This window comes from Panicum virgatum, chromosome 3K (genome assembly GCF_016808335.1).
Source record: "Panicum virgatum strain AP13 chromosome 3K, P.virgatum_v5, whole genome shotgun sequence".
In the NCBI taxonomy this organism is placed as follows: Eukaryota; Viridiplantae; Streptophyta; class Magnoliopsida; order Poales; family Poaceae; genus Panicum; species Panicum virgatum.
In genome coordinates this window covers 60,350,108-60,403,678 of record NC_053138.1, presented here as the reverse complement: position 1 = coordinate 60,403,678, position 53,571 = coordinate 60,350,108, and the positions used below count along the sequence as shown (strand labels likewise).

The 53,571-nt window shown below is 46.9% G+C and overlaps 4 protein-coding genes, 1 long non-coding RNA gene and 1 pseudogene across 6 annotated transcripts in view; 1 reads left to right on the top strand and 5 right to left on the bottom strand.

Annotated features, from left to right (window-relative positions):
- The first annotated feature begins 1,253 nt into the window (after positions 1-1,253).
- Positions 1,254-2,243, top strand: LOC120701593. Its single transcript, XR_005686170.1, has 2 exons — positions 1,254-1,420; positions 1,694-2,243. It is a non-coding gene; the product is annotated as an uncharacterized LOC120701593 (long non-coding RNA).
- A 2,387-nt stretch (positions 2,244-4,630) lies between these two features.
- Positions 4,631-11,324, bottom strand: LOC120701124 (serine/threonine-protein phosphatase 6 regulatory ankyrin repeat subunit A-like). Its single transcript, XM_039985278.1, has 13 exons — positions 11,258-11,324; positions 10,981-11,127; positions 10,796-10,889; positions 7,995-8,065; positions 7,750-7,892; positions 7,110-7,196; positions 6,980-7,000; positions 6,281-6,451; positions 5,749-5,901; positions 5,564-5,659; positions 5,036-5,206; positions 4,863-4,942; positions 4,631-4,685 (listed from the first exon to the last, which is right to left on the bottom strand). The coding sequence occupies exons 1-13, from the start codon at positions 11,322-11,324 to the stop codon at positions 4,631-4,633; spliced, it is 1,356 nt and encodes a 451-aa protein (XP_039841212.1).
- Positions 11,325-12,827: 1,503 nt separating this feature from the next.
- LOC120701123 lies at positions 12,828-16,500 on the bottom strand (annotated as a pseudogene).
- Positions 16,501-19,015: 2,515 nt separating this feature from the next.
- Positions 19,016-25,642, bottom strand: LOC120701122 (serine/threonine-protein phosphatase 6 regulatory ankyrin repeat subunit B-like). The gene is made up of 11 exons (XM_039985277.1): positions 25,499-25,642; positions 25,078-25,224; positions 24,862-24,993; positions 24,621-24,769; positions 22,040-22,129; positions 21,758-21,886; positions 20,862-21,014; positions 20,592-20,693; positions 19,415-19,585; positions 19,206-19,318; positions 19,016-19,049 (listed from the first exon to the last, which is right to left on the bottom strand). Exons 1-11 carry the CDS (start codon positions 25,575-25,577, stop codon positions 19,016-19,018), a joined length of 1,299 nt encoding a protein of 432 aa, XP_039841211.1. The 5' UTR covers positions 25,578-25,642.
- A 1,244-nt stretch (positions 25,643-26,886) lies between these two features.
- On the bottom strand, positions 26,887-30,347 carry LOC120700033 (stress-induced-phosphoprotein 1-like). 2 transcript variants are annotated; one of them, XM_039984187.1, is made up of 7 exons: positions 29,925-30,347; positions 29,585-29,713; positions 28,676-28,828; positions 27,820-27,915; positions 27,497-27,667; positions 27,309-27,388; positions 26,887-27,150 (listed from the first exon to the last, which is right to left on the bottom strand). In XM_039984187.1, the coding sequence occupies exons 1-7, from the start codon at positions 29,940-29,942 to the stop codon at positions 27,114-27,116; spliced, it is 684 nt and encodes a 227-aa protein (XP_039840121.1). In that variant the 5' UTR covers positions 29,943-30,347; the 3' UTR covers positions 26,887-27,113. The 2 variants fall into 2 exon arrangements, with proteins under 2 accessions (XP_039840121.1, XP_039840122.1); XM_039984188.1 differs by lacking the exon at positions 28,676-28,828.
- Positions 30,348-50,668: 20,321 nt separating this feature from the next.
- Positions 50,669-53,571, bottom strand: part of LOC120700032 (serine/threonine-protein phosphatase 6 regulatory ankyrin repeat subunit B-like) — a 6,915-nt gene continuing 4,012 nt past the window's right edge. Inside the window, exons 5-11 of the mRNA XM_039984186.1 lie at positions 53,388-53,474; positions 53,136-53,258; positions 52,262-52,396; positions 52,016-52,108; positions 51,403-51,573; positions 51,247-51,327; positions 50,669-51,075 (exon numbers count right to left, since the gene is read on the bottom strand). Coding sequence (XP_039840120.1) covers positions 51,268-51,327; positions 51,403-51,573; positions 52,016-52,108; positions 52,262-52,396; positions 53,136-53,258; positions 53,388-53,474 — 669 coding nt within the window. The 3' untranslated portion in view covers positions 50,669-51,075; positions 51,247-51,267. The remainder of the gene's footprint in view (positions 51,076-51,246; positions 51,328-51,402; positions 51,574-52,015; positions 52,109-52,261; positions 52,397-53,135; positions 53,259-53,387; positions 53,475-53,571) is intronic.

Genomic DNA, 53,571 nt, shown 5'->3' with positions numbered 1-53,571 from the left:
CCTGTTGCATGCAAAGGCTGCACGCAGATAGATAAGAAGTGCTTGTGAAAGCGTATCATCCAGGGAACCAAACATAATCTCTACTCGGCCAGGCTGCAAACTAACAGGTAACCAAATAATGCTCCATTGCATGAACTCAGCCTGTCCCGTTACAGCCTGCAGGGGCGGAGGAGCCATTATGGCTGAGTATGGCTCAAGCCATACCTAAATCTGCGAAAAAAAGTTTACCCCTTGTTTTTCGGTCCAAACCCAGTAGGGATTACACCTCTCAGTTTCCATTCGGCCATTCCTGATTCCCTACCCGCGCCACCTTCCGAGCTCCTGAGTGCCCACGCCGCCGCACGCCAGCGTCGCCTGCGCCCGCTCAGGCCTTCCCTGTCCCCCACGCGCCGGCCTTCCCCGTCCCCTTAGCCCCTCGCCGGCTGGCGGCCGGCCGGCGCCCACCGCAGGCCGCACCGCCCCCACACGGCCACGCAGTGACCGGGACACCGGGTGACGGGTGACGCCGCCCACGCCGGCCACGGGCCACCCCCACCCCCGGCCCGGCGGCCCCCACCCCGCCGCCCGCCCCGGCAAGGCGCCCACGCAGGCAATATTCTAGCTAAATATACTATATATGTGTTGTGTATTTTGTTGAACGTTTTAATTATTTTTATACTATATATTATATGTGGCGTAGAGCCATACCTAAAATTTAATCCGTCCTCCGCCACTGACAGCCTGGCTGGTGGATGCGAGCCAGGTTACCTTGCTGCAGGCATCCAATCACGCCCGTAGTGAATGGAAGAAGAGGAGCCGCTCGCTCAGCCGCATGCAGCAGGCTATGAGGGAGCTTTCGGTGTGTTTGGATGGCTGCATATGGCTGGGTCTGTCTCAGCTGGTGCAGGCAGTCACTGATCGGATGTCTGGATAGGCACTCGGGCCAGGCTGCGCGGATGCAAAATCAGCCCCGGGGTCAAGCTGGCCGTTTCTCGCGAGCCTGGCCACGCGTGTGCTCGAGCGCTTGGGCGGGATGGCGAAAATGGCCGCGGGCGTGCTGGCGGGAAGGGGTTAGCGTTACCGCCCCATTTCGCGCCAACACCGGGCCTATATAAGCCGACCCTGCCGCCACACCACAAGCGCGTTCCCCATTTTCCTCTCCTGGTGAGTCGTTCTACCTCTCCCTCCTCATCTCTGTCGCCTCTCTTACTCATGCTAGGGTTCTAAACTCCTATGGTTTTCTTGTTGTTTTTGCAGCGGTGGTTGTAGATCTCTCTAGTGCGCACAGGCAAGAAATCCTTCACTCCATTTCTCTTCATCCTAACCCTAATGTATTCGGTGATTGTTGATTTTGATGGAAAGTCTCTTCTTTTTGGACACAGACCTCCAGATCTGCTTCCTTTGCGACCTATTTGCACGAGCTCTCGTTCCCATGCTGCCGGTATATGAACTCTCCCTCTTCCTTTCCAATCCCCACTGAATCTTTGTGATTTCTTTACGATTTTTGCTTGATGCGGTATATGGGAACTGTAAAAAATTAATCTGAGCATGTGGCCTAGTCTGTGATGTGTGATATTACTATCATGAGCATTTGTCTGAATTTTTTTCCACTCCCCGTTGAGGTCCATCTAGAGCTCTATGGTGCAGTTATGTACATGGGAGGTTTCACAGAGGAGGCTCTGATTGTGGCTTTCTCTCATCTGGTTGATAACAGGGCTCAGGGGCATGCATTTGTATCAATGAGTGAGGATCATCGTGTTCTGTGGCTGAGGACTTTCTTGACCAAGCACTACTACACTCACTGAGGTAGAGACCTGCTGGTTGATCCACCTTTTGTGCAGCTCCTGATCATCTCCTCTACTTGGCCTCTTTTGTGTGTTGGTTGGGATCAGTGGCAACTTCCTCTATTGGTTGATGCAATCATGGTGCAGTGCTCCAGGTGGTGGCTCCTTTTGTCCTCAAACCACTCCTTTGATGGCCCTTCTTTTGTGCAGTCTAACCTAACTATGGCTAACATTAGCTTATAGTAGGTCGATGCGATGCCACACACTGTATGCCATGTTTAGATGTTTAGGTTAACTTTGTCTAGTTATTGTGCATCAACACTGCTAGATCAGCCTACCTTAGACACTGCAGACAAGTGTACTTAGTCTGTGAACTTATTATTGACACTACCCTTCATCTGGTGGTGTTCTGGATATGTAAGGCATTATGCATGAGCATCTGCCAACTATGTTTCATTAATGTGCACTCATGCCTCTGCAGTTGATCGTTTTTATTTGATAGAACTTAAGCCTGTTGCTATGATGTTTTTTCCTTTGGTTGAACTCATGTCTATGCAGTTGATGTTTTTTCTTTGATTGAATTCATGACCTGGCAGATGAATGTTTCATTTCTTCTTTTCCTTATGCCTCTGGCAATGTTATCTATTAACTAGCTTTACCTGAGCCAAATGCCTCTTGCAATGTTTCTTGTCATGCTCACTCCTTTACCTGAGACAATTTTTCTTGCACTTTTGATCTTTGTTTGGTGTTAATTCGTAAAGCTGAAACATTCTTGTATGTTGTATCATATACCTATGTTTGAATATGTAACCAGCCATGAAATGGTATGTTGTGCATTGTGGGAGGGAAACTGGAGTCTTCTCCAGTGGGAAAGATACACATCGTCAAGTTGTAAACTACAAGGGTGCTTGCTACAAAGGATACAATTCAAGAGAAGAGACGTATGCTGCATTAAATGGCAGTTTGAAGAAACAGATGTGTGAAACATCCAAAGAAAGGCAAAACAAATCTCCTTATGTATTAGACGTGAAGGGTGTAATTATTTTAGTCCAGGCCATTGTCATCGCATTTTTCTTTTGGAAGTTTATTATGTAATTCTTAAGTACAACCTGTGTGCCATTGACTTCTCTGGTGGTAACTTCACCACTTCATGCAATGGGTGACTAAAACCTCAATGCATCCAGGCAACCAAACATGCAGCTTGCATCTCATTTTTTAATTTAGCACTTCATGCAGCCATCCAAACACTATCTCTAGCAATCCAGGCTGAATGGAGCCAGGTAAACAAACAAAGGTATGTTGCATGAGCTTAGCCTGTCTAAGTACAGCCAGGCTGGGGGGTGCGATGCAGGATGGGCTTATGCAGCCATCCAACCACACCCTTTATGTCTCGGTTCTGCTGCTTGAAGCTAGCGTCTCGCCAGTCGTGTGTTCTATTCTCTCTCTAACTTTCTCTCTCCTCCACCTCGAAATTGGGTGATTCGTCGGCTGATTGTGCTTCACTATATTTGCTCTTTGTGCGGTCAAGCAAGTTGCTGAGACACTCGGTGCCATCGGAGGGGAGGGTCTGTTCCTCGCATGAGCAAGTGGCGGGCGACGCATCACAGAAGGCGCTCGCCCCCACCATCACTCGTCTTTCCGAGCCGCCGGATTCCACCACCCCCTGTCCCTGCCCGTCACCGAGCTCCCACGCCCCGCCTCAGTCCCTAGCCCACCGGCTATCAGGACACTGCCCCGGCCGGCGGCGTCCTCGCCGCTATCAAGCAACCGCCACCACCGCCTGTCTTCCCTACCACTCATCCCCCTCTTCTAAAGTCCAACGGACACCACAACCCCTGGCTACCCCCTCCCCTAACCTAGTAACTCTAATCCAGCAGCGGCATGACTCCGGCAACCCGGAACCCTAAAGGTTCCGCCGCCTCGACCCCCACCATAGTTGCTAGCGATCGGCGGCCGTTCCGCACACCTACCACCTCCTCCACCTTAACTAGCTCACCAACTGCCGCCCCCACTCTCGTGCCTGGGGGGGGGGGGGGGGGGGGCTGCGTAGTTGCCGTAGCTGCAGAGGCCGAGGGGTTGCCGTAGCTGCAGAGGCCGAGGGGTTGTGTTGGATCGGGTTGGAGGGCATGTAACAGCCATGGCGTGCCGGTGCTAGGGTGGGTGGGGCCGCGCGGTTGACACCCGAGGGCAACCACTTCAGTAGCATTTGCACTATACTAAGCAGCCTAGTAGGTAGAAATGATATTGTCCATCCACAAATTAGATTAAATCTTAGAAGCAAGAAAAGAGGAGCCCAAGAATCAAACTCATGCTGCTTGCCGAGCTTTAAAGACCACGGCACTGCAGATTTTCGCCACTAGAATGCGATTTAGCAACAGGCGTATTTTTATTAATAATGCTCAGCAGTAAAGGACTGGTTTTGTAAGGTTGAAATGGTGCAATGCCTTGGAAAAAAACAAAAAACAAAGGCTCAAAAAATTGTTACAATTACCTAGAGTAAACCTCCAGGTTGCCCAGAAACAACCTTCAGCGACCGAAAACAAAATGAATCCGTGTAGGATATACACAACAAATTTAGGAATACAAAATGTGATTACCATCTAAATATTCATCCACTGATCAATCACACTTGGATTCCACTAGACCATTAGAAATATATAATATAGATACTACTAGTTCATTGATATGCTTCCTGCCTATTCTTACAGCAGGAAGCCATCACAAAACAATTTAAAGCTCAATGCAAGAGTAAAACAGTCAAGCATATCCCAGAACAAGCCTCTGCAGCGGTACTTCACTGGATATATATAAGCCCTGCAGGGCTATATAGGATTTTTAATCCAACATATGCGAACGGATACAGCAGTTCAAGGGTTCTGTTCTTCGGAGCGAGCAGCACACCTTAAAGCCTCAATGGCCTCCCTGCAAGTTTCAAGAATCAAAGGCCTAAGAATAAATACCATTCGTAGAAAATAAAGTTAAATTGACAGAGCAGATATTTATGTGCTCATATTACTCCAACCGGTAATATTCGGTTAGGGAGATAACTGAAAAATAACAGTAGATGGAAACAATCAATCGATCAAACAGGAGAATTGCCTTAACGCTGTCTTGATCTCGTCATTTGCAGGGTCAAGCTTCAGTGCTTCCACAAATGCATTAGCAGCTCCTTTGTAGTTCTGGACATACAGAGATATAGCATACAAGTGGATATTATATTTAAAATTAGACAAGGCAAAATTTGGCGCAAGCAGCTGCTCTGTCGAGTATACCTTGAGCAATCTTAGAGCTGCGCCCTCACGGTACCATGCCTTTGACCAACGAGGACGCATCATTTTACATCTCTTAGCATCTAATAAAGCTTCCTCTCCAATTCCCAGACGCAACCAACACAGGCTTCTGTTGGCAAACAAGGTAGCATCAAGCGGATCTTTGTGCATTGCCTACATTAAAAACCAGAAGGAATCAAATTGTTAGAATACAGGTGACATGGTAAATCAGTATAACATCACCTTTTTAGCTTCAATATCCAACATCTGGTGTGAGAAAACCCCATATAAGCATAATCTTATTTGATAAAAAAACTAGCCAACTTCAAGTCATGCAAGGGATTATGGACTGGAGCATAAGAGCTTTGCAACTTATGAAAGGGATTCAAGAGAAGCAAGATACAGTATCAGCAAGCCAAACAATATTTTTGGTCCCCCAAGCAAGATGTTTTGAAAACTAACAATCATCCTTTAATCAACGCTTTTGTTGTTTCAATCAAGCAAACACTTCAGATCGGTTGGAGTTTTCACCACTTTATAGAAACAGGTTGCTGCAAGGTAGTCCCCTTTTGCAAATGCTTCATTTCCTCGTGCTTTTGCATCAGCAAGTACTTCCATCAAGCCCTCCTACAAACAATATCCAAGTTCAAAAAAACACGGAACAATCTTCAGTAATACACAAGTTACGTTGAAAGACGAGACAGTTCAATATATACCATAGTTCTCAAAGGCATTGATTTTGTAGTATTAATTAGCCCTTCAACACTCCAGTCAGGCATAGAGGCAACTGGTTTTGTATGAGGAAAGAGAATTTCAACTAGATCATGTCGCCCGGTGCAAGCTGCGCACATGATTGGATTTTCCCCAAACTGCATTGTAAAGACAAAGGGTATATGATCCAGGGAGAAATATGGCCACTATAAAGATATGTATTGAAGACTTTTATTTCTTTACCAAAAAAATGTTTCAAGAAAGTGGTATATTCCCCCAATTTTGTCCTTCTTGCGTCAGTAATAAGGATTATTTGAAGGGAACATAAGAAAAAAATACTTCTAGTAAGAGTGATTGAGTATTGGAAATCATACTACAAAATGCTCTATCAATCATTCTTATTATTGGTACCACCTTTACTAGTATGATTATCATGAGGATACATTTCATCAGCTTACAAATAACATCTACTAAAAAATAATGCTAAGCCATAAAGGTATGAAAGAGGCCAAGCAAAAGAGATTGACATACACTTACCTCATCAAAAATGTTAGGGTCAGCTCCAGTCTCTAGCAAGAACTTGACAGTGTCGGCTGAACCATCCATTACTGCCTTCATTAAAAGGCTTGGTCCATAGGGACTTCTAAACTTCGCATCAGCACCACCCAATATATAGAAATTAGAATTAACTATGCAAAGCTCAAGTAGCTATAGAGAAGTTTTATAGGTGTAATCAAACTAACAAGTTCAACCAAATAAACTAAGATCTTGTTTGTTTCAGCATGCATATTGTTTTTTTTTAACGAACCGCACAAGGCAATGCGAGTTTCTATTGATATAGCAGAAAAGTACAAGACTACAGCCCCTGGAAGGCCATTGGCAGGAAAAAAGAAAAGAAAAGAAAAAAAGCAACAAAATCTCATCCAGTTGGATTGGGATATCAACGCGGATAACCTGAACTCAAAACCACCACAACCGACTAGTTGGAATGGGACCTCAACACGGCTGCACACTCACGCAACAGAAGTGACCAACAAAAAGACCCAAACCACCACCACAACTACCGAAAACTCAAACAACGGCAAAGAGGAAGCTTGCAGATTGTGGATTGCGGTTTTGCATGTTACAATGTGCAAGCTAGGAGGAAGCAGATTGCTAGATTGTAACAATTCAGCCTATATATATGGATTGTTCCAATCTAGTACCTGATTATTCAGGCTTGCAAATTATAACAACCTGCAAGCTGTAATCCACAATCTGCAAGATTAATCAAAGTGGGCCTAATAAAAGCTGTGTACTTTTAAGCAGAAGATCACAAGAGTATATATATACAGCAAGTTTAAGTGAATATAAGTGAAGGTACTACCCGAACCAATGTCTTCATGCATTTCAAGGAGCCTGCAGAGCATGCCATCATGAGGGGCGGGAAAATGCCATGCGCAACTCTGTTGGGCTGCAAAGGGAAACAAGATCACAGTTTAATGCCAGATCACTGAAAATTATTCGAAAACGGTGGGCATCGAGGCATCAAGTACTCTGCTGTGAGATCATCCATTGGAAAGTGAATTAGTTCTCGTTGTAAAGTGCGTTGAATAGCAATTCAGCTAACTAATATATATAGGGCCGGTCTATTCAGCGAGCTGAATAGCAAATTAGCAATTCAACGCGCACGGTGACACACTCGTCGGACTTCTAAATTAATAGCAGCTAACTAATTGCTACCAATTATAGAGCGACATGGCCATAATAAATAGGGTAATAATGCTTGTTTTGGCTTAACTTGTGTTTTTATTGTTGTAGGCTTACGAAATGAGGTTGTAGTAAATAGATTGGGTATTTTACGGTTGTGGAATTTAATGATGGCTGGCGTGTCGCCGGTGCTCCGGCGGTGCGCTAAATTACTTAGAGCACTGGGAGTTGAATAGTTGTTACCTCTCTCTCTCTACACACACATCCAATTTAGAGATGCCCAGTGGCAACAAGGACACATTGGAGTAATAACTTACATCGGCGCCGTGCTCCAGCAGAGCTTTCACAGCCTGATCATGGCCCATCCCTGCCGCCAAGTGCAGCGGCGTTCCACCACGATAGTTGATGGGATCCACATCAACGCCCCTGGACAGCAGCAGGATTACAGCCTCGTTGTGCCCTGTACGCACGAGGTCAAGATTAAGACATCAGTTAAGCTAGAGATCCTGAAGAGGAGACAGCACGCATGTAATTAAACCATATAAAGAAGGAAGAGACACACCGGTCTGTGCCGCATTGTGCAGCGTCGTTTGGCCCTCGGCGTCGAGCATGGCGGCGTCGCCGCCGTGGTGTCACACCCAGTTCTTAAAAGAAAATCGAATGCATAATTATATATATATATATATATGTCAGAATCAAGTTTCATATATATAGAGATGTTATAAGTGAATAATCAGTAACAGTATCACGTAAAAGCAACAATTAAAATATTATCAGAGTTATACAGCTTATCCTGGAAACGATGGCTTCAACTTCACAGGCAATCGACTGGGGGTTGCGCACGCCTAGAACTCAGCATCATCTTCAAATACTTCAACTTTCTCTTCTGAGCAGCAGTAAGTAAGGGTGAGTACACTTATGGTTGGTACTCAGCAAGGCCACAAGAAATAATCAGAATGTGATTTATATCCATCTTTATGTTTATTAATCATGTGAGGGTCCAAGCCGCTCTTGACCGTGAGCACGACTAACCGGTTAGTTTTAACTCTGCAGAGGTTGTACACTTTCACCACAATTCGCGTAAAAGTTTCGAAGAACTTTGAACCCAACCATGCATGTGCCGGCCAAGCACGTTATCACACTTCCTTAGGTGTGACTGCATAGGGACGCTACGAGGCCTTTACAAAGACTCCCTATATGTAAGTGTTCGTCCCAACAATTGCAGTCCCTCAGAAGACACGGCTTCCTTCACCTGCTCCACGACACAAGCCCAAACACCACCAAACGAGCCACCCCAACACCACATATAGTTCATCTAATTAATCAGCCAAGATCAGAGCCATATAGTATTGTGCTTGTACTATTTTTCTGGGTGGTTCTCCATGTTCCAATTAAATCATATAATCTTGTAAAAAGCATAGATAGAAGTATGGTTAGAGTCACTTGCCTTTATCCAACAATAAGCTACTCGTACTGCACTTCAGCTCTTGCTCACTTGGAATTCTTGATCTTCAAACTTCAAACAATGATCCTTCTACTCGGAGCAATCTTCGGGCAAACATACAAAGCAAACAATAAGATACATCTAAGAACAATACACCAAACAAAAAAGGCTTTAAAAGAGCGTACTAAAGGACAAAACTCGCAGCTACGGTTACGAGAGCGCAAGAAACGCGGAAAACGAAACTAAAACGGCAAATCTATAGACTAAACGGTGCTTCAGGGATCTAGTGGCGATTAAACGTAGATGTGAAGGGCTAGCAGAAATGATTTGCAGAAGATAACAGGGTGATAAAGCTACTACACACGTTGCAAGGATCATGTGAGCACAAGAATCGTTGAAAACGGAGTTAAAACGATGAAAGTATGGCTAAAACAAGGTTCCAGGGGCTTATTTATAAAGGAGTTGAAAGATAAATGGTCTAACTGAAAGAAACCGAGGACTAACATGTAATTAAACCTTAGATCCAGGGGTTAGCTTGCAAAACTAGAGCTCCTGGATAGCGGGTTGGATTTCGTAAAAGTGTAGGGGTTAAAACAAAAGAAGTAGGGATGATATGTGAATACTTTTGAACAAGTTAGGACTGAGGGTTGATTTGCTATAAACTTAGGGGCTCTTATGCAAAAAGGGTGGTGGGCGGCTCAGATCCAGCTTGGGTCTAACGGATCTGCTTCGTTGGATCTCGATCCAACAGCGGCGGCTGGTGGGAGCGGCTCGACGCGCGACTGGTGGCTCGGCTGTGGCTCGGCTCGCGGCTCCAGGCACAAGCGAGCAGCTGGCGGGGGCGGGCGGCTCGGGAACGGCTCTGGGGCGGCGCTGGCGCCGGCGGCGAGGTCTGCCGCGGTGGGCAGCAGCGAGTTCACTGGAGTTGGCCGAAATCGGCCATACGGGCACGGTTTCGAGCGCGGGTTGGCCTGAGAGAGAGAGAGAGGAGATCACGGCGAACGCGATTTAGGGCTTGAGAAGGGGCGCCATCGCGGCGGAGGGTGCGCTCGACGTGGAGGTGGACCGGCAGAGCTCCGGCGACGAGAATCGAGCGGAGGAAAGCAGGATTAAGGGCGAAAAGAGGGGCTCTACCTCGCTTACCCTTCGGCGAAGCTTCAGTGGCGGTAGGAAACTACAGGGATGCGGCAGCACGGCGGTGCAGAGGCGGCGACCCGAGCTCGTGTGGAGCTCCAATGGCGGCGGCGGTTTTGGAGCTAGGGTTTGGAGCAAAAGGCGGCGGTGCGGGTAGGAGAGGGGTTCCCAGGGGGCGGTGCGGCGCTTATACAGGGGCGGGGGCCGGGCCTCGGTGTGCGGGCCACGCAAGGCGCGGGGAGGCGTGCGCGCGGGCGGCGGACGGGCTCGAGCCAGAGTCCAGCTCAAGGTGGAGGACGCGCCTAACGGGCGGGGCCCGCTTGGCGGTGAGAGAGGGGGGAGGAGCGCCGGACTAGGCCAAAACTTGGGAGCTGGGCCGGTGGCGGGGTTTTGGGCTGTACGGGAAAGAAAGAAAAGAAGGAAGGGGAGAAGAAAATTTGGGTCAGTAGTGGACTGCAGGAGAAGAAAAAGAAAGAGGGAGAAAGAGTGGGTTGGGCTGAAAAGAGAGATAGGGAGAAAGAGAGGGTTTGCATTTTTGAAAAGAAGACCAAAACAAATTCAATTCAAATTCAAATTCAAATTCAGGGAATTCAAATTTAAATTGAACAACAAACAATAACAATGCAAAAGCAACATGAATGCGAGTCAAACAAAACAACCTTATTTAATTTAAAAGGGCAACCATTTATTATTATTTTAATACTAAATTCCCTGTAAAGAAAATAAATTTTGGGAAAATTTTAAGCTTATGACAAAAATGGTTGTTTTATTTTACTTTTAATCACGTTCTGAAATTTAAAAATTTTGACACGGGGTCGAGGAGGTAGCGTAGGAGGCTCACCTCTCCGGCGACCGCGGCGTGGACAACCGGTGTCTCGGCTACAAGGAAATCATCCCAGTGACGCAGTCTAATCATCGATACCAACGCCACATCGATCGAAACCCAAAGATTCAGAGACGCTCCACTCACAATCCGCGGTGCTGCAGTTGACATCGAGCCCGGATTCCTCCACCAGGAGCCGGCAGACCTCCAGGCGACCATTGGCGGCGGCGAAGTGCAGCAGGTTCCAACCACTGGGGCCGCTGACTCTCCGCAGGTCAATCTTGCTCGCCATTTCTAGCAAAGAGGGATGAGCAGATTTGACAAGGAATTAGCATGAGAGCTAGCCTCAGTAAAGATGCATGCACCATGCGGCGGGTCATCCGCTATCTTGAGGAGGAACGGCGGCGGGGGTGGGGGCGCTTACTCTTGAGGAGGCCGAGGTTGCCGTCGAGCGCGGCCTGGATGGCGACGGCGGAGGGGTTCGGGGCCATTGGCGGCGGCAGCGTTTGCAGTAAGGTTCCGCGACGTTCGAGAAGGGCCGAGGTCCTTGGCTCGTGCGTGGCCTGGTGTTTTGTAGAGTAGAGAGAAATTAAGAGGGGAAGACGAGGCGACGCCGCCTGGGTTGCTCGCTACTGGCGGAGTTGGGAGGCGCTTTACAGCGAGTGAAGCGAGGAGCTTCTGCGGGGAAGATGAGACGACGAGGAGCCACGTGGCCCAAAGGGCGAGCACACTGCTAAGACAGTATTTCATGGAACTCCACATCCTTCATAGTAATAAATATATCATATCAGCAAATTTAACGCTCACGATATTTCTATGACACTTCCATTGAGACTGGTCTGATATGATGACAGCGGCGGTTGACCATCCAAATCTTTACACATTGATTAACGTTACTTCCACTGATCCAAACAGGTCGGTTAGATTGGGGTTATTTGCATCTAATTCATCCTAAAAACTATCCCCACTTTCTCTTCTCTCGGATCCCTCTGTGGCCGCCCGCCCTCCCCCCTCCGCAACACACCCCTGATCCGATCCGATCCGCGCCGCCAACCCGCCACCCCCGATTCGCCCTCAGCCCACCACCCCTCCAAGCGGGACCCCTCGGAGCGTTGATGGCCCCTCCAAGCGCCGCCCCTGAGTCTGCCGCCACAATGGACGGAGACGGTTTGGATGACAACGACCGGGCCTCGCAAGACTCCTTCACCAGCGCCCACGCGTAGAGCTCACAGCCGTCGGCGAGCGGCCCTGCCCACGCTCTTGCTGCCCGCGGCGGCTTCGACCTAAACTCGCAAGCGGCGGCGGCGGAGGGGTTCCCGGGGCTTGCACAGTATGGAGCCTTTCTCCTGGTCACACAAGAGCTGGTCGCACCAGATCCAGCTAAAAAGAGGATTTAAAGAAGCTAAATGATTGGGAAATTGCATTCATTGTCAGTCTAACCTTTCAATCCAAACATCTCTTTGGTTAGAGTTAGTTCAAGGTTAGTCATAAACTAGAAACTATAACCTCTAACTCAGTTAGAGTATCCAAACAGGGCCATGATGATTACCCACCATGCCTAAAATAAGTCTACAAGAACTATGAACATCCATGTTGAGTTTGGAACTCGAACTCGACTTAGGTTATGAACAATCGACCTGTACGTATATATATGTCTATGCTTTGGATTTTTACATTTATATACGAGGTTCTTTGGATATTTTGTTTTAACAAGCAACTTCCATTGATTTTGAGTCGTCCATATAGCGGCTGTCACGAAAGGTACCTAGGCTGCCATGTTGTTTCTCAGTAAGGCCATTTCCAAACGGCCAGACGTGAGCATCATTGGCTCAGAGCCCAGCTTGATTTATTCCACTTGTGCTGTCAGAATGAGACTGCTAAATGCACCTGCATCAGGATACTGTATCCACCGCAATTACAATTTACAAGGGTAGAATTCACGGCGCTTTTTTTTTAAACTTGAAGTTGTGTTCTCTGAAGATTACACTAGCAGATAGCAGTGAAAACGATTTGACCTTAACTCATCTAACTCAACGCGGATAACTTTCCAGCAGACAAACTTGAATTCCCCCGGCCAGGAAACAATCCTCGTGTGCCGTTGGTTCTCCAGGGAAGACAAAAAGGAGCAAGCAGTAGTATATGTACGTAAAACAGGGCTGGTTCAATCCAGTGCCCTGCTATGCTTCCTGCCAAAGCATACAGGCAGCCACAAAATACCTTACAGTTCATCACAAAATGGTCTAACACTCAAGCTACATATCTCTACATTCAGTCCCTACGGCGGTATTGGGGCTACACATTCTATAAAGCGGCAATGCTGAGATATGCGAGCTGCCATAGCAGCTCAAGGGTTCTGTTGTTCCGCGTGAGCAGCAGCGCACTTCATAGAATCAATGGCATCCCTGCAAGTTTCAGAATCAAAAGCCTACGGATATTCGTGGATCATAACAGTGTATGGGAAAAGTGGGATTTAGATGTTCTTGGTCCCATGGATAATCAAATTAGTCTGGGTATTGATTGAAAGTAGAAATATAAAGGAGCAAGAACATTTGCCTTAACGCTTTCTTGATCTCATCACTTGCTGGGTCAAGTTTTAGGGCTTGCCCGAGCGCATCGACTGCTCCTTTGTAGTCCTGCAGATGAGGGGAAGAGACTGGGTCAGGTTGCAATATTAAATTTTGATATGGCCACTAACTGCCTAATATACCTTCAGCATGCTGAGAGCGGCACCCTCACCGTACCATGCCTTGGGCCACCGAGGACTCATCATTCTGCACAGTTGAGCATCTAGCAGAGCTCAGTCCCCTTCTCCTTGATGTAGCCAGCATAAGCTCCGGTTCGCTAACAAGGTGGCATCAAATGGGTCTTTCTCCATTGCCTGCATTAACAATCAGAAAAGAGCTCAGTTTCTTTGGGTTTGTTGGGTTTATCAAACTGGTCCCATGGAGCACAGAACTCCTCCCTTGCATCAGTTTCAGGAAAAGTTTACTTTTGATACCTGCATTAGTTATTTATAACAACATTCTCTCAAAACTGGATCAGATGAGGGCCAAAACCAACCTAATGATTTTACTATAGCTTAACGTTTTAACTCATCCTCTATTTAAGAAAAAAATACGTATGGTCTCCAAAAATTGTAATACTCTTTTACACTCCTGAGGATATGTTTTACTAAAGTGAAATCTTGCTGGCACTACTCGCCCAATTATTAATTTCTAGACTTTCTATAAACAAACATATATTTCCTATTATTCTGTTGCTATTAGAAATTCTAAAATTAAATAATAGTGAGATGGGCCAAAATAACCTTATACTTACATTTTAAATATCTTCAGGGTGACTCTATTTTTCTAAACAATTAAATCAATTCAGCATACCTTCTAAGCTGGAGTAAATCCATGTCCCCTCAGCCAAACTGTCAAGTGGTTTTGGACCTTAGTTGAACTACTGATACCGAACTGCAGGCTACTAAAGGGGGTTAGATTTGACAGCCCAAGAGTACATGTACCCAAAGTGGATTTTTCTTCATTTAGTTTAACACTGGTCCAAGAAAACATAAAAATAAACACAGCATCAGGTTTACGAAAACAGCGGCAATAATCCAACATAAACTCTTGGTAAACTATACAGAACGCAGTCAAATTGCTCCATCGCCTAATGTAAGCATTTATAGAGAAGTCAGCATAAACTATTGGCCTCCATCATTCAGGAAGTGAGGAAACAACTTAAAGGCTACTTGTGCTACACATTGAATTACTCCAATCAGGTATACAGTTTTGATTGGTTCAAGCATTTACCCGGGAATAGAAGTAAATGGCTGCAAGGTACTCCCCCTTCGCAAAAGCTTCTTTTCCTTGTGACTTGGCATCAGTAATCCGTTCTCCCAACTGAGCTGCATCCTAAACACAATAGCATGTGCAGTTGTACAACAAAGGACATCGCATTCAAAGGGTTACAATATCATGAATTTTACACTTAACAAAATTGGGCTACTGAAAGCTTGGCTGAGAGAACACTGAACATAAGAAACTACTTACATACCTGAGCCTCAAAACGCAGATGTTTCATATTTCTAATTATCCCATCAACGCCCAGTCTGGTATAGATGGAATTGGTCTTGTCTTAAGGAAACAGAATTTCGACAAGCTCACGTTACCCATTAACTGCTGCGTGCATGATTGGGATTTTCCCATCCTACATTGTAAACAATAAACCTAGAAGCAGTTAATACAATCGGCATGAATCACGAAAAAGATATCAACAATACAAGTTATTTTTATCAAGAAAAAAGAAAGAAAAATGGTATTCCTTAATTTTATCACAAACGAAATAACAGTCCTAGATATTGCTAAATAAATAAAGCAGAATATGAGTGAAAGCTAGTAAAATTACTCCCTGCAAAATTCTAATCAGCGATCAATTGCTGGAAATCATAATAAGTGCGTCTAGCCTATTAATACTTCAACAGTGGAATTTCAGTGGTCTGCTCCAGACAATCTGGTACCATGATTCTCAGATGCAGAACCAGATCAAAAATGAATTCTAAAAATATTCTTAAGTGTACGCACAGGTATTCTTAAGTGCGTCTAGCCTATTAACTAGTCAAGATCATGAATGTTCAAAAGATAAGACCATCAACTATTCTGAGGCACCTCCAAAAAAAAAAAGAAAAGATTCACAATAAGGAACACAGAACTTGCAGATCCAATCCAGAAGTGGCAGTGTAACGAGGAAACAACAAAACTAAAATCTTACATCAGCACCATGTTCCAGCAGGATTTTGATAGACTGATCCTTGTCCATAGCGACGGCCAGGTGCAGTGGCGTCCCGCGGTAATCGACTGGATCCACATCAGCACCCTTGGACAGCAGCAGCCTTACAGCCTCACCATGCCCTGGAGGCGCGAAGAGATATTAGCACAAGCTCCAATTCAGGCACAACAAGGGCTCCTAGAGAGCAAAGACAATTCGTCGACGAGTGATGAATGAATGTCCTCTAGGCCTTCCTCGGTGCGCACCTTGCTCCGCCGCGTTGTGCAGAGGCGTGCAGCCCTTAGCGCCACGCACCCCTGGGTCGCCGCCACGGTCGAGCAGGTACCTCAGGACTCTGTCGGCTCCTCCGGGCGCGGCGAATTGAAGTGGACCGGCGTTCCACCTACAAGGGAAGAATGTCAGTGATACTAGCAGTAGGTGAGTACCGCTCTAAAGCGCAGGATTCGCACGCACTCTCGGCGGTGGAGTTGACATCGAGCCCCAATTCCTCCACCAGGAACCTGCAGACCTCGAGGTGCCCCTCCCCCGCGGCGAAGTGGAGCGCGTTCCGGCCGCTGGCGTCCTTGGCTTCCCGCAGGTTCACCTTGGTCGCCATCACTAACCAAGAGAAATTGCAGACGCAACAGTAAAAAGGAATCGGAACCGAAAAACACTAAATCAAAATCGAGAATCCTTGCGATTGAAACCAGGACAAACTCTGGTGGCCGATTAGTCTTCGAGTCGGGTGTCTCTACCTAAACTAGCGAACAAATCGAAGGAAATGGGAGACGCGCAGAGGTTCATCCGAAATGGGAGAGGGGGCGGGGGGCGGTTACTCTTGAGGAGGTGGAGGTCGCCGTCGATGGCGGCCTGGAGCGCGACGTTGGCCGTCGGCGGCCACTTGGTTGGAGACATATCTTGTCCAATCAAGCTTATGGTGTAATTACCATACAATCCAACTAAAAAAATCTCAAAAAATTCTGAAAAAAATCTTGAATGTGCATCTCAACCTACTTCATCTATATATAAAATTTCAGGGTCAAATTCGTCATTCTCTGGAAGTTAAAAAAACAAATTTAGGTTGCATTTGAACTATTACTTTTGTCAGAAAATTTGTCTTTTTTGTAACTTTCAGAGGAGGACGAATTTGACCCTGAAATTTTATATATAGATGAAGTAGGTTGAGATGCACATTCAAGATTTTTTTCAGAATTTTTTGAGACTTTTTTAATTGAATTACATAGTGATTGCACCATAAACTTGATTGCACATGATATGTTTCCCACTTGGTTGGCCGTGAGAGGAGCGTTGGTGATGGGTCGGGACGCGTGACGTTGTGCACACCTGCTCGTCTAGGCGTCGAACGCTTGGGTCAAAATGAAAAAACACGTATCTATCTACGCTTGTCAGCATACGTGGGAAAGTGAACCTGGGAATTTTGAATTTGAGATAAACTGAGGATCTCTGAAAAACATGAAAACTAAACCATTTTGACATAAAATTTAGTTTATTCTGTGTCAAATTTCTTTCTTTAAAGAAAAACTTGACATGATTGAGCTCATTAATTCGCTCTTACAAGGTTTTGCTGCTCATGGGCTGTAACTTCTAAGCCCCTAACCACTATGCTATTAACATACTAACTTCTAGAATACCAAACAAATAAATGGCTATTAAGATATATTTTTTATGTTAAACATGGTAGATATTGATGTATTTTTCTATATTTGTTCAGTATTTGAGAAAATTTAATTAAGGCAAAACTAAAATGTTTGGCATTTTGAAACAGAGGGAGAGTAGAATTCACGCGGCACTTGATTCTCACATATATTCATCTAACTTTTCTATTTCCAAGCAAATGATAATCTGGGTACGGTGGTTTAACAAGACTCAGTGATACATTTTTTTAAGCTTGCACCTTCTTTCTTAATTTTTTTAAAAATTTTTGAAGTTTGTTTAACAAGCGCTTGCAGTTATTTTTCTTTTTTTTTAGCAAAACAAGAGCTTTGCGGTTTGTTAGCTATACAAACAACAATTTACAAAGGCAGGCCTGGCCAAGCCTTCAGGGCCTGTTCCAGCCTTCAAATACAGCCCAGCCCAGCACAACTTCGGTCTCCAAACAATTGTGCTACAGCTCTTGTTTTTTCCACTTCATTCTACCCGCTCAACGAGCAAAACCAAGAAAAACCTGTATAGCATATATACATATTCCCTCCGTATAGAAAAAAGATAATATTTTGGACAAGATTTGGGTCAAACATTGGGAATATAAATCATGAATAACTTTTAAATTGTTGAGTTTGAAAAAGTGAAAGTCATATGAATAGATTTGCCTTAAAAAGTACTTTCATAAAAATATACATATATCACTTTTCAACAAATATTTTTATAAAAATAAGCAGTCAAAATTATACTTTGGAAACCGTATCGCTGTCCTAAACGTCTTCTATTTCCTATATGGAGGGAGTATATAAACAGCAGAATGGTCCCGTCTACAAAATTATACAATAGCACGGAGCATCTAAACTAAATGGGGGAAAAGGGGACCAAAATAACTCTCCAGGCTCAAAAACTCTGCAACCTAAGAGTGCCCTTTCGTCACACGCAGTAGTATACCAACCTGTTTCACACTCCTGCAGTATGCTATCAAGAAAAAGGCATACATCAATTTACCACACAAAATCGAGGGCATTGCCATCCTGCAGAGTGTGGTTGTAAATGAACATTATTTTTCTATCATGAAAGGATGAGTACATGGTATGTAGAGCACAACAGAGCATGCTATGCCAGGGTTTTCAGAGAGGGGGAGACCATGCACACTGAATTTTCACATTACATCCACCAGACCAGAGAAGCACACCAGAACAGGGAGGGCGTTATCTACATCACAAGTTCACAATGATCTATTCCATAAATTCACGCAATATAGAAGGCAAGCCAAGAAAAATTAGGCAAAATGACCAGGTGGACACCAATTCTCCAAGAAAACGCATGAAGCCAGCAACAAGCTTTGCTTCCCTCTGAAGACCACTAGCTTATGGAACCACGAGACAAGCAACAATTCATAGCAGAGGCCATTGGATGCCCTGAAATCATCAGAGCTTGGATCCTGCAGGTGGCCATTTTCCTGGGGAGGCATCTAGACTAAATATATACAATGCTAGTCCAATCCAGTGCAATTGCATGGATCCTGCTGCCTAAAAGCTTACGGCCACAAAACATCTTAACAGTTTATCACGAAAGGGACAATATTCCAGCTACATACTGCTGCGTTTAGTCCCTGCAGCAGTACGTTGTTTTTTTTTTTTGAAAAAAAAAACATGATGATGATGCGTTGTGGTTACATATTATATGAAGTCCTGCCAATAGTGTTATGGTGAATTTTTCGTACAAACATGATGGATACAGAAGGTCAAGGGTTTCACTGTTCCGATCAAGGAGCGCTCCTCACAACCTCAATGGCCTCCCTGCAAGTTTCAGGAACCAGAGGCATAAGGATACCATCCATGGATCATAAAAATGTATGGGATCAGTGAGGTTTAGATATCCATGTTCCCATGGACAATGGACAAAATTATGTCAATAACTGTATGCGGCAAATATTAGGGTACAAGAGCATTTACCTTAACGCTTTCTCGATTTCATCACTTTCAGGGTCAGGTGCTTTCTCGATTTCATCACTTTCAGGGTCAGGTTTCAGTGCTTGCATGAACGCAGGGATTGCTTCGTTGTACTTCTGTGCGCATAAAGAAACACCACGGGAGTGAGATACAGGGGTATGAGATCAAGTCGCAAGACTGGATTCGATGCACCTGCTAACTGCCTAATGTACCTTTAGAAAGCTGAGAGCAGCGCCCTCACGGTACCATGCTTTCGACCAACCAGGACGCATCATCTTGCATTTTCGAGCATCTGACAGAGCATCTGACAGAGCTCTCATCCGCAACCAGCACAGGCTCATGTTGGCAAACAAGGTAGCATCAAGCGGGTCTTTGTCCAATGCCTGCATTAACAATCAGCGAGAGCTCAGTTTCTTTGGATTTTCTAGGTTCAACATAACTGGTCGAGCATAACACTGGCCCCTTGCATTAGTGTAAGTGAAAAAAACCACTTCTTTTTTTTAGTTCTTTAAAAGAGGGAGTATGGTGGTGGTGGTGGTTGGTTCTACACAGGGGGATTTCCTCTGAACTGAATTAGGCATGCATGAATGTGTATGCAGTGAGTCCTCTATGGACAGTAGTACTCATTTAGTTTCTGCGTGCCTCACAGATATATTAGAAAATTGTAAATTTGTGAGCAGCGGCTCTTGATTCAACTTTATGCTTCATTTTCTTTTTCTTCTATTGAAGGTCCGTTGCAACACACGTCACATGGCTAGTAATACACATTCTATCAAGTTAGTCCAGTTTATCCGCACTTCAAAACCATTAGTTTCAGTAACAGTTCAAATCTGGTACAAAACCATCATGATGTCAGTTTTAGCGACATGGCACGGAGTTATTGCAGCTTAATATTTCAAAAGTTCAGAAGGGTTCCTTTCTTTCATACTTTCTAAATGCTGTTTGCTACTTCATTATATTAATAAAATGAATTCAGCATCTTCCAATAATATTAAGCTGGTATAAATCCACAGCACGTCAGCCAAAACTGCCCCTGGACCTTATTTAGTTATTTGAACCGGTGTTGAAGTATGAGGACCAAAATAACCACTTTTACGGTACATGAAGTAAATCCGGCCAAATCAAAAGTGGTACCAAAAGTGAACTGTTCCCTTAGTTTAACACTGGTGTGGGCAAACAAAAAATAGCTAGCATCTGATTTATGCACAAAGACAGGATAACCTATTCATCAGAAATAAGAATGCAGTGTAATTGCTCCACCATCTGATGTAAAAGACTATAGATATGTCAACATAATCTGCTGGTCTTCATCATTCAGAAAACAGCTTCAAGGCTGTTCGTTCTACATTATTATATTATCCCCAAACAAGTATAGGTTCGAGCATTTACCAGACCATAGTAGTGAACTGACGCAAAATACTCCCCCTTTGCAAAAGCTTCCTTTCCTTGTGACTTGCAATCGGCAAGCCATTTTGCCGCCAGAGCTTCATCCTAAACAGCAAACACAATAGCATGTGCCGTTACACAAAAGAACATCGCATTCAACAGGCATTCAAGGGGTTCCCGAACATGATAAATCATAAATGTTAAAGGTCAATAAAATTGAACTACTGCAGTCTTTTCTGAGTGCACAGTGCCCATAAGGAACCACTTACATACCTGAACCTCCAAATGTAAATATTTCATTGCCCTAAGTATCCCATCAATACTCCAGTCTGGTATAGATGGAATTGGTTTTGTCCGAGGAAATAGAATTTTAACAAGCTCACGATGCCCATGACCTGCTTCCCACATGATTGGGAATTTACCATCCTGCATTGTGAAGAAAAACATAGCAGTAATATAATCCACCATGCAGGGATGGAGCTAGAATTAGAAGAATAAAGGAGGAGCAACAAAGTTAACTCATGTATATGTCCATGATAATTGGGACCAAATACTAGAACATGCGCTAAAATTCTTCTCGACCTCAAGAGCTCTAATAGAGAAAATTGGAACATGAGGAGGTACATAGCCCCTGCCAGTCCACCATCTCTCAATCGCTGCCGCAAACATGAAAATGAGATCAACAATACAATTTCCCCCCTTAATGCATCCCAATGCCAGTAATAGTTCTAAATATTTTAACTTAAAAAAGGATAATTTGAAGGAGAGTTAGAAAAATTACCTCTAGTTAGTGATCAATCGTTTTAAATTCTAGGTGTGTCTAGACTAATACATCAGCAGTAGAATTGATTCTGAGATGCAGAAACTGATCTAAATGAATTATTAAAATAATCACAATTGCAGACAAAGAAAACTTATCACTAGATCTGAATAACTAGACATTTGACCAACTCACTGCAAGTCTGAAGCAAATTCAAAATAATAAACATGAATATGGACCTACAGTACCAAACATGTTTGACATGTGAACTATCTAAATTCCATAAAATGCGCTGAAGAAACCCTAAGTTTATATTAAAACCTCATCTGATAAGCAAGAGGCCATGAGATTCTAACTTTCAATGTATGAACTAAATAAACAGCAGAGGCAAACGGAGATAAATAATTACCTCGTTAGCAATGTTAGGGTCCGCTCCAGCCTCTAACAAGAACTTGACAATGTCAGTTAAACCATCATCAACTGCCTCCATTAAAATGATTGGTCCCCAGGGGCATGTAAAGTTCACATCAGCACCAGCCTATAAAATTTGCAATACAAAGTTTTAGGTAGCGCTCTAGAGAGAACAGTCAAGTGGAATCATGATGACTAAAGCAATGGAAATAGCAAGGCTATTTAGTTAGCTTGGATTCTACTCTAAACAATTCCTTTGAACAATAAGGACGAATCTGACCTCAACCAGTAGCTTCGTGCATTTTAAGGATTGCCCACAGCATGCTGCCATGAAGAGTGGTGTAAATACATGATTGACAACTCTTTTGGGCTGCAAAGAGAATATAGTCAGAATGTCAATGTTGGGAATAAACCCAGCGCACGTGTGTGCGTGGCTGGGATGTGTGTGTGCGTGTGTTGCGCGACGCGCGCGTGTGTGCACGCGGCCGTCGTGTTGAGTGGATCGTTGATCGTGTGTGTGCGATCGTGATCGTGGAGTCGAGGATCGGGGGGAGCTCGTTTGAGCGAGCCAGTAGGAGGTCGTTGGATCGGCCGCATTGGGCGCGGCATCCTGGGTCCGTGGCGTGCGCGCGTTGAGCGCGTCATGAGCGCCACGGCGGAGCCACCCGGGCCGATCGGCGACGTAGTGGGGTAGCGCGTGGTCATGGGCACGTCCACCTAGCTATAAAGCCGCCATGTAACCCCGTTGTGCTCCTGGTGAAGTGAATTGGAGAGCGGCGTCCGGCGCCGTGCATTCAAGCGCAAATTCCTCCGCCATCTACTATTCATCTTCTACCTCCCGCCGGCCAAAATTCGTCGTCTGCGTGAGCGATTCCGCGAGCTGGTCTAGCGTGTGAGGTTGAGTGTTAGGTGGACTACGTGCTGCACGCAAGAGTTTGGGCAGAGCATTGCCGGAGGTGGGACTTCATCGACAACCCCCCTGGCGGTCCCTTGTTTCGCGTCGCGGCGGCGAGCGGCGGATCTCCAACAATTGGTACCAGAGCCGGCGTGGTCCTAGAGCCATGTCGCTGCCCCCGGAGCGCTCGTTGTCGCCGCCCCGGCGTCGCAGCCGTTCTGCACCCCGGAAGCCGCGAACGCGGGACGTCATCGTCGAGCGCGTGGTGGAGCGTGTCACGGCGCCGGCGTTAGGCTCCGTCAGCTACCCGATGTTGATGCCGTCGAGCTACACTGCATGGGCGATCAAGGTGGAGGCGATCCTTGATGCGCAGGGGCTCTGGGAGGCGGTGGCGCCGAAGGACGGTGAGGAGGTGGATGACTGGAAGAACAAGGCAGCGCGGGCGCACCTCTTGCAAGCACTGCCGGAGCACATCCTCATGCAGGTCTCCACCAAGCTGACGGCGAGAGAAGTGTGGGAGGCACTGAAGACTAGTTTCGTGGGCGCGGACCGAGTGCGGACGGCGCGGCTCGCCACGTTGAAAGGGGAATTCGACTCCCTGATCATGGCGGATGGTGATGTGTTGGACGAGTTTGCGGGGAAGATAAGCGGCATGGCCGCGAGGTTCGCCGGACTTGGGTCGACGCTCGACGACGCAGTTATGGCCAAGAAGTTGCTCGACTCAGTGCCCAACCGGCTGTACCCGGCGGTGGCGGGCATCGAGCAGTTTTGCGATGTCGCCACCATGCCGTTCGAGGAGGCGCTCGGGCGCTTGAAGGCGTCCGACGAGCGTTCACGGCGGCGCGCTCAGCTCGCTGGAGGTCAAGGCACGTCAGGCAGCCATGGCGACGGCGAGCGGCTGCTGCTCAAGGAGGAGTGGCGGGCGCGGCGCAAGGCAAAGAGCGGCATCGGCAAGTGCTTCAATTGCGGCGTCCGTGGTCATTTTGCCCGCGACTGCCGCAAGCCGAAGAAGGAGGAGGTCATGGTGGCCACGGCGGACGTCGACGACGAGCCGACTCTGCTTTGAAGTGCCCGGCGTAGGCTGCGCTGGGATCCAGTGTAGGCGGCGCTGGGTTTAGGGGGAGAATGTTGGGAATAAACCCAGCGCACGTGTGTGTGTGGCTGGGATGTGTGTGCGCGTGTGTTGCGCGACGCGCGCGTGTGTGCGCGCGGCCGTCGCGTTGAGTGGATCGTTGATCGTGTGTGTGCGATCGTGATCGTGGAGTCGAGGATCGGGGGGAGCTCGTTCGAGCAAGCCAGTAGGAGGTTGGATCGGCCGCATTGGGCGCGGCATCCTAGGTCCGTGGCGTGCACGCGTTGAGCACGTCGTGAGCGCCACGGCGGAGCCGCTCGGGCCGATCGGCGACGTAGTGGGGTAGCGCGTGGTCGTGGGCACGTCCACCTAGCTATAAAGCTGCCATGTAACCCCGTTGTGCTCCTGGTGAAGTGAATTGGAGAGCGGCGTCCGGCGCCGTGCGTTCGAGCGCAAATTTCTCCGCCAGCTACTGTTCATCTTCTACCTCCCGCCGGCCAAAATTCGTCGTCTGCGTGAGCGATCCCGCGAGCTGGTCTAGCGTGTGAGGTTGAGTGTTAGGTGGACTACGTGCTGCGCGCAAGAATTTGGGCAGAGCATCGCCGGAGGTGGGACTTCATCGAAGACCCCCCCCCCCCCCCCCCCCCCCGGTCCCCTGTTTCGCGTCGCAGCGGTGAGCGGCGGATCTCCAACAGTCAAATCATGGAAATTAACAGTTTGATAGCTAGTCAGATCATGGAAATTAATCTAAAAAATGAGACCACTAAGTATTCTGCTGCACCTTCTAAACAAAAACAACGTCAAGCTAAAGTGAAACAATTTTTTTTTGCCACAGATGCCATTCGAATTCAAAAACACAAGCCTAACATGGAATCGGTGAAACTAACAGCTTACATCAGCACCATGCTCTAGCAGGATCTTCACAGCCTGATCCTGGTCCTTGGAGGCGGCCAAGTGCAGCGGTGTCCCTATATAATTGATATAATTGATTGGGTCCACATCGACACCCTTGGACAGCAGCAGCCTTACAGCCTCGAAATGCCCTGGAGGCACAATGAAACACAACAAGGTACCTCAGGACGCACAGGTGATGTTTTCTTCTAACCCCTCCCTACCCTAAAGTTGAGGAACACACCAAGCTCGGCCGCGTCATGGAGCGGCATAGAGCGCCTGAAGTCCGGCACCCCTGGGTCACCGCCGCGGTCGAGAAGGTACATCAGGACGCCTTCGCTCCCCCCGGCAGCAGCGCAGTGGACCGGCAACCGGCCTACATACAAGGGAAGAACCTCAGTGATAGCACTCTGGCACTTCCTACAAGGGGAGAATCTCATTCCCAGCTAGTCGGGCGCACCTTCCCCAGAGGCGGAGTTGACATCCAGCCCCGATTCCTCCACCAGGAACATGCAGACCTCCAGGTGTCCCTTCACCGCGGCGAAGTGGAGCGCGTTCCGCCCCCTGGCGTCCTCGGCTTCCCGCAGGTTCACCTTGCCCGCCAACTCTAACAAGAGAAATCGAGATAGCAAAGTTCAAGATCATTTTTTAACCGGAAAATAAACAGCTAGCAGTGAAAATCCAAAAGCACTATCGATAATCAGTGTGACTAAATGCAGGGCAAACCCTAGCTAGCGGGGCAACTAGTCTGGACTCTGGAAGCGGGCATCTCTGCCTAAACTAGTGGACAAATCGAAGGAAAATAGCGCCGAACCGAAGCTTGGCGCCGCTTCCAAACCAAATGGGAGACGCAGCGATCCACGAGAGGGGGGGGGGGGTACCCTTAAGGAGGTAGAGGTCGCCGTCGATGGCGGCCTGGAGCGCGAGGGCGGAGTCCGAGTTCTTGGGGGCCGGGGCCATCGCGAGGGCGGCGACGGCGACGGCGACGGCGGCGGACGGCAGTTGATGCCGGACGCGTGCGCGGGTTAGGGTTCTGGGCTTTCAGGGAATGAATCGAAGCGGCTTTTAAAGAAGAGGGAGGTGGGAGAGGCGCCGGCGTTTAATGGCGGGAAACGCGAAGGGCGGAGGCGGGAGTAGCTTGATGGGCCGGGGAGTAGCTTGGCCCATGCCGCAAACATCGAATCGCCTGGCCAACCGGGCCTCCGCTTGGCCCATGACGCGCCCCGGCTTGAAGCAACATCTCGTCGAATCGTGCCCGCACATTTTAGATCTAACGGCTCCGCTCACCTTGACCCGGACGGTAAATGAAACACCGTCCAGGCGTCCGTCCACCCCGTGCCGGGGCGCGCCCGCGCGGCCACCCAGTTCGGCGCCGCCGTCGCGCGCGCATCACCGGCGACCACCAACGCCGCTGTGCAAGTGAGACCGGCATACGCCGGAGAGTGTTCCCCAGCCGGGCAAGGCCGCTCCTTCTCCGTCGCCGCCGCGGCAGGGGCGAGGAGACCGAAGCGGCGTGGCGCCGTGCACGCGGTTCCGAAGCGCACCCGGGCGGCGCTGGCGTGCCCGGCCGGATTGGCGCCGCCTCCTCGGGCGATAACCTTGTCTCCATTGCGGTGACGCGTCAGGTTCGGCGCCGGACGGGAGAGCAGATGTCGCCGGGGCGGGTAGGGGTAACCGGCGCTGGCCGTAGTCGAGGTTCATGCCGCCGGTCGATCCGGGCGGCGCGCTGTGCTCGGTCGTCAGCGCTCTGCAGTGACACCGGCGAGACGGCAGGTTCTCGGTCACGGCAGCACCGGAAATGAGCATGGCCGCAGAAAGGAGTTGAAGAATCAGTGCATCTTATCGTCACCAACACCGGCAATGATTCACAGGAACAATCAAGCTTCTTCAGAAAAGAGCATCGGCTAGACTGCTACGGAATCCCAATGTCTACCTGGGTGGAAAACTTTTGTCACAACTTGCAACGATCGATGCACGAGTTTTTTAGTGCCTTCTTGGGAGAGAAAACTAAGGAAACTGAACCAGTTCATCAGGGATCGTTGCGGGGAAGTTCCGCGGTCTCTTCACAGTGGAGGAAGACAAACCAGTACGCGACGATTTTGGATCGGGGGCAAAATTCATTCAGTGTTTCGAAAAGAAAAAAGAAAATTCATCCAGTGATCCCTCTTGGCAGGGTCATCAGACGAGGTAATGCTTAGACCTCGGTGGCCACTGCTACGATAAGGACATTCTGAATGAAACGATAAGGAATGAATGGAACAACCGAACAAAACGAAGAACAAATTCAAATAAAAACCAAAGGATAGGCATTAGTTCAATCCAGGCAGCAGCAAAATGTCTTGCGAAAGATTGAAGAGTGAAGAACAACTTGAAACGAGTCTTCGCAGCAGTACGTTCTGCGATGTTTGCTACGTTAGTTATAATCCCCATACATGTAATAGAGGATTATCAGATCAGACGGATGCGGCAGCTTGGTGGTTCTGTTGTCCAGAGAGATCAACGCTCTTCATAGTTCATAGACTCCATGGCCTCCCTGCAAGTTCCAGAAATCAAAAGAAGAGAATTACCACTCACAGTCAAAGCTGTATAAAAGAAGCTAGGATTTGGATGTTCATGCTAGTCCCATCCCAACCACAACAGACTTAATCAGGGCAATAGCTGAAAGTAGCAGTAGAAGGGGACGAGCAATGCCTCAACGCTTTCTTGATCTCGTTGTTTGCAGGGTCAAGCTTCAGCGCTTCCACAAACGCATCAGCTGCTGCTTTGTAGTTCTGTGCATAGAGAAATACAAAGAGAGTGAGGATAACGGTGGAAAGGTTACATCAGGCCATCAGGGTGTGAGCCTACAAACTGATATGGTGTAACTGTGTAAGCCATACCTTTAGCAAGCTGAGAGCCGCACCCTCACGGTACCAAGCCTTTGCCCAACCTGGGTTCAGCACTCTGCAATCCCGAGCATCTGACAGAGCCATCTCCCCTTCTCTCAGTCGCAACCAGCATAGGCTCCTGTTGGCGAATAAGGTGGCGTCGAGTGGGTCTTTCCTCATTGCCTGAAATAACAATCAGCGAATATCTCAGTATCACAGATTTTTTTTTTCCAGCAATGTCATGAAAGCCGATGCTTCATAACTAATTACCTATACTGCAACATTTTGCGTTATCCCAAGTTAAGTATACCCTGAATTTTGGTTCAAGCATTTACCAGGGCATAGAAGTAGATTGCAGCAAGGTAGTCCCCTTTTGCAAACGCTTCTTTTCCTTGTGACTTCGCATCAGCTATCTTTTCTTCCACCACCTCCTACTCATGGTAGCACGTTCGGTTAGAGAAATAGCATGGCGTTCAAAAGGTTCCAACAGTTAGATAAATGTAAGAACATTTCTGCAAGCTCGGCTGAGAAAAGTATGCCCATCAAAGGTCAGCTAGGCGCTAGGCGGAATCTAGGCGCTGACCCATTGTCTAGCGGCTAGTCGGGAGTACTCGGTCCTAGGCGCTCCTAGGCGTTTTCCTAGGCGTTTTATATATATACTAATATACATATATTATCTTCTAAAAGAAAAAATAAACAGCTGAATAGTGGGCTCAGATAGGTAAAAAGGCTGATTTAGGGAGATAGAAAGGCCCAAGAGACAACCTGTCCAGTCCATAGAAAGGCCCAAGAGAGAGGCAACCTGTCCAAATCCTATCCATCTCCCAACTCCCGCATCCTTCGTGAGGCTCGTCTCCAGCCTCAGCCGCCGCCGCCGCCGATTCCTCTCCCTCTCCCTCTCCGACATCTCCCTCTCCTCTGCTGGGCGCCGGCGCCTGCGCCAGCAGCTGCCCGTGCAAGCCCCTGCCGCCGCCTGCAGCTCCTCCCCCCACCCCCCCCCCCCCCCCCCACCGGCGACCTCCGCCAGGCGCTCCTCCACCCCCACTGGCTCCGCCGACAAGCTGCCACCGCCTAGAAGAGCGACTACGGCCAAATCGACACGGCAGGGCTTCGACTAGCGCCTAATCGCGCCTAGGCGCCGCGGAATCGCCGCCTAGCCGAACCTTGATGCCCATAAGGCCACTAACATACCCGAGGCTCCAAGTGCGGATATTTCATGGCTCTAATAATCCCATCAACACTCCAGTCGATCATAGATGGAATTGGTTTTGTCCGAGGAAATAGAATTTCAGCAAGCTCACGATGCTCATGAGCTGCTGCTAACATGATTGGGAATTTCCCATCCTGCATTGTAAAGACAAAAATGGAAGAGATATTATGATCCAACAACAGAGGTGAAAAGGAGATGAACATTCCTTATTCTCTCTTAACAAAAAGAATTTTAAGAAAATAATATACCAATGACACTAATGGTCTTATACAATGTTATAAACGAGTATAACAGAATTGATGAGAGCAAGCAAAATTACTCCCTCTTAAATTCCAGTTAGTGATCAAGTGCTGGAAAATGGAGATCGTAGGTGTACCTAGACTAACTTTGGAACAGTGGAATTTCAACCTTGTGAATTTGATCTGTACGAATTATAAAAAATTCAGACACAGGCAATTTATCACTAGAGCTGCAAACTATGCAATGCAGTCTGTACTTTGTAGCAAACCCATAAAATTGCATATGAAAACAGACATACATTGCAAAATGTGCTTGAAATTTATCCTTTATAGAGAATACACACATTTACGCTCCCAATAGACTTGTTCTGTTTTTGGCATCTGTCCCAAAGCGCTAAAGTTCATTGACGAAGTAAAACAAAGAATACCCTCGGACAAGTTTGAGACTGAAATTTAGGCAATTAGTGTCCAGGGAACACTAGAACTTAATACCGATGAACAACACAAAAGGTTTTGGAAGAGGGCTGAAATAGTCCAAAGTTCAAAGACTTAATTTGTTACAACAACTGTATTGTTCACCCAGCCATCGGATATGCAAAGGGCCATGGTATTTGAAAATCTGAAAATAGAGACAAGACAAGACATGATTACCGAATCATGAATGTTAGGGTCAGCTCCGACCTCCAGCAAGAAGTTGACAATGTCAGTTAAGCCATCATCAACAGCCAACATCAAAACAGTGGGGGCAGACGGACTTCTAAAGTTCACATCAGCACCAGCCTGTAGAATAAGAAATAGAAATTAAGGTAACTTTAGGAAGGACTTGCACATGTAATACCGATGACAGGTTCATTCAAATTAATAAAGGTAGTCAGGTCAGTTACTCGATATTATTTATTCTAGTACAAAGTAGTTTGTTGATACGTTGAAGCAGAAAAAAACATAGTAGACTACAGAATACTTCAAGGGAGCTAGCAAGAAGAAACAGGACCTCAACCAGAAGCTTCATACATTCCAAGGAGTGCGCATAGCACGCTGCCAGGAGTGGCGAATTAACATGGCTGACAACTCGATTGGGCTGCAAAAGGAGAAAACAGATTTGATAAATAATCGAAAAATGGTTCAACTGACATTGGGCTGCAAAGGGAAAAACAGTTTCGAATTTCGATAACTAGTGAGAGAATAAAAAATGCATCAGGGAATGCAGGCAGCCATCATGTGCTCTGCAGAATCCCTCCTACAACGAATAATTTCATAACCAAATCAAGGCAAGGGGGATACTAGAACTTGCATCGGCTCCGTGCTCCAGCAGGACCTTCACAGCCTGTTCATGGCCGTACCCTGCAGCCAAGTGCAGCGGCGTCCCGCGATGACCGAGAGGGTCAACGGAAGCACCCTTGGACAGCAGCAGCTTTACGGCCTTGCAGTTCCCTGTAGGCACAAAATGAGATCAAACACTACCAGAGCTCCTCCAGAGAGCAAGTGCAAACAGTTTGCGTATAACTGACTGTTGCATCCCAAGTGCGGCACACATGAAGTTCCTGCGCATACCATACTCCGCCGCGTTGTGCAGCGGCGTGGATCCCCTGGCGTCGGGCATGGCCGGGTCGCCGCCGCGATCCAGAAGGTACCTCATAACGGGGAGGACGTCGCGTGTAACATCGCAGGTTTTGGAAAATTATTAATTCCGGAAGTTCCGGGTTCAAAAACCGGAACATCCGGTTTTGCTCTGTTCAGTGGGCAGAGCACGAATTACGGCGCGCCCCACGTCACCACCGCCGCCGGCCAACCTCGCGCCACGCGCCGGCCATCCTCGCGTGCCGTGCCGCCCTCCCACTCCTCTCCTCGCCCCTTAAAGCAAGCCGGCCCCCTTTCCCCTCAAACCCTAGCTCTTGTTTCCCCCCTCCACCATTGACGCCGGCCCGAGCTCCGCCGTCGCCGTCGATTCGTCATCTCTGATCGGCCTCTTCTCAATTCCTCGCATGGGAAGCTTCTCCTCCCTCTCCTCGACCCGTTCCCCTCCTCATCCGGTCCTCTCTCTAGCCGTGCAGGCCGTTCGGCGTTGCCCTCCGCCCGCAGCCGCCGTTCGTCGTCGCGCCGCCCCGCCGTTGCTCCTCTCCGCTCGTGCCGCCGCCGGTAAGACTCGCCGCCGTCCGGGACACGCTGTGCGCGTGCCCCCTGCCCCTCTCCAGCCCTGCCTCGCCGCGCCGCCTTGCGCCGTCGATGTGCGCGACATGCGTGCACGAACGCGCTGCGCCACGCGCACCGTGGCCGCGTCTACGCCACGCCGCGCACGTTTTGGCGAAGTCCAGTGAAACCGGAACTTCCGGGTTTGAAAAACCGGAACCTCCGGGTTTGAACCCGGAACCTCCGGGTTTGAAATTCCGGAACTTCCGGGTTTGTCAGGATTGCATATCCAAAATGTTACCTCATGCATATCTTTTCGCGCATATCATCTAGTGTATTTTATTTTATGCATAAGCATAGCATCGCACTAATGCATGCATCTCATTCATGCATTTTAGTGACAGAATCGTCGGAGAACGAACCCGTGGAGCCCACCGAGTCCGTGGAGCCTGAACCCGGAATCCTGTTCGTGGTCGAACCCGAAGTTAACCAAGGCAAGCAGCTAAGCATGATTCCTTGCTCCTATTTAATCTGAGTTAGTTAGTTATCTCACCGGGTAATGTTGGGTTATATATAGTATGTATGTATTGCATTTTTATACCTATCTTTATGCATAATCCTTCCTTGATTTGTTATCCCTATTCTTGGTACTAGTTAGATAGTTAATTACTTAACTTGACTAGATGCTTAGCCCTACTTAGAATACTTCTATTGCTCGCTAGACAGGAATGGTTTGGAGGATCACACTTACCGATAATCCTTGATCGCATTGGTTTGGTTTGGTGGCTAGTGGAGTTTGGTAGTATCGAGATTCGAGTGGAAGGGTAGGGCCTAGAGAATGAAGTCACATGGGCATAGTCCGCTTGGATCGATTAAGGACCGAGTGGATGCCATCGGCCTTGAGCACCTTTCCGTGCTACCACATATCCAATATAATGGTACGGATGAGCCAATTACCTTCTTTGACTTGATCATTGATGTGCAGTCCTAGATACGTAGCTACGGGCTATGCAGAGAGGGTTAGTGTGTCCCCAAGTGGACCTATGTGTAGGAAAATTTAGAGATGTCCCTGGTGGAACTAAGTCTCTACTCGTAAGCTAGGTGTGAGGTTCAATGATCGAGCCTTGTTGGGAACGGCTGACGCGAGTATCCCCTTATCCAACTCTGGCCAGTTGGGTGAGTCGCATGGTCCTCGCGTCGTGTGGGTAAAGTAATACACCCTTTCAAGGTTATAATCAATTAGAATTGCCGCGCTCTCGGATATGAGTAAGCTCTTGGTTCGCCGAATTCCTCTTAGAGAGTTCCGGTTTTGTTGGTGTTGGTTTCATGTCTTGTCAATGATCTATTGATTATTATGTTATTCTTTTAATGAACTAAAATTATTTAGGGGTTTGGGCAACAATAATCAATTCTGATAGGTGATAGTGTAGAGAGCTAATGCTTATGCAATAATTACTTAACCTTAAAGCTTTTACTTGAGCCAATGCATGATCCTTGCTTATTTAATCGCGTAAGTCTTGCGGAGTACCTTTGTACTCAGGGTGCTTTCTAAACCTAGTTGCAGTTGAGCCGGAAGTGGTGTTCGGCCACTTCTACCCCGCTAATCCTAATGCGGGGGAGGAGTAGGTCGTTGCGGCTGTGGTGATGTCCTTGAGCAAGGCATCATCATCTTAGGTATGTTTTATCATAGATGAACTCCGTGAGAGTATGTAAATATAATAAACTTTACGTTTCTGTTTAATATGACTTTCATGAGCCCAAGGCTTGTAAGTGAAGCTTGAAACCCATCTATATTGAACTTGTAATATTAAGTGTGTAAAACTGCTCTTTGTGGATTATTGGCAATGTACGCGCTTTTATAACGGTACGTGTGCTTAATCCTGGGCATGTGGCAAACACGTACCGGGACTACCGGGTTTGTTCTCGTTCTAGGTGATTTGTGTTGGTTAAGTGCCTCTAAGGTGTGGATTAGCACCTGGCGAGTCGAGAGACGGACACGTGCTAGCCCTCATCTTAAAGGGATTAATCAATAATTTCACCTAAAACGAGGGCAAATTGGGCGGTTCTCACAACGGGTATCAGAGCTGAGGTTCCATGAAGTGAATCTAAAATTGGCTTAGTGGGTTGAGAGTCAAATAAAATTTGACTACTTGCACTAAGATTTACTTTGGTTAAAAATTTGAACTTAAGGTAAAATGCTAATTTTCTTCCTTTGTCTTAGAGCTAATTCTTTCTTACTGCTTCAAAGTTTAATTAAGACATGCTTAACTCCTCTTGTCTTCATGTGTAGCGGGAGAGTAGGAAAACCCTTTCATCTGCTGGAAACCTTTTAAGCCTTTTATCGGGGTTGAGAAGGTGGGAATCACCAATTGTCCTGAGCGCTATTAGGAGGGTTGTAGCGCTGCTGGACAATGCGGTTGTTTTGGGTCGTGAGTGAGTGTTAGAACGTTAAGGCGTGCTCACGATGTGAGGAGACGTCATGTTGCATTCATACCTCGCATGCATGCATACTTTCCTTTGGTTTTCAAATCTGCATCTAACTAATCTAAGGTGCCGTGGTTAGTTTTCGCTGATCTCGTTCTTGTTAATTTTAGTGGGCCAAATCTACCTCTTCTCTTAGATATGTTATTCTAGTGTTGGTTATGTGTTAGATTTTTATCTACACATTGTCTTTCCACCCTGCCTTTGAGAACCATTCTCCATCTTTCATTCCTGACCGCTAACCGTTTTGTTTATTAACATGATGGTGTTGCGTTCGGGAACCGAGAGGGATGGTGCCAATGGTTCGGGTGGCAATAACAATCGCAACAACGATGTTCCCCTTCCTAATCCTCTCGTTCATCCAACCCTCGCGGACGTCCTGGCTCGACAAACTGATCTCATGGCGCACTTAGTCAATCAGATGGGCAATGCTGGCAATAATGGTCCAAGGGCTGAGCCTCGAGTGAACAGGTTTGGGGATTTCTTCCACACCAACCCGCCCATCTTTCGTGGCTCTAAGGATCCTCTTGATGCGGATTTTTGGCTCAATATCATTGATGAGAAACTTGGTCTTATTGAATGTGAGCCACATGAGAAGGTCCTCTTTGTTGCTCATCAACTGCATGATGCCCCTGGGGCTCGGTGGAGGAACTTCAAGGCATCTCACCCTGCCAACCACCGCTTCACATGGGAGGAGTTTCGTATAACTTTTCGCTCTTTCCATATCCCCAAGGGTATAATGGATATCAAGAAGAAAGAATTTCTGAATCTTACTCAAGGAAATCGTGATGTGATGGCCTATGTCAATGCCTTCAACACCCTCTCCCAATATGCACCTGAAGAAGTGGCCACCGATGCCAAGAAACAAGAACGCCTGTACGATGGGCTCTCTGCAGAGTTGCAAGACAAGCTCTCCACTACCAAGTTTGAAGACTTCAATGACTTGGTGAATATCGCCATCAGAGCTGAGCACAAGATGAAGAATCTTGAGGCAAAGAACAAGTGCCCCGCTCCTACCTCTGCGGGCGGTAGCTCCTCACGTCCACGTCTGGGGCCTTCTCCTTTTCCACCTCGGGCGCCGGGAGCTCAACCTCCCCATCCTATGTGGATTGCGCGTCACCCTCAACCTCCTCAAGGACAAGCTCCTAGGCCGGTCAATGCCTATTGGAGCAACCCAGGTGTTGCCGCAAAGGGTCCGTGCTACAATTGTGGTGGCACAGACCACTTCTCCAAGGATTGTCCCTCTCCGAGGCGTGGCGGTGCCTTCAATGCACCCAGGCCTAATAATCCTCTACCGCAAGCACAGCGTCAAGAAGTTAAGCCACAACAAGCTCCTAAACGTGGCCGCCTCAACTACACCACCGCCGAAGCAATTTCGGAGAATGCCGAAGTCCTCATGGGTACGCTCCTAATCGAATCTCACCCTGCTATGGTTCTTTTTTATTCTGGAGCAACTTTTTCTTTCATTAGCAAGAAATTTATGCTGCATAGTAAGCTTGAGATGCAAAACCTACAAGTGTCATACCATATAGAATCACCGGGTGGGGAAATCATTGCCAGACACTTTGCTAGTGAGGTTCCAATTCTCATTGAGTGAGTTACTTTTCGAGCCAATTTTCTCATTCTAGACAAGCTGGAGTTAGATGTGATTCTTGGGATGAATTGGTTGGGTAAGCATGATGGAGTTATCAAATGTGGGCCCCGCACTATTGATCTTTTGCACCCTTCTGGGAGTAGAGTTTTACTGTCTCTTGCCAAGGTGGAATCTTGTTTATATGCCTTGGCGAGTGCCAAAGCCACGGCGTTGGAAGATATTCCCGTGGTTTGTGAGTATCCGGATGTCTTTCTAGAAGAATTACCGGGTATGCCTCCTGATCGTGAGGTGGAATTCATTATAGAGCTTATGCCCGGGACTGCTCCTATCTCTAGACAGCCTTACCGAATGCCTCCCAATGAGTTGAAGGAATTAAAGAAACAACTCAAGATTCTGTTGGATAAGGGTTTCATTCGTCCGAGCTCCTCTCCTTGGGGATACCCGGCTCTTTTTGTGAAGAAGAAAGATGATAGTTTACGGATGTGTGTTGATTACCGTCCGTTAAACGAAGTCACTGTCAAGAACAAATATCCTCTTCCTCGGATTGATATCTTATTTGATCAACTCTCAGGAGCTTGATATTTCTCCAAGATTGATTTAAGATTAGGTTATCATCAAATCAAGATCCGGAAAGAAGATATTCCAAAAACGGCTTTTTCTACTAGATATGGTCTTTATGAATTCACTGTCATGTCTTTCGGCCTCACCAATGCACCGGCTTATTTCATGTATCTGATGAATAGCATCTTCATGGAGGAACTTGATGTTTTTGTGATCATCTTTATTGATAATATTCTCATTTATTCCAAGACCAAAGAAGATCATGCTCGTCATATTCATATCGTCCTCCAAAAACTTAGAGAGCATTGTCTTTATGCCAAGTTCAGCAAATATGAGTTTTGGCTTGAAAAGGTCTCTTTTCTTGGTCATGTCCTCTCCAAGGATGGTATTGCTGTAGATCCTAGCAAGGTGCAAGATGTTCTGGATTGGAAGCAACCACAGAATGTCTATGAGATCCGGAGTTTTCTTGGACTTGCGGGATATTACTGCCGGTTCATAGAGAATTTTTCTAAAATTGTGAAGCCTATGACCGAGTTACTGAAGAATGGGGTCAAGTTTGAGTGGTCCCCAGCCTGTGAAGAAGCCTTTCAAACCCTTAAGGATCGTCTCACTACTGCTCCAGTTCTTGCTCAGCCAGATATTTCCAAGAGTTTCGATGTTTATTGCGATGCTTCTCGCGTCGGTCTTGGCTGTGTTCTTATGCAAGAAGGCCGAGTAGTGGCCTATGCTTCTCGTCAACTCAAGCGACATGAAGAAAATTATCCTACCCATGATTTAGAGCTTGCGGCTGTTGTCCATGCTCTAAAAACATGGCGTCATTATCTGCTTGGTGATCATTGCAACATCTATACTGATCACAAGAGCCTCAAGTATATTTTCACTCAATCTGATCTCAATATGAGGCAACGTCGATGGCTTGAATTAATCCAGGATTATGACATTGAAGTGCACTATCATCTCGGTAAGGCGAATGTCGTCGCCGATGCACTAATTCGAAAGGCTCAATGCAACTGCTTGACCATAGCTCCTCCTGTGCATACTCTCTGTGATGATCTTCGGAAACTCGGAATTTCTATGGTCAAAGGAGGTTATCTTACTACTCTTACGGTCAAATCTGACCTTTATGATCAAATTAAGGAAGCTCAAAAGAAAAACAAGGGTATGGCTCGAATTCGGGAATTAATGAAAGAGGGCAAAGCTCGATGCTTCTCTACTGATAATGAAGGAGTTCTATTCTTTGGGAAGCGTATTGTGGTGCCTAAGGATCATAGCCTCAGGCGAATTATCCTGGATGAAGCCCATAGTTCTCAATTCTCCATTCATCCGGGCAGTACCAAAATGTATCAATATCTCAAGTAAAGGTTTTGGTGGACTCGCATGAAGCGAGAAATCGCTCGATATGTTGCCGAGTGCGATGTTTGCCAGAAGGTTAAAGCCGAGCATCTCAAACCAGCTGGTACTCTTCAGCCCTTACCTATTCCATCATGGAAGCGGGAAGAAATTGGAATGGATTTCATCACTGGATTACCCATGTCTTCTCAAGGATATGATTCCATATGGGTAATTGTGGATCGTTTGACAAAATTGGCTCATTTCCTTCCAGTAAAGACTACATATCATGTCAAGCAATATGCGGAGTTGTACCTCACTCGCATTGTCTGTCTTCATGGTGTTCCTAAGAAAATTGTCTCTGACCGCGGTCCTCAGTTTGTTGCTCACTTTTGGAGAAGTCTTCACGAAGCTATGGGAACTAATCTCACGTATAGTACGGCTTATCATCCTCAAACCGATGGTCAAGTCGAGAGAGTCAATCAAATCTTAGAAGACATGCTATGAGCCTGTGCTCTTATATATGAGAAGAAATGGGTTACTTGCTTGCCGTTCGCAGAGTTCTCTTATAACAATAGTTATCAAGCAAGTATCAAAATGTCTCCTTTTGAAGCTCTCTATGGAAGACGGTGCAGAACTCCGATCAATTAGTCCAAATCTGGAGAAAGGCCTTTCTTTGGTCCAGATTTGGTGAAAGATGCCGAGGATCAAGTCAGGATTATTCGTGAGAATCTTCGCATTGCTCAATCTCGCCAGAAGACTTATGCTGATCGTCGTCACCGAGAACTCCACCTCAAAATTGGTGATTATGTCTATCTCAAGGTTTCTCCATTTAAGGGCACTCGCCGTTTCCAAGTCAGAGGAAAGTTAGCGCCACGCTATGTTGGATCTTTTCAGATTAGCAAGAAAGTTGGAGCAGTGGCTTATCAATTGGAACTTCCTCAATCACTCTCCGCCGTGCACAATGTCTTTCATATCTCTCAATTGAAGCAGTGTCATCGTGTTCCAACGGACGCCATTAACCTTGAGTCACTTGACCTTCAACCGGGTCTTACCTACGAAGAACACCCAATAGCCATTCTTGATCGAGATGAAAGAAAGGTGAAGCATAACATGGTGAAGTTTATAAAGGTCCAATGGAGCAATCATTCCGAAGATGAAGCCACGTGGGAGCGTGAGGATCGGTTACGTCAAGAATACCCGGAATTCTTTTCCGATGAGTAAGTTTTCTCCCTACCCCACCCCACTTTCTTAATGAAGTTCATAGTTCTAGATGTTATATATGTGTACACAGTCACCATCAAGAAAGCCCTAGGAATGTCTCACATCACATCATCCCTGCCCTTGTGCACCATCTCTTTGATGTTTATCTTGTCTAGGTGAATATGGCCTCAACTTAGTCTGAGATTTATCCTTCCCCTCTTGCTTAACTAAATCTTGGGACGAGATTCTTTAAGGGGGGTAGATTGTAACATCCCAGGTTTTGGAAAATTAGTAATTCCGGAAGTTCCGGGTTCAAAAACCGGAACATCCGGTTTTGCTATGTTCAGTGGGCAGAGCACGAATCACGGCGCGGCCCACGTCACCGCCGCCTCCGGCCAACCTCGCGCCACGCGCCGGCCATCCTCGCGTGCCGTGCCGCCCTCCCACTCCTATCCTCGCCCCTTAAAGCAAGCCGGGCCCCCTTTCCCCTCAAACCCTAGCTCCTGTTTCCCCCCTCCACCATTGACGCCGGCCCGAGCTCCGCCGTCGCCGTCGATTCGTCGTCTCTGGTCGGCCTCTTCTCAATTCCTCGCATGGGAAGCTTCTCCTCCCTCTCCTCGACCCGTTCCCCTCCTCATCCGGCCCTCTCTCTAGCCGTGCAGGCCGTTCGGCGTTGCCCTCCGACAGCAGCCGCCGTTCGTTGTCGCGCCGCCCCGCCGTTGCTCCTCTCCGCTCGTGCCGCCGCCGGTAAGACTCGCCGCCGTCTGGGACACGCCGTGCGCGCCCCCCTGCCCCTCTCCAGCCCTGCCTCGCCGTGCCGCCTTGCGCCGTCGCTGTGCGCGACATGCGAGCATGAACGCGCTGCGCCACGCGCGGCGTGGCCGCGTCCACGCCACGCCGTGCATGTTTTGGCGAAATCCAGTGAACCCGGAACCTCCGGGTTTGAAATTCTGGAACTTCCGGGTTTGTCAGGATTGCATATCCAAAATGTTACCTCGTGCATATCTTTTCGCGCATATCATCTAGTGTATTTTATTTTATGCATAAGCATAGCATCGCACTAATGCATGCATCTCATTCATGCATTTTAGTGACCGAATCATCGGAGAACGAACCCGTGGAGCCCACCGAGTCCGTGGAGCCTGAACCCGGAATCCCATTCGTGGTCGAACCCGAAGTTAACCAAGGCAAGCAGCTAAGCATGATTCCTTGCTCCTATTTAATCTGAGTTAGTTAGTTATCTCACCGGGTAATGTTGGGTTATATATAGTATGTATGTATTGGATTTTTATACCTATCTTTATGCATAATCCTTCCTTGATTTGTTATCCCTATTCTTGGCACTAGTTAGATAGTTAATTACTTAACTTGACTAGATGCTTAGCCCTGCTTAGAATACTTCTATTGCTCGCTAGACAGGAATGGTTTGGAGGATCACACTTACCGATAATCCTTGATCGCACTGGTTTGGTTTGGTGGCTAGTGGAGTTTGGTAGTATCGAGATTCGAGCGGAAGGGTAGGGCCTAGAGAATGAAGTCACATGGGCATAGTCCGCTTGGATCGATTAAGGACCGAGTGGATGCCATCGGCCTTGAGCACCTTTCCGTGCTACCACATATCCAATATAATGGTACGGATGAGCCAATTACCTTCTTTGACTTGATCATTGATGTGCAGTCCTAGATACGTGGCTACGGGCTATGCAGAAAGGCTTAGTGTGTCCCCAGGTGGACCTATGTGTAGGAAAGTTTAGAGATGTCCCTGGTGGAACTAAGTCTCTACTCGTAAGCTAGGTGTGAGGTTCAATGATCGAGCCTTGTTGGGAACGGCTGACGCGAGTATCCCCTTATCCAACTCTGGCCGGTTGGGTGAGTCGCATGGTCCTCGCATCGTGTGGGTAAAGTAGTACACCCTTTCAAGGTTATAATCAATTCGAATTGCCGCGCTCTCGGATATGAGCAAGCTCTTGTGTGGCAGTACCGCCCAAATTAATCCGGCTCAAGTACGCTAACCATCACCCTAAAGGTAATCCCGGCTAACATGCACTTCAAACGGAGTAATCCGGCAGTGCAGTCGGGTAAAGTCCCTAAGAATCCACCTGAGCGTCGATCGAACCCAAAGCTTACATGCAACTCACACGAAGGTGAGTCCCGAGAGTACAACATTTCACAAATTCTTACATCACAGAGTCTTAACTTAAATATTACAAACCGAGTTTGAAATCTTAAAAAGGTACTTGAAATTCAAATTGAAAGTAGTTCAGAGTTCAACTGCAGCGGAAATAAAGCGAGTTCTAAACGACGATACAAGATGTCATGATGAAGCCCGTACATGACATCACTCGGCATTGTCATCGTTGGCCGGAGTCGAATCCCATTCCACCGACCAACCAGGGGGTAAAGTACACGGCCAAGTCAAGCTAGCTACCTGATCTTCAAACGTATCACCTGAAAACAAAGTTGAGCCACAAGCAAGGCTGGGTATACCAATACTCAGCAAGGCTTACCCGACTAGGATATAATTAACCATCTAACTAGACATGCAAGGCTTTTGGCTTGAGGGGTTTGTTTTTGCCGAAAAGCAATAAAGAGTAAGTCCTTATTTTCTGATTTTAGCTTTCAAGTTCTAGTTTGATTAACCATTCTACATTAGCATCTATCCAAAAGCATACATGGTGAAAAACAATTATTTTTCATCATTCAACCATGTTTCTCATCATCATTGTTCCACTTCTTACTCTATGTGGCAAAAGGGTTAAGCAGTACCAAACCGTGAGAAGCGGACGATTCGAATCAAATTTGTTAACCTGGCCAGGCAGACCTAAACACACGCAAGAGAACAGAGTCACCCACGCAACAGTTCCCTTCAATTCCCGCTTCACGGAACATGCCCACCGCCCTCAAGTACAGCAGTACGACGACTCTGTACTCGTCATTAGCTAGATGTGAACGAGTTCAAGACGGTGGGGAGTATGTTCCGGCCTCGGTTCAATCCAGTACTTAAGCTTACCGATTACCATATTCTCGGCATGTGGTTAGTACGTTCAAACACTTAACCACCACTACCACACACTGCGGCCTTATCCATTTTCACTAAATAGACGGGGCATCACAAGTGCCACAGCCCCGCCCGTGAGCCTTATAGTTGCAGTATGTAGTGGACATTCAATTCCTATAATTCTCGCGAGTGACAAGAAATCACTCGACTTCTACCGAACCATTAGCCTAGCCAACTAGCGACCTAAACCAACTAGTGTTCAAGCATAGGTACCTAGGATCATGCAACTAAGATTTCAATCAACTCCTATAAATGTAAATACACAAGTATATAGAAATATAAGTAGTTGCATAAATCTACAATAGATAGGACATGCTCCGGGGCTTGCCTTGCCAAGTAAAGTTAGCCTTGGGCTCTTCCGAACTTTGGTTCGGGTCTTCGGCGGCTTCAGTTAGATTAGCTTGGGCTTCGCGCTGCTCACTCTCGGACTCCGGCACCAACTCGTACGTACCGTCGGCGAGAGTAGTCGAATCTACACGAGATGCATATGCATGAGTTTACGTGATGATCTCAATTCATGATTTAATTCACTATAAAGTGCAAGCCAGCACAACTCCAGTTAAGTTGGAGATTATGTTCTCTTTATTGGGAAATCGTTTATAGAGTACTATCTAACATGATTTTATTCATAAAAGGACTAGGAGTTTGTTGTCTTTCATTTTCTTGACATGTAGAAATGGTATTTTTCTTAATTAACACTATACTAACCTGTAACGCCATAACTAGGGTTACATAAACTTTCTGGTATTGAAATTTTTATGTAATGTACACATCTGAGTAACATGCCTACTGTGTAATTTTTAGCTAAATTCATTGAGCATATTAATTATTAAAAAGACATTAAACAACTACAACTAGGAGTAAGATTCATTTATACAGAACAAACAATACAAGTAAAGATGCTAAAATTTTTACTGAGGCTTCCTACTCTTATGTGGCGTCTACTGTTAATTTTTCAGATTTTATGGAGCAGTAAACAGAGCATGAAAAATAGAGAAACATATAGCTATATGGATCAAAACTAATTTCCATAGGCTGTCACACTAATTTCTAGAGGCTCAAACTTTACCAGAAGGATTTAGTACTCTAATAGAAGCTCTAGTAAAAATATGAGATTTTTCTATACAGAGAAACTATTTGTCTTTATTTAGTATATTTCTTCCTACCATAAATTATTTGGATCAGTTTGACTTAACTAAAAATTTCCAAACTTTTTCTGAGGAATACATGAATCACAATAGAGCAACTGTAACAGTTTCAGATAATTAATATTAGCAGAACAATTTGTATAAATAAAACTATTTATCCTAGGCATAAAGCAAGGTCTATTAAAACCTATAGCTAGATTTCTCCTATGGTCATGAAATTTTTACACAGAGTTATACTATTTGGTAATACAACACTGTCCAAAACTCAGAACCAGAACATGCATATAACTTGAGATACCATAAAAGCTACCTATTCTTTGTATTTTACATAGAGCAAAAACTAATGAGCAAAAGAAAAAGTTCATGTAACAGAAGTTGTAGATCTCTTTGCAAAGATTCCATAACAGTTGAGTTTGCATTTTTTTTATTTTTATACGATTTTTAAACGAATTTACAATTTTGCTATTTGAAACTGAAAACTGAAAACGAGATTTGCAGACATGCCCTTGACTTTAGCGCAAAACCCCCTGGGATCTAAAAACAAATCACAACCATGCCCTTGGACGGAGGTTGAAGAAGGGCAGGATAGGGGCGGCCTTTCCCGGCCGAAATCCGGTGGCTCTGGTCGCCGGCGGTGAGGGGAAAGTGGGGGAGGAGCTAGAGGAGATCGAGCTCTACCCGTTTGTGGGCTCAAACGAGGTTGGGGATGGCCGGAGGTGTGCTCCCCGCGGGAGCAGTGAGCGGCGGCGACGGCAGGCCGCGGCGGCGGCGCTCCGGCGAGGGGAAGCGGCAGTGGGGTGGTCTGGGAGCTTCACCAAGCCATGGAGAAGCTAGCTAGAGGGCTTGCTCGGGTGGAGGAGGGCCGGATGGGAGAGCTCCGCGGTGGCTCAGGTGATGGCGGCGGCCATGGTGATGGCGAAGGTGTGCCTGGGCGCAGGGTAGGCTGGGGCTTGGTTCTTGGGCAAGAGAAGTGAAGAGTGAGGGGTGAGGGAGCTTCGGCTCAAAGAAAAGGGGAGGGCCGGGGTGAGCTGCAGGGGTTGGGGGCGTCGGTGGTGAGCGGCATTGAAGGCCAGCGGCGTCGCCACGGCGTTGTCGCCGAGCGCTCGTCGGGTGGTGGCGTGCGGAGGAGCAGAGGCTCAGCAGCGGTGCAGGCAGGGGCGCGGCAAGGCGGTGCGATCATGGCGGAGGCAGCGAGCAGGCTGCGTGCTGGGCATGCTGGCCGCGGCGTGCTCGGCTCTACTCTCAGGAAGCAGGGAAGCAGAGCAGAGGAGGGAGAGAGAGAGAGGAGGGAGAGAGAGGGTTGACTTTGATTTTTCTCAAAATTTTCAATTGAAACTCGAAAATTTTTGAATACAAAAATTGTTCAAAATTCAAAATTCAAAATTCTACAACTTTCATTTTAGGTACAAACTTATTTGAAGCCTAGTTTAAGAATTAAATTTAAATGTTCAATGAATATGAATTATTGCCCTATTCGAGTTCAAATTCAAATTTCTCTTCAATTTTTGTGTAGCAACCAGAAAATCCTTGAACACGAAAGTTTTTCAACATTTAAAACTATACAACTTTGGTTTTGGACAAAAGTTTATTTGAGCTATGGTTTGAAAATTATTTTCAAAGCATGTTGTAAAGATTTGAATTATTTCATCATTTCATGTGAACACTTTAAAATTTGAATTTGATTACTCTTGCAAAAATTTTAAACATCACCTAGGGTGTATATCATTGCATTCTATTTGTCATTTCATGGCGATGGTGAACAAATATATTTAAACCTATAAAAGATGTATTTTACCTAAAGGTACATGCACATACACACATACACATGCATTTATTTCAACTTTTCTTGGTTAATTAGGCATAATGCTATATTTAATTTCTCTTGCTTAGCATTTTAATTACCTGGGTTGTCACATCTTGGTTCGCCGAATTCCTCTTAGAGAGTTCCGGTTTTGTTGGTGTTGGTTTCATGTCTTGTCAATGATCTATTGATTATTATGTTATTCTTTTAATCAACTAAAATTATTTAGGGGTTTGGGCAATAATAATCAATTCTGATAGGTGATAGTGTAGAGAGCTAATGCTTATGCAATAATTACTTAACCTTAAAGCTTTTACTTGAGCCAATGCATGATCCTTGCTTATTTAATCGCGTAAGTCTTGCGGAGTACCTTTGTACTCAGGGTGCTTTCTAAACCTAGTTGCAGGTGAGCCGGAAGTGGTGTTCGGCCACTTCTACCCTGCTGATCCTAATGCGGGGGAGGAGTAGGTCGTTGAGGCTGTGGTGATGTCCTTGAGCAAGGCATCATCATCTTAGATATGTTTTATCGTAGCTGAACTCCATGAGAGTATGTAAATACAATAAATTTTACGTTTTTGTTTAATATGACTTTCGTGAGCCCAAGACTTGTAAGTGAAGCTTGAAACCCACCTATATTGAACTTGTAATATTAAGTGTGTAAAACTGCTCTTTGTGGATTATTGGCAATGTACGCGCTTGTATAACGGTACGTGTGCTTAATCCTGGGCATGTGGCAAACACGTACCGGGACTACCGGGTTTGTTCTCGTTCTAGGTGATTTGTGTTGGTTAAGTGCCTCTAAGGTGTGGATTAGCACGTGGCGTGTCGAGAGACGGACACGTGCTAGCCCTCATCTTAAAGGGATTAATCAATAATTTCACCTAAACTGAGGGCAAATTGGGCGGTTCTCACATCGCGCCCCTCAGCTCCGGCGGCAAGGAGAATCGGTGTCTCGCCTGCACCGGAGATGATGTATTTTTTTCAGAAGAACAGCGAACAATCTGATATCGGCGGCGGCGGCGGAGCAATTCACCTTCCGCAGAGGTGGAGTCGACGTGGAGCCCCGATCCCTCCACCAGGAACTTGCAGACCTTGAGGCGCCCCTCGGCCGCCGCGAAGTGGAGTAAGGTCCGTCCCTTGGAGCCCCTCACTCCCCGCAAGTCCAAGCCGCTCGCCATTTCTAGTCATCCAAGAGAGAGATCGCGGGAATCAAATTACGCACGGGGACTAGTGAAACGTCGCACTTCACGGCTACGGCGGCGGCGGCGGCGGAGCTTCCCGTCATGAGCGGCCTGGATGGCGGCGTCGGAGGGGCCGAGGGACATGGCGGTGGGTCTCTGGTGTCCTAGATTTTCGGGAAGGGTCTAGGCGCCTGGGTTTTGAAGCGGAGAGAGGGGGACGAAATAGAATGAAATCGTTCCGCGGAAGCCCGAAGGAAATCGATTTGTGGCGGGAAAGGCAAGGGCCTATGTAAAAAAATAGTAGATGACGGCACGGGCCTGGGCCGCCACTGGCCGCACCGCATCGTAGTCTCGTGGCCCATGAAGGAGCGTGCGGAGATGAGCCCTTCCACTACTGCGCACATGGCTGACTTGCAAACCAGACGCGAAAATGAAAAGACCTAGGCGACTAGGGTTGGCGACTCCGGCGGCGATCCTCTTCGCCAGAGGTTTACCCCGACACCGAACCTCCCTTGGTGGGTGTTTAGGCTGTCTCCACTCAGGCTAATCAAGGGGTTGATTTACTCAACTACCCAGCCTTGGCGGGACTCCCTGTTCCGATCTGCTAGGGTTGAGGAAGGGGTGGTCATGGCGGCGGAACCGTTGCGCACGGGGTCGACGAGGAGGGATGTTGGCGTGGAGGAGCTGCTCCAGAAACTCCAACTCAGTGAGGTGGAGAGGGAAGGAGTGGTTCTGCGGAAGGAGGAGAGCGAGAACCTCCCATCCATTAAGTGGATGGCGGCGACGAAATTGTTGACGACGAGGAACTTCAGCAAGGCATCTTTGGTGAACACCATACGCTCTGCAGTGGAACTGTCCAAGGACGAGGGGGCTCCGGCATGGAGCACCGTCGGGATCAATGAGTTGCCTAAGTTGGAACTGTCACGGATTGGGCAACACCGCGACAGTGTCACGGATTGGGCAATGCCGCGACAGTAAAAGAGCTTCGTGAGCTAGCGAGGAAGTTTGCCCCGACCGTGCTATGTGTGTTGGAAACTCAGATCCATAAAGCGCGGGTTGTGTCGCTTAAAAGTACTCTTGGTTTTGATAATGCTTTCGCTGTTAGTAGTTTGAGCCATAGTGGTGGCCTGGGAATTTTTTGGAATAATAAAACAAAAGTGGAGATTTTACCGTACTCACAGTACCACATTGATGCAGTGGTGACTGAGTCCGGGGGGGAGCCATGGCGGTTGACGTGTGTTTACGGTGAGGCACAGGCCTTGGAGCACCACAAGATTTGGGACTTGTTAAAATTTATCAAAGCTTCATCTCACCTACTGTGGGTGTGCATTGGGGCCTTCAATGAGGTCCTGCATAGAGAAGAGCACTCTGGTGTGCAAGAGCATAGCAGGGCACAGATCGAGGGCTTTCGGGAAGCAGTTGATGTGTGTGGGTTGTACGACCTCGGCTTCGTGGGTCGGAAGTGGACTTTTGAGAAGAAGGTGGCAGGTGGTTCTTTTTGCCGGGTCAGGCTAGACCGGGCGCTGGCGACGGCCGATTGGTGTACCCACTTCCCCTCCAATCGGGTGTCGCACCTCACGGCCACGGCATCGGACCATGATCCTATCTTGTTACAGTGGGATTGGGCGGTGGATAGAGGCAGGAAGCGGCGTGCAAAGAAGATGTTTAGATATGAGGTGATGTGGGAGTCTCATAAGGAGTTCGGGGACATGCTTGCTGGTGTTTGGCAGAACGCTGGGAAGACGCACACCCTCAGCGAGCTGCACGACAAACTCACCTCGGTGGCTAGGAGCCTTAGCCTCTGGAATACGCATACCTTTGGCCATGTTCGTCAGGAGCTGAAAACGCTGAATGAGGAGCTCGAGCGCCTGAGATCGGAGCCAACTCGGGTGGGACCGTCACACGCCGAGGTCAAGGTCGTGGAGCGAATTATGGAGCTGAATCACAGGGAGGAGATAATGTGGAAACAGTGATCCAGAATAATGTGGTTGGCAGTGGGTGATAAGAATACCAAATTCTTTCATCTCAGAGCTAGCCAGCGAAGAAGAAAGAACAGGATTGTTAAACTAAAGAAGGCCAACGGTCAGTGTACCGAGAACGAGTCAGAGATGGGTGCTATGGAATCTGAATTTTATAAGACTCTATATAGTTCTGAGGGTACTACTGAGATGGATCAAGTTCTGAACACGGTCCCTGTGAAGGTGACACAGGCTATGAATGAGGGCTTGGTGGCACCTTTCGAGAAGGAAGAAGTTAAGGCAGCGTTGTTTCAGATGTTTCCGACCAAGGCGCCTGGACTGGATGGCATGCCAGCTCACTTTTTCCAGCGCTATTGGGATTTATGTGGTGACGAGGTAACTGAGGTGGTGCTTAGAATCTTGAGAGGGGAGGATGATCCTTCAGTTATCAACAGTACTTGCATTGTACTTATCCCAAAAGTGGAGAGCCTGGAGGAGTTGGGCCAGTTTAGGCCTATAAGCTTATGCAACGTCGTCTACAAAATAGCCTCCAAGGTGATGGCAAACAGACTGAAGAAGGTGCTGCCTGATGTGATCTCAGAAGAGCAGTCAGCCTTTGTGCCAGGACGGTTGATTACCGATAACATAATTACAGCTTATGAGTGTATGCATTTCATGAAGAAGAAGCGTGGCCGCGACAGCAGGTTCGCTGCTCTTAAGCTGGATATGCGGAAAGCTTATGACCGGGTGGAGTGGAGCTACCTAAGAGCTATCATGCTACGGCTTGGCTTTCATCAGATGTGGGTCGACTCCATTATGAGATTGGTAACCTCGGTTTCTTTCTTTGTTCTTTTTAATGGGGAGCGAGAGTTTTGCACCGTCTAGGGGGATCCGCCAGGGGGATCCGATCTCACCTTATTTGTTCTTACTAGCAGCAGAGGGCCTTTCGTGACTTTTGAAGTCCAGAATCCAGTCATCAAACCTCAGGGGAATTACAGTGGCAGCCTCGGCTCCGATGGTTAGTCACCTTTTGTTTGCAGATGACAGCCTGCTGTTTTTTAAGGTGAATAGGGAGAGTGCGGATCAGGTGAAAGATGTGTTACACATCTATTGCCAGGCTTCTGGACAACGGATTAATATGGACAAATCATCTATACACTTCGCAAAAGGAGTTAGTGAGAGCACTCGTGAAGTGGTCATGAATGCCCTACAAGTTCATAATGTTGCACTCAGCGAGAAGTATCTGGGCATGCCCTCGGATGTGGGGGTTTTGACAAATGGGGCCTTCAAATATCTAAAAGACAGGGTGTGGAAGCGAGTTCAGGGCTGGCTAGAACAAACCCTTTCTTCTGGCGGCAAAGAAGTCCTCATCAAGTCTGTGGCGCAAGCTGTTCCTACTTTCTCGATGTCTTGTTTCAGACTTCCTCGGGGATTATGCCAGCACATTGACAGATTACTCCGGAGCTTCTGGTGGGGAAGCAAGGAGGGCAGTCGGAAGACGTGCTGGGTTGCATGGGAGGAGATGACTAAACCAAAAAACTTGGGAGGCATGGGTTTCCGATATATAGAGATGTTCAACCATGCATTGTTGGCTCGGCAGGCGTGGAGGATTTTGCAGGATCCAGACACGCTCAGTGCGAGGGTTCTCAAGGCGGTGTACTTCCCGGATACTTTGTTCTTGGATGCGGCTCTGGGACCTTCTCCGTCCAGAGTGTGGCATGCTATCATTGATGGCCGAGATGTTCTTCAGCATGGTCTCATCCGGAGGATTGGCACCGGTGAAGAGACGGAGGTGTGGAGCTCGAAATGGATCCCTAGGGATGGGTAGTTACGGCCGATCTGCTGCATCAGCGAGACACCGCCGGTTAAGGTCAGTGAACTAATTGATCCGGTGACACTCATGTGGAATGTGCAGGTAGTGGATACTCACTTCCTGCCAATGGATGGGGAGCTGATCAAAAGTATTCCGTTGTCGGGGCGCAGGCAGGCGGATTTCTGGGCATGGCATTACGAGAAGTCCGATGTTTTCACAGTCCGATCGGCTTATCGGATGCTTGCCAGTATGTGTGAGAGGAGATCGGATTGGATTGAACATAATCCGGGAAGATCAGATGTTGAAGCGGACCAGCGAGAGTGGGCGGACTTGTGGTCTATCAAAGTCCCGTCAAAGATCAGGGTGTTCCTCTGGAGGCTTGCTAAGTACTCCATTCCGACGGCCGATGTGAGGCACCGCCACCACATGGCACAAACGAGTGCGTGCTCCATCTGTGGCGGTCAGGACTCATGGAAGCATTCACTGCTAGAGTGCAACATGGCGAGATGTGTCTGGGCTCTACAGAGTGATGAAATTGTTGAGTTTATCAGCCAGACGCGAGACGACAACGCGTGCGGGTGGCTCCATGAAGCAATTCGGGGTCTCGATCATGATCACCGGGTGCGACTGTTTGTATCGGTGTGGGCAATCTGGTATGCGAGGAGGAAAGCTATTCATGAAAACATGTTTCAAAGCCCGCTGTCAACTCACAGCTTCATCGAGAGGTTTATTGCAGACCTGGAGATGGCGACGCCGAAGTCGGAGAGGTTGGGCAGTGCGCCGGCGTGCGCTGTCCCGGCTGCGGCTTCTAGGTGGATCCCACCTCCACCAGGGTTGATGAAGGTAAATGTTGATGCTGCCCTCTCCAAAAACTCTAACCTGGTGGCGTTGGCGGCGGTGGCAAGAGATGGGAGGGGCATTTTCTTGGGAGCGTCGGCTCTTGTTCCGAACGGCATTACTGACCCGGAGACGGCGGAGGTTCTGGCGTGCCGCGAAGGCTTCGCCCTGGCAGCGGATTTGATGATCAGCAGGGTGCGGATAGCCTCTGGTTGTGCTGGTGCAGTCCGGAGCTTGGAGGGGTCGGGAATGAGCCGATACGGCCATGTGATCAGAGAGATCAAGGCAGCGATGGCGAGCTTCGAAGGAGCATAGGTCGTTCATGAAGGGAGAGCGTCGAACATCGATGCCCATACTTTAGCTAGAAGCTCGATTTATGAATCGGAAGGAAGACATGTTTGATTTTTTGATCCTCCTGATGGAGTTTGTACCAGCTACAATGTTAATTGAGTAAAGTGGTACCCCCTCAAAAAAAAAAGACCAGACGTGAAAAACGAAACAATTAAAAGTTTTTTTTAGAGCAACGAAACAACTAAAAGTTGGGAAGCGAAAGTCACATAAAGAAAGAAGTGAGAGGACCTTTCGCACCAAGAAGAACACAGGATAATGAGAAGTCGACTCCTGTAATCTAAGGAGAGCAGCCATCAACTCCCAGAACATGCATGCCACCGAAGTAAACTTCATCATCTGAGCTCAGTTACAACTCAAAAGCGTTGCAACATCCAGGTTTCCATCACTGTTTATGTTTGGTCTTGCAACCAAAGGCAGAGGGCCCAACTTCGGACCGTTTTGGCGGTTCAGTGTACCATGAGAAATATGCGTAACTTCTATGCTATTATTAACTAGGTATAATAGGTACTAAAACTCCAGCCGCTTTGGATTACCATCTACAGAACGTGGACAGGTTTCCAGGGAGAGAGAAAAAAAATGCAGGATCCGACAAAAACGACAGCCCCGCAGGTTCCATGGACGCCCGGCAACAGCATGTCACCACCATCTTCTCGTCTGTGCAGTAGCAACTGACCCACCTTGCTTCACGGATGGCTCCTCCCTGGATATACAAAAGTACGGTTGAAACGTTACATCAGCAACATTTTAGCATTACAAAGCAGACATGGTAATCAGGATATGAAACGGCAATCAAATAAACAGTCAACTCGTTGGTTTGTTGGTGCAAAGATAACCAGATCAAAGATCGAAAACTAGTGCAGATGCTACAAACCTGGATGCTTTGTCAGTTTCATCAGTTAGTCGGGTTGCTTCCAGAACCAGGCCTTTCTGCTCTCCAGTTCATGTCATACCCCTAAAGAAGAAACCGTCAACACATGAACAGTAAGTATGACACATTGTGTCGTTGCTACTTGCTAGCGTAACTCACCAGCACCAATTTCTTAGCAGCTTTCTCAGAGCAAGGTACTGATAAATCTGGAGTCATGATATCCATGTAGGAATACGCATCGTCCAAAAATCTATGCTGATCATAATTCCTCAGATGGCAAAGGCTCCTCTTTGCATACAAGGCTGGATCACCATGGCCAAGCCTCAATGCCTGCAGTCATCCAATGATACCAAACTAAACTTCAATTTAAATCGGAAATGGCATTTCCTTAGATCGACGCAACTTTCTGCCTTATAAGCACAAACTGACACAAGGTTATATATCTCATTCTGCACGTATACAGGCAAACATATTGATTCTTCATCAGAAAGTTGGCATTGGAAAGGAGGTAAAGCAGTGTTTAACAATAAGATACCCAGTTCCATAGCATGCCTGAAGGAAACTTTTGTGTGCTTCCTTGTTAACTCTAATTTGTGAGTGCACATTGTTATAGAGAAGGAAAATCATAACATGTAAGGCAAACCAGCACTAGTTATTGGATTCATCAGGATTCTTTGAAATGCAGCTGCTTGACAATAGACATAGGCTGAAGAGACATATCGACAACTACAAATGCAAGTTAAATATAATTATGAGATGTGCAAAAAATTACTTTGGTGTAGCATCTCAATGCATCAGCATAATTCTTCTCCCAGTATGCAACATCTCCATCTGCAACAGCCGTAAGTGCTTCCTGTTGGCGTGCCTACAGCTCATATGCAGCCAAAAGGTAAATTAAATCATATCACAAAATCAGTATCTATAAAATTATATATTGCAGTCTTCATAACATTTACCAACACCCATCATATTCAGTAGAAAAATAGGAAATATTTCCAAATTGTGTCTCTGAACTCACCATTCCTTCTTGTTTAATCATTTCAGCAATGCTCAGGTTTTCAAATTTTTCCAAAGGGTTTGTTACAGGCAAGAGAATCTGAATGCCTGCCAACCATCCTATGGATGCAGCAACTTCTAGTGGCAATTTACCATCCTGTTAAGAAACCACACAAGAAAATTAGAAATAAACATAAGAGAGCAGTAAGAATAACAAAATCAGATGCCTTTTGTTGCACAATGAGGACATGCATTATACTCCGAAGTCCAAACCTATCACAAAGATCACAAAGCATAAGGAAATACAGGTGCAGAGTGTGCATTATGGTACTTGTGTACACTATATAGCACAGTGGCAGTCTAAACTGTGCATATGTACTCAAACTCCGATTGTTCCTGGGATGTGAAAATAATGAATGGATTTTTCTAACAGAAGGATGAACATGTGCATGAACATTTAGATCAACACCTTTCAATTCCTTTTCAATTTTCTTTGCTGTTGCATGAAGGCATCATCTCAACTTCAGTATTAGAAAGATATGCAACATTCACAAATTCATTAATGGAGTTCTTTAAAAGAAATTTAGGATGAAATCATCACATTTAACAATAAATTCTTGAGCCTTATCTCATTCAAAAAATCAATATTCGGAAACCACGACTGCAATCCTCAAAGAGCGTAATTTTGCCACATGTAAGAACCATGGCTAACTACCGTAAATTTTCTGGAGTACCAAGCAGGGCATGGAACAAAATATCCTAAAAAGCTAAAGTCTTAGCGTGCTACAAAGCATTCATTATAATATTTCAGGAAAATTACTTTGTAAGTATAATAGATATAAAGCCCAGAAGCAGGACATGAGTCGAAGCTAATAAGTGAAAATGGTAAGACTCACTTCATCAGGCTCATTAGGATCAGCACCCCTATTCAACAAACATTTGATGCAGTCAGCTAAGCCTTTACGAGCAGCTACTGATAATGGAGTTACAGGACTATCAGTATTGACAGCAGCGCCAGCCTGTAATTTAGAATACATGTTACAGGGTGTTGAAGAAAGTTTTTTTCAATAACATGGTGCAACTCATGCTCATCTTAGGGATGGCATATTTGGGGTGAGCAGTAGCTCCAAGGGGACAAGTTACTTCACCTCAATAATTCTCTCCAAGCATTCCAATGAAGAACCAAAGAGGGACGCCACCAGTGGTGTGTGGAGTTTACCCGAAAGTCTGTTACACTGGGGAAAAGGAAAAAACATTATGGAAGTCAAGCAGAAAGAAATGATCAAGCAGTGCAGTACGCAAGCTATTATAAGTAGATAAAAGTTTACAGAT

Excerpts from the sequence above, each read along its gene's own strand:
- LOC120701124 (XM_039985278.1), bottom strand. The coding sequence starts at position 11,324 with ATGGCCCCGAACCCCTCCGCCGTCGCCATCCAGGCCGCGCTCGACGGC. Across the intron at positions 7,893-7,994 it reads GCACAATGCGGCACAGACCG|GGCACAACGAGGCTGTAATC; the intron begins GTGTGTCTCTTC and ends TCGTGCGTACAG. Across the intron at positions 7,001-7,109 it reads GCATGAAGACATTGGTTCGG|ATTGTGGATTACAGCTTGCA; the intron begins GTAGTACCTTCA and ends TTAATCTTGCAG.
- LOC120701122 (XM_039985277.1), bottom strand. The coding sequence starts at position 25,577 with ATGGCCCCGGCCCCCAAGAACTCGGACTCCGCCCTCGCGCTCCAGGCC. Across the intron at positions 22,130-24,620 it reads TGCTAGAGCATGGTGCTGAT|CCCAAAAGAGTTGTCAATCA; the intron begins GTAAGCTGTTAG and ends TTCTCTTTGCAG. Across the intron at positions 21,887-22,039 it reads GCACGAAGCTACTGGTTGAG|GCTGGTGCTGATGTGAACTT; the intron begins GTCAGATTCGTC and ends CAAATTTTATAG.
- LOC120700033 (XM_039984187.1), bottom strand. Across the intron at positions 27,916-28,675 it reads ATCCGCACTTGGAGCCTCGG|GAGGTGGTGGAAGAAAAGAT; the intron begins GTATGTTAGTGG and ends TACCATGAGTAG. Across the intron at positions 27,389-27,496 it reads CGGCTCTCAGCTTGCTAAAG|AACTACAAAGCAGCAGCTGA; the intron begins GTATGGCTTACA and ends CTCTATGCACAG.